Raw genomic sequence first — 58,113 nt, forward strand, 5'->3', positions numbered from 1 at the left:
GGTGATATTAGTCTTGAAAAAGTCATGTGTTGTACGAAGACCTGGGTAATAATGTGAATGATTAACTCAGCTCCACAGCATTGCATTATGGGTAGATTGGAATGGCAGCAAAAGTAAGACCATGGCAACGTGACTGTTGTAATTATTGAAACCCCAGGATGCAATTAAAACTCTGCAGTAACCCATTACCCATAGCCTTGAATGATTTGAATTTGTAGTTTAATTTTCATTTATTTGAATCTGAATGTCACTTGTAATTAAGTGATTTTTCACACCAGCTGCTCTCTCTTGATCAAATAAAAATTCTCATCACAGCAGGTTTTGTAGGGTGGAGTAAAAGCTCATAAATTATACAGGACTAATCACTTAAAATTATGACAATACATTCAAGACATATTCAGTATTTTAAAGGTTTATTACTAACTGTATCAGTATAATCTGCATGGATCTACAGTGACTTGATGGGCCTGGCTGCAAAAGCAGTTGATAGCTTTCATCTCCATGTATTAATGTGCTGGTTGCGCCTACAAAAGGATAATTTCCTGTTGATTTCATGGTCATATATTGCACATGGTTAGTTTCCGTGACAATGAGTCTTGACATTATGTTTATATGCACAGTCCTCTCTACCATACTGGTTGAATGTTTTCATATAGCCATGCATCCATGGCTGATCCAGACTATACCTCATGCAGACACATCACTCAGTGTCAATTTCAATGGTTGTCATGACGCATTACAGGTCAAGAACACTTATAAATTATGCAAAATATCATTGATTCTGGGATAGCGCATCCATTACAGATATGCCCCTCACTCATTAAGTTTGTCTTTTGATATTGCTATTAAGTTTCAGTAATTTTCCGATGACAAAAGCATTGGTGATCAGATCATACATGAATTGTTGTATTCTTGATAAAATATAAAAACCGATACAGTAAAAATAATATAACAATTGAATATGCTTTATGGGAAAGTATGGAATCATAATCCAAGGAATCTTGGAAAATATGGAAATATTTAAGTCCTGATGTAATTTGGAGATTGCTAACTGCCTCTATGTGTCAATTGATATACGCAATGTTTTAACAGACTGTTTAACATAGTGTGTTGCACTGCACTTAAAATTCGCAATTCATTTAGGAAGAATGCTGAAGGTGTTTTATGTTTCTAGAACCCTATATTTCTTCCTCCATTATATGGATGTATACAAGCCATCTTACTTGAACATGTTTAATCTTGCTTGTTGCAATACAACAGTGAATATTGATCATAAGTTTGGTTTACTAAAATTTATACAAATCAAATGATTGTCGATTTCTGCTTTCACCCATTTCTTTGATGTGTATTTGTTTGTAAACTTGTTTTTTACAGTTTAATTTGGTTTTAAGATTTCACTCTGATTAAATTTCATAAAGTTTTGTCCATCAAATAAAACTCATTAAAATCAGAAAAATTGCCTTGAGATCATGACCAGATAATAGTGTTGTTCATTTTGTCGTTGATTATAATTTTGTTTTTGAGATTTCAGAGTGTCTAGGGCCTCACATCAATGCATACAATAAGAGATTTTCTTGGTCATGTGTACAGCATTTGGTATAAGGCCCTTGATAAATATTCATGTAAAAAGAAATTTATACCAAGCAGCGTTTATTCATACCATTTCACTAGATTTGATAATCATTGCAAATTATTAAGTCATTAATGAAAAGTCATTGCTTGAATTATCTGCTCTTTGTTATCAGATTATGACTCCTTTGTAATTTATAAGTGCAGATCTTCACAAGCTCTGCATGCAGTCAATGTTACATTATTTCCAATTCAATATACCCCATATTCACTGCAGTGTCTTTGACATTTTGACCATTACCTATATTTTGACCTTTACTTGTATTCAAACTATTAAATGTTGAATCGCATATCAGTGTATTATATACAATATCTTGAAAATAAAACGAAATTCACCGAATGTATAGATTGCAAGTACACTTCTTATATTCATTTAGATCAGTTTCAGTTTTATTTCATATATTTTATCATCATATGATCACATAGTGTAATATGCATTGAATGGATCAGCTTTATACTCTTTCAATGTATCAGAAAGCCCAACACCTGACCAAATTCCTTACTTCAAGTTCAATCAGGTCACAGATTTTGAAATTGAAATATATTGATCACCATGATGTACTCTATGGGTAATATTCTCCATTCAAGTGGGAAAAGTCCACAAAATTACTTTATCACGGTCATTACCATGGTAACCGCTCTGTGTTTCCGATGGTTTTGATTCAGTATTATTGTATCTTCAGGCTTTACGATACATGATGAGAATTGAGTACACGATATTCAATCTGATCTGAGTGCACGATATGTCACGTACGATCACATGAACTGTCTCACTAAGTGCATGTATATGCCAATCAGTACTGAGTACATGATATATGCAATGAGAATTGGATGCATCCGATTATGTGTGCAATTACATGAACTGAGCTAGTGCCTATGCAATCTGTACTTCGTGCAATACACGGTCAGAAATGAGTGCGCTTCAGTACCTCTGCAGCAAAACAATGAACATTATACATCCTGTCCTGTACGTTTCATGTTCAGCAACTTAGGAGAATCACTGACTCTTCATGCAGTAATATTGCTATCAATTAATGATAATTTATACAAAGAAGGCAATTTAGTCACACAATCCACAATGCTACGACCCATATGAACATTTCCTGTATGTTCACAGTACAATGGTGATGATAATTGCTGACATAAACCCATACGAGCACATCACTTGGCCTAAATACCTGCTGATTCTTATTGTGCTTATTCTGATTGTTCAATTTCATCAACTTTTCACATGCAAATTAATACAGAGAAAAATTTTCCACAAGTCTGAATTAAATGACTGCCTTTATACCCCATGATAGTTGCCAAGACAACCCTGGTTGAATAGTCAGTTACATTTTGAGCAAATGGGGTATTAAAAATCTCTGGAGAAAAGGTAATTTAAATCCTGAAGGCCTGAACTATTGCCACTATTGAAGGGGTGGTTGAGACATAAAGGCTGAAAAGATGCAACACAATAGTCATACAAATTCAAGCTCTAATTATTCACTTAGGCCGCGTTCAAAAAAAATTGGGGGGGGGGGGATTCGAAAAATTTTTGGGTAGTCGAGGGGGGGGGGGGACTTAAAAGTTTTGCTCTGCCTATAGGGGGACCTGAAAATATTTTGACTCCCAACATTTTGATGTCGTCCAATGGTTCTAATGTTAGTAATAATTGAACAAGATCTAGAACCATTTGTCCAGCTTTAAGTAAAGCTATCATCTTCATAAATGGAATGTGTAATGCAATCAAGTGTTGCTCTAAACCATTCAGGCAATTTAGTTCATATGGTATTGGCTTTATTTCAAGATTGTTTGCAACTGCTTGAGCTGGCATTTGTCCCTGTAAAAGCTTGTTGTGACATGTGTAACATATCCATAATTTACTGGCTGCGCTATTCTTAAGTGGACAATCTTCCATACACAAATGGCTGCATTTATGCACATATTCATCCTTTATACATTGTTTGGCAATGGTTTTACAAATCCCTCCTTTCAAATAATATGTCTCTTTCGACACAGCAATACTTGCTTTCTAAATAAACGTCGATGGCAAACTGCACAAACACAATTTGGAACATTTGACAATTCTTTTTGGAAAGCAAATCTCAAAAAAATCTGAAAACGTATGAATGCCATTAAATTTTCGTAAAACAAGTTGGCCTTGTAAAGGGGCAGGAGCTACAACTGTTGATAATTTGTTCAATATTTCTATGCAATGTATCAAAATACAGTTTCTTGGTGTCTCTCTACAGCATGCTGCTGAAAAACACAATATTCAGTTTGTCAATAAAGCCCGTTTGTCTAAATATTGGTGATAATTGAATGATACAAATGCACGCCGGCCGCGCGTCACGTAGGCTGTGTTGGCAAGCTGAATATTGGACAGCTCAACATGCTGTAGGGAGTGGAAATAGAACACAATTGTATAAACTGAACAAAAATATTGTCAAAATAAAAAGTTAATACAACTACTGCCCTGCTACTACATACTGGCAGTGACAGTGATACATGTAGCTCTAACTCTGATGTAGTTTAAGAAGAGTTTTGGTCATAGGACACTCAATTGACAGTGTAACATACAATTACTTGTACACAAGATCCAGCCAGAGAGCAACACATAGAAGACTAGGGGATTAACAGTTACCATGGATTTTTGAATTCTGGCATATGAGAACAATCAAATATTAGAGAAAAAAGATGGGGTCACCATACTTGATCTTATACAAATGTACGATGAAAAGTCAGTTTTTCTAAAATCACTTAAAATCAATATAGAAAACCATTCATTTCAGGTTATGCAGTGAATGAAATTTTCACATCTCATCGTACCAATAACACAAAAGTAAAACTTTGAACAGTAAAGACTAATTTAAATGGAGAAATGTGTGACTAAATGATATAATTAATTTTTTATCAAATTTGCCATTATTACATCCAAAATTTCTGAGATTAAAACATTAATTTCATGGAATATTTTCACCTTCCAGTATTGTCAATTTTGTAAAGCATAAGTGGCATCTAAGCTGTATGTCTTGTACTTTTGAAAAAAAAAATTTCAGTAGGTCACTTAATGCTCATTTTTTCACAATTTGGTTAAACGTAGCTAGGAATACACAATTTTCATACTCTCTCATGATTATCATTTTTGTGCTTTTCAGCTGGTGCCATTGAACTGGCCAGAGTTGGATAAACTCAAGTCGGCTTAGACCGAGAAATCCAAAAAGTTCACTGATGCATTTAAAAATGGATCAATTTAAGAACTTGTCCTAGGTATATGGCTCTACAACCTGCTGATAAGAAGTAGTGTTGAACATCTGCGTGCAGAACGACACATTACATGTTATTTTTACTCTGCGTGCATTCCTAATTTAATATGCAGCTGTATGATAATTTTTTGGGGGACTTGAAAATTTTTGAGGGTATTGAGGCTGAGGGGGATCTGAAAAAAAATAAGATTTCAATCACGATTCCTCCAGCCTTCCCTCACCATTTTTTTTGAACGCGGCCTTAATCGTCTCATATTTTGATAAATTAATCATGAAATGAGATCAGATGAAAATAAAGTTTTGTTCAAGGATAAAGCAACTAACAGCTGGTATTTCCAAAACTCTTCCATTTTTCTTGAGCAACTGACCAGTTATTCTTGTTAGATAGTGATTTGAGATCTTGTCATGGCTGGGGTAGTGGACTCATTATCGGACAATGGTAGGTTTAAGACTCATGCGTGATGAATGTGTGACTTTATTCTTCATTGAATGCTTCATCAGGTGAGAGATGGTAACTAATGCTATAAATATATAGCTTTGCGCCCACTAAATGATGGAGTAAATGATTAAAGTAAAATAGTGAAATTTTTAGAAAAGAAAATTGGTAAAAGAAAAAAGGAGAGTATAAGGGGAACAGTAGAACTATTGGCTGTTTTGTCATTATTTAGAATGTATAATATTGAAAACATAATGAACATGGAAGTTCAAAGCCACAGGTAGGTGAATTCTGAAATGATGAGCAAAGGTCAAAGGTCTGCATGGTCTCTCATTGGTAAACTTTGCAGCCTGAATGAAAGAATGGTACTTGAAAAGGAATTGTATTTATAATCAATTTGAAAAATTGCCATGTTACCATTTAAAGTGTGTGGATTCTATAACATTTTTGGCCTGACAATAAAGAATTCCAACTGACTGTTCTTCATGTCATCCATTTCACTATGATTTCAAACCACATACATAACAACGCCTGTAGGAACATGCAAAGTTAAAAGCAATCCAGTGACTCGAAGGTAAAAGAAACAAAATTGAACAGCTGACTGGTTGTACTTGAGTTTTTAGTTTTTTTTATTTTTCACATTTTGTGTAAATCCTCATTTCCATGCTCTTCTGACTAATATGTTTATTTAAATCAAATTCCATCTATCAACCTATCAACCCCAGATACATAGATTCCAAGTTATAGTAATCCTAATTTATTGAATGATTATATATATATATATATATATATATATATATATATATATATATATATATATATATATATATATATATATATATATATATATATATATATATATATATATATGTATATATATATATGTATGCTTTCCAAGAAAAAAATTTTAAAACCAAAAGGGGAAAAAATTGAAAAAAAATGAATTATACAAAAAAAATAAAAAATTGAAGACACTGCTACAGATAAAAAAAAAACTATGTAAACTCAACTTGATGTTAATTACAGATTAAATATCAAAGCTATTGACACCTTAACAATTTACAAATTTCTAGACTCTTTAAACATTTTTCAAGTTCATTTGCATTTTTTAAAGGACATGTATTTTCATTAAAACAACGTTAGCTCTTCAACCTTGGATAAAAGCGATACAAGCAGCTGTTTTGTTTTTTAAATGAAATTTTGCTTTTCACTTTACAACTGTGCATGAGATTTTATGTCATATCTACCAGTGAGGGCGCACTATCAAGAATGAACTGAAACACCAGTTGCCCATAAAATGCAGTTTTTAAGAGAGTTGCCATTTTTTTTGCCGTACTTATTGCAATACCACACATGTAGGATGATGTTGATCATGCTGAATGAAGAATAAGACAGAAATAAGAAAATTCATTTACCGATAAAAGGCACATCCGGCATGCACAGAATGTTTATGACGGTGTTGACAAGCAACATTTATAATATGTTGAAAAGTAGTGATATAAGGTTTAAACAAAAGGTGTTGTAAGGGTGTAGTTTGGGGTTGTTGAGCATGAGTGAGATGTGCCTCTTATGCAATCATTTATATATATTGGTGTTGACAAGCAGCATTTCATTTTGCACAGTAAACATTAGGTTTAAATTTGGGGGTGACAGGTATTCGGGTCAAGTAAGGAGTATAAACGCCGTAATTTATTTACATGTACAACACTGCAGTATATAGTTAATGGTTAGAGAATGTGCAGAATTCATATGATCTCACTATATGATGCTGTACTGCATTGCCAAGACCCTGGCAGGAACTTTTCCAAGGGTCGCTACCACTGTAGAACCACAAGAACCATTTTAATTCCCGCCCCTGACCCTAATATATGAGTTCTCCCTAAGACAAGACAGCTCCATAACAAAGAAGGAATGGAAACGGCAAAATTACAATGTTGGGATATAAAATACGAGTGTCCATATTTCTTTAGGCATTCTTATTGGTTAGGGATGATCTGGAATATTGAAATATTGCATTCCAAATGATGACATCACTGTTTCCTGAAGTGTGTAGCACTGCTAAGACCAGAGGCACTAGATTCATGCAAAAACCAAGTGATACAAGAAAACAGGAAACTTTTTTTGTTGCACCACAGGGCTTTCAGCATGATTAAAGCACCTGTAGGTCTGCAAATTAAACTTTGGGGTTAAGATGGTACCAGTAAAACATCAAAATATCCAAACACTGCCATATGGGCCATAAAGATGACTGTGGCAACAATTTGATGAATCATTACTCAATCACCACACTGTGCACTCACTTGGAAGTTGGTGCAACATCAAGCATGCACAGAGCACTCACTGAGAAAAAATTTTCCAGCCCCAGTTCATTTGAACGGAACACAATTTCTAATAAAATAACCCTACTTCTCTGTCCCCCCCAAAAATCATTTTTAATGGGCATTTTCCTTCGTTGATGCTAGTTATAGAGAATGACACTATGCCACACAAGATTCAAAGGGTAGTCACATTTTAAACTGTTGGTATATATTTACAACAATTATGTCAAAAGAATGGACACACTGGAAGCCGAGCATACAGGAGAATTATCATTGTGGAACAACTTTCTTGAAATTGAAGTAGCTGCAATAATTTTAGCCCTGAGGCTGTGCAATAGCTTGTGTTGGATTACAATTCCTAAGTGCATTTACATCTTGCACAAAAGATCTTCTGTGCACAGAAACAGTTGCACATGCAGTGCACCTTCCCTTACCTCATGAAAATTTAACCTTCGACCTGATCCTTGGTCAGGAGCAATTCAAATAAATCTACACCAACCAGATGGTTGTCAGTGATACGTTAGACTGAAAATCAAGAATGTAAGATATCACATTTGGTAGATCTCATCTGGTGCAAGATGAAAGGGGATATGAACCAAAACATCCGTCATTAAACTGTCATTCCTTTTTCAACTTGAAGTATCGCTGTAAAATATTTCACTGACAAAAGATGGAATCACCTATGACCATGATGTAGGACTATGGAGAAATTTCCATGGGGCAAGGGAAGAGTCACTACCTGTGTGACTTTTTTTGTGTAAAGCAGATCTGTCATGCAAAATATCCATGTATTTACACTCAGAAATAAGAAGCCCTTTTGGGCGGGCGCCGCACAGCCAAACATGAAAGATGGCAGAGCAAAAATCCAGTGCTATATTCATTGCAGGTACAACTAGTGGCTGAACACAGAGGCATGACAATGCCAGGAACACAGTTATCAAATAATGCTGACTCATCAGCTTTAATAGGATAAAAAAGCACAGGTAAACACCAGTTTTTATCTATGTATACAAGTTGGCTTGCAAAAAATGCTGATATATTAAATAATACATACATGAGAAGGAAAGATTACAATTCAGGCAAAAAAGTACACTTACATTCTAACTTCCATAGATTTGAAAGTAAGATACTGTATAGCTTTCTCCAATCTTCTTCAAATCTCTCTCTCTCTTTTATACACAATGCTATGCACAGAAGACATCCTTGAAAGCGTTTACATCTAAATCCTGTACATGCAAAATGCACTATATTCATTACAATTTTTTTTTTGTCTTTAGAGTTTCAAATGAACACACATTCCACATTTTGCTCTCTTTACTTGGATGAATATGGTAGTATACTCTAATACATAGTTACTATTCGGAGAAAAGCTCATCTCCCCACAGAGCTGGAAAATAACAAAACACTTCTTAAATTTCAATGTGCGAACAATAATGTAAAACAAAAGAAAAACCTTTGGTTCTCTTTCTCTCTCTCTCATGTTACAAACAGATTTACTAAAACTGCACTGACCTAATCTTCTTTGACAGTTAAACACAAAGCAAAAAGTTTTTAACTATTTTTTACCGAGCCACTGAGAGAACAATGAACATTGTTGAAAAACAGGACCAAAATGCCCATTTGATATTAAAAAACACATTAAAGAAGCATAATTGGGAAAAGCTAAAGCTACCGGTAAAATATCCACTTAACAATGACATACATAAATCAGGGAAACCTAAAACTAGGCTCCTGTTACATCGGGGACTTGCATCTTTTGAGGTATGCAGTTAAAAACCTAGCAAGATTTCTTTAAAGCATCTCCTTCGCGGTTTGAAGGGGAGGTGGATTATCTGTCGATCATGGGAAGACGTTCAGTGCAATTTTGATGAGTGCTACTGTTACCACTTATTTAATGTGCGTCTTCTCAAAAAAATACCCCCCAGGGGTGTCAATGCCAAGGGGGTGCCTTAAGGAAATCATTCCAAGGTGATTTAACTGAGAGAAGAAAAGTTTGCTGAGTTTTAGCTTTCTTACATTCAAGTCCCAACTTTGCAAAACTTACAAATGCGACAATATTCAAGAAGATGATCTGAGTGGGAGATTTCTTTTTCTTGTAATGGTAACTTTTAAAAACTTACAAAATAAAAACATTGTTTTGTAATCCAGTGGGGTTTAAGGAGAGATATTCAAACGGTGTATTTCCCTGAGTGTGACGGATTTTTTTCACTTTTGAGCCAAATTGAAGCGTCAGAGCAAAGCATACAGCAGACAATGTCTACCTACTACTGACAACTGGAAAGTACAAGACTGCATGGAAACCACTGATTGGGAAAAGAAACGGCCCAAGTACTCGGGAATGGGTACAAAATGGCAATCACTCATGTAACACAAGAACATGTTCAAAGTTCATTCAACTATATTGTTAAGGTGGGCGATGTGATTGATTTTGAGTCTTGATATAGCCAGCTGTAACTAGTTAGCTTCATTGGGTCTGTCATGTGCATCCTGTAAGTACCAATATTGCAACATAAAATGAGTTTGCAATCTATACAAGTATCTCACCAATGAACTACTAATATCTCTGTCTGTGAAAATTTGGTATTATCTATTCTGATCACCAACGTAATTCTGTGGTAATTATTTTACAGTTCAAAGTTTTATACAATTTTTACATCAAAGCACAGGAGTTGGTGGTCTCAGCTAAGTTTCTCTTTGTACCATAACTTCAAATTAACAATGTGCCAAGGACTAGATCAGAGTTTTATTGAAATGCTTTGCCCTCTGAACATCCCAACCCCCCTCCCCCCCCAAACAGGAGAACAAATGATTTGTCTTTGTCGATAGAGGGTAATAGACTTAATATTGCAATGACCCTGTTGAAGTGTTATGGTGATTGAAAGTGTCTGTAAGATTTAGTTCACATTGTGTGTAGTACTGAAGATGTTTGACACAAACACTGGTTGTCACGGTACACCATCGGCTTCACTGGTTCCACTTGAACTGTCTTCAATCGGTTCCCCAGTCACCCTTCTCCGGTGAAGGATGGCTCTGTCATATGCCTGCTGTACTGACTTCCTAATGGAAGATTTCCTTCCTTCCATCAGTTTAGCATTGTCCAGTCCTGAATCCACGCCGAGTGGTTCTAGTTTCAACCTCGGAAGCCATTGCCTAAAAAACAAAAAATCCATGTCTCACTCAAACATCAATGTTTTCCCCTGATAGACAGGGCCTTCTCCATTAGACAAACTATTTCAGATGTGCTTGAAAAAATTACCTGAGAAAAGAAACATGGCATGAATCACCATGGATATACTGGTGATTTACAAGGACATAAAAATTTGCCATGTGCTGACTGTCATGTGCAAGTCTTATTTTTCTCAAAATGACAAGTTTCAAAGCCAAACTACAGAAAGGATACCAACACAAGGAAACACTAAAAATGCCATGCCAATAAAAATAATACATGGAATGAGCAACTTGCAAGCAAATACCACTGAAGTTTAGAGGGTACAGTTGTCCAACACTGAGACACTTACCATGTCCTCTTGTTGTCAAAGAATAGCACCAAATATAAATGTTCATCTGAGTGTTGTTTGTTGCCGAGTACTTCAAGAGGAGGTACGGGAATGGGTACATCGTTATGGCAAAAACCAGTCCTGGGCATCTTAGGATTAATAATCTACAATAAAAAGTATGAAGAAAATACTAACCAGTAAATATTGGGTTGAGACCAATACAGCAGTAAGCCTGTAACAGGCCGACTGTCAACTCCATTTACCTACAGCATTTGCTTTGTTATTTGTTCATTTATAGACATCAAAACTGCCAGTTAAAATGCAAACTTTAACGCGGTCTCAATATTTTAAAAGCTTGCTAGAATATTTGCCCAATACATAACAGTGAAGATACATCGAACTAACTAACAATACGGAAGAAGTTAAAGAATAGAAGATGAATAGCTTAGTTAACAACATTTAAAATTTAAACACTACCCTATACCTTGTAAATAAAGTTAACACACATGAAAAACTATAAGCTAGCAACAAGCATTACCATTGGCTTGCAACAATTTTTCAGAAAACACAAGAACGAACATAGATAGATACAATGGCTGTGTTTTGAAAGATGGTAAGTTTGTAAATATGTTTGCTCTAAAAACTGCATCCTAAAACACAAACATACACACTTTTTAACTGACTTATTGAATGCATTAAGGAAGCAAAATAGCATGAAAGCTGCTTACCAGTGCTGGGTATGAAGGATAGCCTCTACACTTTGCCCACACAAGATCTAAAGCTTTCAAAGGGATGTCATCTTCATCAGAGGCCCAATTACTTGTACGTCTCTTGCTGAGCTCTGAGAAATATCAATAGAAAGACTTCAATTGATGAAGACTCGTTTTTCCTTCTATGTTCATTTAAACATTTGGCATGTGCCTTATTTGCCTTATTTGGACTTTATTGACTTCAAAACAGAAAGGAAACAGGTAAATACATATAAAATGGGATGCTAAAGCTGGCAAAAAGTAGAGGGAGGAAGAAAGCTAGATGCTGCAAAGGGAAGTTTTCAAAAGGTGAAAGACATATAGGAGAAGGAATGCAGAGTACACAGAATGATACAGTATATACTGGTTTTGTTCAAGATTACGATGGATGGTTAAGTATATCATGGTTTGGTTACAGATAAACTGAATAACAGTATAAATAAATAATGGTTGGGATAATTAAACTGGTAAAGGTTACAGTGGTTGGTTTAGTATTTTACGGTTTGGTTACAGATTACACTGAATGATGAAGTATAAAATAGTAGGATTACAGATTACACCTTACACCGAATGATGTGGTAAATAATGGTTTGGTTATACATTACATTAAATGAATGGCTTAGTTACAGATTAATACACTGAATGATGAAGAATATAATGGCTTGGTTACAGATTAATACACTGAATGATGCAGAATATAATGGTTTGGTTACACATTACATTAAATGATGCAGTATAATGGCTTGGCTGCAGATTAATACACTGAATGATGCAGTATACAATGGCTTGGCTACAGATTAAGGTAGAACGCGCCTCGAGGACAGAAATTCGGGCTTTCAAATTTTATCAATTCTCTTCTGATATACCACTTGTTGGGGCTCATTTTGAAGCTCTTGATGAAAGAAAAGTTTTCACCATCTTAGTTTTTTGAAAATCGAAAATTTCATTTCCCCCATAGAGTTAACACAGGGATGGCGGCCATTTTGAATTTCAAATATCTGGAAATTTCAAGTAATTTGTCTCTCTAGTACCAAAGTTTGCATGGTGACCCCTGATTTTTATTCTTGCTTTGGTAAGAGAATGGTCGAAAGTTTCAATGAGGAAAGTTTGAACAAAAATTTAAGTCTTTCACTTTCGAGGTGCATATTACCTTAATACACTGAATGATGCAGTATATATAATGGTTCGGTTACAGTTTACAATGAATGACATGGTAAATAGTGGTTTGGATACAGATTACGTTGATTAATGTAATGTGTAATGGATTAGTTACAGATTAAACTGAATGGTACAGCATATAGTGTGGTTTGCGTTGAATCGTTGAGAACACGTGAATTAGACATACTGTCTAAACTGAGGAGTTGCCAACACTTTCAGGTGAGACTTTCGTTGAGAAGTAATATAAATTGAGCACAGAGAAATCAACCCTGTGAAAATCAAATTGTCTGGAAGGAGATCAGCCGTAGTCAAAACAACACCTCAAGATCCACACACACCAGGCTTGCAATTGATGCGTTCTGGACAGTAAGAGGGATGTGTGCATTGCGTTGTTGTTTAAACTGTGCGTGACCTCCTTCCAGACAATGTTTCAACTTTCAGAGAGTTGCCTTCTTTGTTATTGACAGATACAACTGCCTAGATGATAATTACAAATGTAACAGGCTGGTTACAGATTACGTAAGATGAAGCAGTATATAGTGGTTGGTTACAGATTATGCTAAATGATGCAGTGTGTAATGATTTGACCACAGACAATCATGTTGCAGAGCAGCAGCAGTGTCTTCTCATCCACAGCCCCTCCATCAATCCTAAAGATTTGTAGGACAAACACTTACCTCGAAGTAAATTTGATCTGTTGGTCCCATTGAGTTTGGTTCGGTCAGCTGTACTCTCTCCACATGATGAATCACCACCACTGTCTTCTGTGAAGTTCACTTTCAATTTAGGCCTTGATTTTTTGTTCGTTTTGTGATTGTTATCTCTCTCCTCAGAGCTGCTGGAGTTACAGTCTGAGGAGGATGTGGTAGTGGTACCACTACCACTGCTGCTGGTTGTGCTACTGTCAGAGTCTGAACTACTCCGTGGACGGTTGGGGTCAGTCCTGTACACTGTGAAACTCTCGCTCTGTTGCTTGTTGGCATCAAACCCATTAGTTAAAGTGGCAGTGTGGGTGTGAGCTTGAGGCAAACGTTTGCTACTTGAGCTGTCAATGCTACTGCTACTAGTACTGCGCCCTCGTTTGCGCTTCTGAGGTGGTGGCAAGTTTCCTTCGTATTCAGTTTCAACGTGAAGGCTACCATCTTGTGTCACCCTGCTTGGAGATTTCTTGGGCAAGTCAGAGTCAGCATTAATTTCAGGTCTCTGTTTCGGAGGTCTACCTGGGGATCGACCAGGCCTCTTCTGGTTCTCTTTCAAGTATGCAGGTTTCCGGCCCGCCTTTTTGCTGAATAGTACTGCTGTACGTCGGCCAACACCTTGAGTTGGAGATGTACAGTGTGACTGTCCAGATCCTGAATTTCCAGCACTGGAGTGATCCCCGATGGGACTAGTCTCAGGAATGGGTTCCACTCTAAAAGCACTCCCACCGAGGCCAGTGACCACTGGTGTTTCAGAGTCTGATTTGAATCGCTTTTGTCGACGTCCCCTGCCCCGGCCCCGCCCTGGCGATAGAGACTGACTCCTCTGTAAAGTCCTTGTTGAGTGTATGGCAGGCAGTTTGACGGGGGCTTTGGCTTTCTTCTTGGGTGGAGGCTGTTTGGCATGGTTGGAATCACTATACTCTGAACCTGCAATGGCAGAGATCATAACCTGTATTGACGTGTCGTCTACACTTTGCACTATAAAGACTTTGTTTGAATGACATGTCATGATGTTGGTGTAAATGGCTAAGACCTCTGCTTTGTTTACCCTTGTCCTGCCAAGTTCATATGTCATCATCAGGTCAACTTGGTTTAAACAAGTGAGGCATAACATGTCCCATATGTTGCATTTTTGAAGGGCCTTGAAAACATACATACTATACATATGATTTCACCAACTAAACCTGCCATAGCATGCCACGTAACCATGCCAAATAGGTGATAATACAAAGGATTGTGACAAAAAACACTGCTTTTCACAAACTCAAAAGATGGGAAGTGATAGGCCTGGCATGACATGGGTTAAAGGTTCAAAGTGGTTGTCATTGGGCATCATTGTCACTCATCTGGTAGCTGCTCTGCAAGATTGTTACAGCACGTGACATAATGTTTGGCAAAGCACAGTTGATAAGTTCCAATCAAGATGTCCTGCAATGTTCCTTGCTCCGTAAGAAAACAGCCAGGAAGTCAGACCGGGTGATTTGCAAGTCTGTGCATCCAGCTGCTTGCTGACTGTGTTGGCCACACTTTATCTCCCCCACTTCTGTTACTCAGCATTTGTGCATCTTCTTTTTGTCTGCTGATACAAAGTTGCAATATGCTGTTGACTGTTGTAACAACGGTTTCATCCACACAGTAAGGGAAAAGCTGGGAGATTGAGTGTAGATAATGCGGTCACCAATCAGCTGACGCAGTGTACACCACCTAGTCTTAGTTCTTGTAGTTTTCTTAGGGAGATAGGAACATTGTAGGAGAAACTGACAGGGACTTGTCAACCTTGCTGTCCTAAAAATGATGTCATGTGCTGTAATTACCGCGTAATATCACTGGGTAATCTAGCAATACGCTACAATAATCTCCTGAATGAAAACTTCATTTTCTACAGTGGTAACATTGAGCAAAGGTTTCTATGATTGCACCCACACCCAGCATGATGGTGAAAATTAATACACAGATACACAGCATCATACAATTAGGCCAAAGTAATTAAATTCTTTGTTTTGCGTCCACTCTAAATTGGAAATGGTACGCATCTAAGCGGCTGAAAAACACACACAAGAAAATTAACACAATGTAATTTGATTGAAGCAAATAAAAAATTGTAACAAAATTTTAGTTCAGAAAAGCTAAGCGGTCATGACCTAAAATTTCCTATTCAAATACATTGTGTGTTTTTCATGAAAACCTTAAAAACCTACAAGGGTGGGGACACAAAACAAAGAATTTAATTACTTAGGCCTTACTTTTTTAGGATATCTGAATTGGAAATGAAAGGGGAATAATATACATACTATATAAAATCCTGCCTGCTGTGCGGTTTATGTTTTATTTTTGTCTTTTTTTCCTTTTAACATAATTTTAAAATAATTTCATTACCTGTTGATTGAAATACACTATTGGAATCTATTGAGTGCAAGATCCATGCCTTGTCAAAACACATGGTTCATTCCATCACCGCTGGCAGGAAAATCAAGAGTTGAGTATTCTGATGTAACATGAACACACATACGCAGTGACTGTGCTGTGAATGAAACAATGTTTCAGTTTCAGATTACATACTGGGGCAGGACTAGTCAAGCATACACAAAAGGTTAAACCTGGAATTCGAATTGACCACAGTACAAACTAAACCATGTACACAAACACGCATAGAAAATATGTGTATTTTCATAATAGTTTGTACACGAGGGGCTTGTTTATACCGCCATCACTTGATCCCTGAATCTCTTGAACACGGCGCGGCCTTTTTATTCCAAAGCGGAACCACTGAGCAACATTTAACATGCTCTGATTTGATCACAGTTATTTATGACAAGATACCATCTTTGCTTACTTTTCCTTCCTGCTTCAACACATCATGGATGCAGAGATTATATGATAATGAACAATGCCTTCAACCTAGCAGACATAAATAGATGTGTTCTACTGGTACTGAACAAGGACTACTTGAGAACAGAAATTGTTGATAATGAATGAAGTTCATCAACCATAAGCCTACGTGTAAAGTCAGTAATGTCGTCAGCACAACAGAAGCAGACTACTGCACAACACCAAGGCATGGTAAAGATGCTGCACTGAAAACTGACAGGAGTTCCTACACATGACATCTCCAGCAAAGCAATTAACAAAACAAAAGAAGAGTTGGAAGAGAGGAAAGAAGGAAGAGGTTGTCTGAGAGTTGCATTCTCTATAAGATGGAAACTGGCAACTTGCGATTACAGAAGGAAATTAAGAGACCAATAGCCAAGGTAGAACCAATTGGAACAACTACTAGAAGCATGTGTAATGTCTTTCATCAGCGCAGCCACAAGTCCACCGGAAATAAAAATAGTTAGCATTGTTAAGTGGGAGAAGCTCGAAGAGGAGTATATATCTTCGGCTCAGCAGAAACAAATTCATGGATTGGGAAAAAAGACTGACTAAATCTATAAATGAATAAAACACAAACACCAGATTTACAGAGTAGATCCCAGAGTGCATGAACAATTCACCATGACTTAATTGCAGGATATCTTTCCAAAAAAATAGGATTCAAGATCTACATTCTGAAAAGTTTCTTCACAACGGGAGATCAGTCTTTTGCAGATGACAACAAAGTTCAAAAAAATCCCCATGGAAAGAAATACCCAGGAAGATCAGAAAAAATTCAGTAGGGCTATCAGTGAAAGGCTATAGCAAGTCAAGCAGATAATCAGTTCATGTGAACCAATAGAAAGTTGTCCCAGGATGTACAACTTACCAACCAAACATGAGTACAAGCTGTGAGTACAAAGTTGTTCTATGTATGCGATACATAAGATTGCAATAAAAGCAATCACAATACTACCATGGAGCAAAATCAACGCAAACTTTTCTTGGAATACTGATGTAAATCATTCATGGGATTGTGATTCTTGCCTCCGTGCTGGTTACAATGAAATATGAAACATGCAAACATGATAATTTTACATTCTGATTTCCATCTGAAACTTGTGGCTGAAAGAGCTGAAAAGTGCCCATACTGTGGTAACTAAAAAATCAGTGAGAGAGAAACTGAACTGAGATGCCTCAATGACATGACACTAATGCTAAGTTCATTTGCCGGTTTCCACTTTATGGAAATTATCCTTACAGGTTGCTGAGTTCTCATCACAGCCTGGACTACGATCAACTTTAAGCCACATTTCATCAGCAGAAACGCCGTCTTGGCCAACCTTTTGCACACCATCTGTTCATGAATCTGTCTCATCCTACCCAGCGCTACAAGTTTGAAATATTCTTGACAGAGTGCAAGAACCATACTTACATCACGTTTTATCCATCTTAGTTTTTTGTAACCAACACCTCAGAATAGCTTGTGCTGAAAACATCGCAAACAACATCACACATTTGAAACCTACTGTGTCTTCAGCACTCATAAGTGTTCCAAGTGTTGAAGCTAATGTAACAGTCAGTCAAGTTGTGAATGTGAAAGTTAGCAGTGAGGTGCCAGTGAGTACAACCAAGTCTGCGCCCAAGATTCAGAAGTTGTTACTGCCGTGTCTGCACATTAACCTGTAACATCCCAAATGCCAAGTACAATTGACAGTCAAACTTCATCAGAAGATGAAGACTACTGGCTGAATCAAACTTGGATGCCTCCCTTCATGCAACCAACATTCATTCTTCACAGTAGCTTACTTTACAGCATGTTGCTCAGGGGATAAAAAGTGACTTATGCACAGTTTCCTTGCGTTTTGTGATTTCCACCTTCTGTAATGATAGTGTTCTTGTACAAAGAAAAAAGTATGTACCGCAAGTTTTCATGTAGTCTTAAGTTTTGCAAAATAATAACTTTGTAATTTGTATCACAGGTATTCAATCAGATCTGCATAGCTAGTTGATATTTTGATATTGTATGATGTCTCATATCCATATATTCATATTGGTGATTGGTAGGATGTTTACCACTTCTAGCTTTTTCCTTTTTTGTTCAATCATGTCTTCATAATATTTCATAACATTTCATTATTTCATCTATAAAAGGAAAATGAGTGTGAGTGTGACTCATACCGAATATTTTCTCTGCGGTACGATCACATACATAAGTCATTACAGCGAGGGCACGACTTATCGGAACACCAAATTAGGTAATTACCCAGCAACTTAGCTGAGCACTTTGCAATTTGACCTGGCATTTACCTAAACAAGAGTCTGTTTTATTGTCTGAAGACTGATAAGATATCCAACAAACTCAGCAGGCAGCTCCCACTGAGTAAACTGATATGCCTACACTGGAACAACCCATTTTCAACTGGCATCTAGTTCATGGGAAAATTGTGAAAAGGGGGAATAAATATTATGATGTAACACAATCTATTGTACTCATTTTGTGTCCTGGGCCTGAACCTTACAGGTTTTTCCTCTGTATGTTATTTGGAATTGAAACATCGCAGCATCCCTTGTAAATCTAGAGTGTACAAAACTTGTCAAATTTACCACCTTCCATGAGCCCACCATCGACGTTGATGGAACAGTCCATTTTTATCATATGATTGGATGGTTGCTCTGACAGTCAGTGTTTCTACAATGTATGTAATTGTGATTAAAAAACTGGTAATAACATGCATATATACAAAAACAGGACTTAAAATGACAGTGGCAAATCATGTTTTACACTTTACAACATTTTATTTCAGCCCTTCAAAACTCTCCCATCAACTACATGCAGCTGCCAGTCAAAAATGTTTTTTTGCAGTGTAGGCATATCAATTTACTCAGTGGAGGAGCTGCCTGCTGAGTTTGGTGGATTTCTTATCAGTCTTCAGACAATAAAACAGACTCTCGTTTAGGTAAATGCCAGGTCAAATTGCAAAGTGCTCAGCTATGTTGCTGGGTAATTACCTAATTTGGTGTTCCGATAAGTCGTGCGCCAAGTGTAATACAAAATATAGCTGTAACGTAAGTAAATGATCCAACTTCGTACTGATGAAGACCTACTGTATCCAAAATGGCAATCTCTTAGAAGTTTCCTATCTCAGATATTATACTGAGGCATAGTCCATGTTTTATTCAAATTAATCAAACAGCAAATTAAAACTATGACAAAAACACATCAGACTGGATATTAAGTAAAAAATGTAATTTTTATTTCCCCTTTGTTTCCCATTCAGATATCCTGGTTTGACCCAGTGTGTGTCTTTGTTTTAATTTTCGCCATCATGCTAAGTGCAATCATAGAACCTTTGCTTAATGTTTACATTCACACAGCAAGTGACATTGCTTTCAGGAGACTATCACAGCATATGACAAACCACCAGCAATTTTGCAGGGTAGTTAATGACCTTGTTGAGGGGCTAACATATGCAGCCACTGTAGAAATGTGTTGGATTGGTGAAAACTTTGAAACATCTGAACAGAATGGTTGACAAAACGTACAGACAATCTACAAACTGATATAGAACAGATAAATATCAGACTCTTTCTTGTATGTACCACAAATATGCTAATGAGTAGACAACCTCTGACTCTGCTCCACAAATTTATTCTTTACAGGCTCCAATTGGCAAATTTCCAAACACACACACACACACACAAACTGACACAGAGATGTTGTTAATTGAGCCTTCAGGATATGGTGCCTAAAAGAGTTACTTCATTACTTTAACCTGCCAATAATACTTACTTGAACTTTCCTCAGAGCTACTGCTGGTTGTTCCGCTGCTACTGCTGCTACTACTACTGCATTTCCTTTTATTTTGCTCACTGTTCTTGTCTTTCTTTCCTCCTTTGTTCTGCTGCTGTTGTTGCTCCTCAGCCTCTTTCTGTTCCTTTTGTTGGTTAAGTTTTCGTCGGATGATGTTGATTTCTTTCTTAAGTTGTTTTGCTCGCTTTGACCTGGCACCTGTTCAGAACAAGGCACGTTTTAGAGCACATAATGAAAACATCTTTCACTTGTGAATTTATAGATACCTTCACTTTTTAGTGATTTAAAAGACTAGAATGATATAGGGACGACTTTATCAATCTCAGAATTGAAGCAGACTTTCATGAGTGGTGCTCAACTCAGCAATTCTCAGTGACTCACTAACTCTGTTTGTGTTGCAAAACAGGTGTTGTTACAGGTTGTTCGATTGGCCAAATTTGAATTTACATCCTGTGATGACCCGAAGTTTCATGCATACAAGAGTCTAAAATTCAAATGCAGAAAATTGCTGATTTATCATCTTTTAGCCATGTGTCGCAAAAATTATACAATACATACGATACAGTGATACCATGAGTGTCATTGCCAATAAACCCAATACCTTTGCCAACAGCAATTGACATGCTTTTTTATCTAAAATGCAGAATGTGTAACCACAAAGGTACATAAAGCTGCATTCCTTGTTTAAATATAGAGGAAAGTGTACAGCTAGCCTTAGTCCTGTCATAGTAATGTTAGGTTGGTTTTTTCAGTGTATTCATATTGAGAAGAACAATCAAGAATACAATTTAAAGCTCTTTAAAGGAAAAATTTTATCTGAACAAGGTGCACAATAAAACAGGACTTTATTTACAAAAGTCAACATAGTTAGCTTTAGTTCTGAGTGACAGCAAGCATAATATGACAATATCTTGGCCAAGACATCAGTCAGACTGAGTTTCAATGCAAAAGTTATAACTCTGGAATAAGGACCACTCTCAGTGTTCTACAGACTCAGTTTGCCCAAGAGATCATGTGACGGTGGTACAAACAAACCCATGTGTACAAATATGTATGGAAATACATAATTCTATGCCTATTTGTGCAAATTGTTTTTTTTGTGCCACAGTCCATTCCAATTCCAAGTTCAACCGATTCATCTGATGCTTCAGCAGATAACAACAGCTACACTTACAGCTGTTGATTGCCATCATGGTGCATTTTCAACACCACCTTTTACTTACCTCCGTGTTTGATGGAGCATGTCATGTCCAACTTCTCTAATAGCTGTCTTAATTGGTCCTCCAGAGACATATCGGCACGATTTTCCGGATCTAGTAAACTGTCAACTGGAGAGGAACAACAAAAGATGAAATGGCATGGATGTACATCACATCATGGGTTAATCTACTAATTATCTTTTTTCACGCTGTGCTTACGATAATCAGATTTGCAAAAGGCAATGAAGATTTTGTAATTGTTCACACATTGGTACTGACAGGATTCAAAGTCTAGCCAAGTATGCCTGACTTTGTCTTACGGGTTTCATTAATATCACACTCTCACATTGTGTGGTTATTTGCATGATTATTAACCCTTCGAGTGCTATAAATTTTCCCACCAAAATTTTAGTGCAACATTTTACGAATTTTTATGAATTTTTCTGTATTTGTTTTGATAACTTTGAAGCAAATAGACACCAAATTTCAAAGGCTACAGTTTTTTATCAAAATTTTAGCAAAATTCTGAAAAATTTGACTGGAGTATATTTTGTAAAGGCAACAAAATCTGACTTTGGCACTCAAAGAGGTAAATACTTAATATACACACAAACACTTTCTTGAACTAGAAAGCATTTGCAAGCAAAAGCGAAGTTCCAGAGACCAGAGCAGCGGAAGAAACAAGAGAATGTGTGACAAAGATAGGTGCAGAATGAAAGAGTGCTTTGGATTTTAATATTCAGGGCTGATAGCAGTAAACACCATAATACAACTAAAAGCAAGGCAGTCCGGGGAATTACAGTACACAGATTGCAAATGCCTACATGTACGGTAAAAACGCAACAGATACATACGGGGGCGACAACGCACGGAAATGTTTATCAGACGACATTCTCGCGAGCCAGAGCAATAATTTTCGCTCCGCTGACCTACCCAAAAATCAATCGCTTGACGGGTAGCGCTGAGTTGTTGCCGTAAAGAGGCGTGTCATTTACGACGATGATCAGACGAGAGGAAACATCGGACCTCGGCCGTTGAAATTGAGCCACATGCATTTTCATTTGATTAAAAGCACAGACTAAAACAATTTTCATTGCTATGTCGCTGTTTTCACAAGATACTGACCATTTGATCTTGGAAAGTTGAGTTGCTTTTACGTGCAGCCAACGCATACCGGTGCGTGACAGACAGTATGTTCACTATGAACATGATGAATGCCTAGCTCTGCATGGCAGGGCTGTGTGTTACCGGCGGTAAACGGCCTCCCACCACAGCCCCGCAGACTGATAGGAAAAACCGCTGGTGGCTCCTCAGAAATACGGCGGGCAGTTTCTCCGCCAAAACAGCCAGGGACGCGTTATTTACCGAGCGCACGCAGCAACCTCTGGCGAATGTGGGTACTATGAATAGTTGTACACACACTCTCACTCATAAGAAATATATAAGAACAGCGGCAATGCACTTTATCTTGAAAATACTATTTTTACGATCAGATGGAAATATAAATTGTTATTAATAATTAATATGTTATTATGAACAAGCGAACACGGAAAACAAATGTTGCAAAAGATCGAGTCATAATGTTCGAAAATTGGTACTCAAAGTACCAACACTCGTCATAATTCATGTAGCGCAAGGCATGGCTACATTCGAAAGATAACGCGTCCCTGTGCCCACCACAGCCCCGCAGACTGATAGGAAAAACCGCTGGTGGCTCCTCAGAAATACGGCGGGCAGTTTCTCCGCCAAAACAGCCGATTTTGAGTCCAAATTTTGCATTGATCATCGTTTTCGAGCACACCCACCTCGCCTAGGTACACGATGTGCCCAGCCGCGCTTGTAAACTCAGGGAAAGGCTACTTTTGTCTCTGTGTGCGGAGCGAGGCGATCGATACGCCGCCATGTTGTCTCATGAGCATTCGGGCGAAACAGTATAGCGCCACGTACGGCGAGTATTTAGAGAAAAATAAAATCAAAAAGCAACAAAAAACAAAGCGAAAGAAAGCTAGAATTATTAATAACTGAACGCAATATGATAGTTGAGCAATGCCAAATAAAAAATAAATAAATAAACAAACAAGAAATGCCCGTAAAACCCGTCCGAGCTGAGCGATGACGTCATAAGCGTGTCGCAATGCATTCTGGGTAATTAAGGTAAAATTTGTGTATAGCATGTTCTATGGTAGTAAAACCGGAAATAGAGAAAGAAAGAAAGAAAGAAAGAAAGAAAGAAAGAAGGAAAGTGAGCAAAAACTAACAGTTCCAGAGCTGGTCTCTGGAACTAATAACTAAAATGATAGGAAAATGCCTAAAAATCTAAGTTAAAAACATAAATAATCATATATCACACCTCATCATCAGTTTGTACCAATACTGATCACTGTCAATACCAGAACTTGAACAAACAAACACCTGAATATATGAGTCATCACTTACCATCTTCAAGGGAGAACTCTGGTTTACTTATTTTCGGTGCTTCTGCTAAATGCAAACCAGTCTGTGGGTCATAACCAGCCCTCTCAGCTTCTCTCTTTGCCTGTCTAATGATTGCACCACCCTGCAATGAGAAGCATTGAATGTAAACAATACAATAGTTATATATTATCTGGTAGCCAGTTTCCTCAACCCTTGCAAACTTGCATCATGATCAGGATAAGATTCTACGATAACATTTTACCCTTGAAATCATTTTGTTTGATATATGAATAACATCAAGAAATTGTTGCCAACATTAGTTCCTAAGCGTATTAAACTCGTAGAATCTACAAAAGTATTGAAGTCATTAAAAATCCCTACAGGATTCTTCCACTCTATTATAACAGTATTTGAAATAGCCAAATGAAGGGCTTCAACACTTTTCCCCTACTGTGGAATGATCACTTTGATGTTATAATGCCAAATTACACTCAAATGTCATGATTTGCCCCATTATGCTCACTGCTACTACCTTTGATAATTCCTCTATGATGAGACTACAAACCAAGTTGCTGGAAGGAATACAGCGTAACACACTAACCATTAATGTTTATTAATTGGCAAGGGCAAAAGGAAAGCCAAACATTAGGCAGTGCCAAGCATAGCACCTGAACTTGGCTTTTCTCTCTCCAAGTCCATCATTGAATTTTTATGGTCAGCATGTGGCCCTCCATTTATACTGGACAGGAATACAGGACAGGAATGTATCAACCAATATTCAAATCATTCTAAAAATTTGTGTGGGAGAGATTGCAGCAGCTGAGCATGATACATCATGTTTACCAAAACTGTACACGCTAACTTGAAATAAATAGACCTACACATTATGAGCACTGGAAGACTTGTCAGTAAAGTGCAGAATTGCCACATTACACACCTCAAGGCTCCTCCCATGCTGCTTGAAATGCATTTAGTTTTCCAAGGCCACTTACAAGAAATGTTCTGGTTCATCCTACAAGCCTAATTTGGAAGAGCTTTTGTACAGTAAAATTTGATTAAAAAATACAGCTTTTAAGAGTACTGGAGTTGACTGTGAAAGTTTTGTTTGACTGTAGAACCCAGTCTCACTATATTCAATGACTTAGTATTGTAATAAATAGAACTGAGAAGCTAAAAACGGCACGGTTTGAACAGAGTTGACTTGACTTACATGGTCCCGGAGCTTGATGGCTGCCCTGTAGAATATGGTATCCTTTGCATTGTATGTGAGACAGTTATTGATCATCAGATCAAAGTCTCTACTGAAATCATCCATTGTCTTGTAGAAATGACTTTCCATTCTTGATCGTATTGTGGAAAAATCCATCGGTTCTGAGATCACATCCAGATAGTCAGGCACCTGAAATGACATGGGATAGTACATTTGAATTTCGCAAACAATGCAGATTACCAAGACCTATGACATATTCTTAAAACACAACAAAAGAACCCCTTTACCAGTATACTTATTCAGTCAAATTAATACTAAAAGAACAAGGAAATGTTCAAGCAGTGTACACTTTTTGGCATTCCTGTTTAATTGTAGACTGACTATTTAAAATCTGTACATACCTCATCAAGTGAGACCGGCTCAGCAAAGATGTTACTTGTGTCCCTCTCCTCAAGTTGGTCCAGAATGCGTTTCAGTAAAATGTTGAACGGCTGTAATTGCATTTCCACAGTCAACTGATTCACCTTAATCTGAAATGTGGTCAGAATATCAACAGATGACATGGGTACAAGTCTAATATCCTCCAACAATGACATTACAGTAGTGGACTATGCCACAGTAAGGCTCTTTTTATTTTATTGGTAACTGCATACAGTTTGCAGCAAACAAGAAACACAGTGGGAATGTTTAGTTTTTCCCCCACCTTACTTTTTGAGATATATTGTGCAGAATTACATCTCAACTTCACATTTCATGCAGATTATACTGCTCTATGACAAATTTCACACTAAGTAATATACAGGATCACACTGAAATTAACTATTTGATGTCTACAGGGAGTTTATTCGAATTTATAAATGTAGGACAAGGTTGATTTCAAAACTTGAAAATGGTATTTCTCAGACTGACACATCCAATGAATATCATGAATGGCTGTCTTGAAACTTTTATAACTCTAGAAAAATCATGTTTTCTTCTTCATTACCTCTTTGACCAGTTATATCACCCTAGACCTAAATGAGAGTTTGAAATAAAACAAGCAAGAGCAGCGGATACCTATATTTTTCTGGTAACCTGCATAGTCATGTTAATAAATGCAACTTGGAAGGATTTCTGATCTTGAAGGAAAAATGTAAAACTGAAGGAGATTTATTTGATTAAACAGAGAAACAATGACTTATGGCAAAACGAAATATTCGAAAAATATAACAACACCCACATGAAAAACACTAAAACTGCAACAAACTCATAAGCACTCACCTGTTCACGTTTGAGTTTCTCTCTCTTTCTGATTAGTTCCACCAGAAGTCTGGCCCGTTCTAAATCATGTCTCAACCTCTGCCAGTATTTCAACTGTTCTTTCAGTGCATTGCTCTTCTCAATGTTCTCTCTCTAAAACAAACAAAGGAAAAGATGTTCGTAAAATATAAATTACAACTTTTCATGTTCAAAATATTCAACAAACCTTTCAGCGTTTGACCCTTATTGAGCAGAGTTTGGATTTCACTATCAGGTCTGGTTGGCTAAAACCAGTGAGACATAGCGTGTTTCTTGTACTGCATTTTAACAATGACTTGAACATTTGAAGGTCCTGACAACGTGATTTCGTTGACTTGACCATTATGATATACATGCCAAGTAAGGTAAAAATAGGTAGACATTTTGGCTCAATACCACTTTTTCACTGACTTGCCGATAAAGAAAATGACAGGTCTGGCAGTGTAAGGGGTAAAGGTTTAAAGTAAAACAAGACCTTTGACCAAACGAATGAGACAACTCATCTCCAGATGTACTGATGTAAATTTGATGATCAGTTGTCCATGAGTATCTCTGGATAAATGTACCCGCTATCATAAATCCATGGTAATCAGACCAACTGTTCTAAGAAAACACAGCTGATCTATTAGTCCCTTGGGATGACAAAATATGTAAACTTGATTATAATTTGGACAAATCTGAATTTAAGTTGCAGTCCTGGTAATTTATCCCTGGTTATTGCATCAGCTCCCATTTACACTACTCGCACACAGTTAGTATTTTGTTTTCAGTTTGTTTAAGGATAAAAAAAAAATAACGCTACAATAAACTACCTACAATTCAAAAAATATCTCACATGGTACCTAGGTATGGGAAATCACATCTGACATCTTATTTTACAAATTGTTACAAATTATGGCAAAAAAGATGTTCAGCCGATTCAAACACCCAAGCTGGCGAATTTGCTAAATAGTAGTTTATTTATGCCAGGGCTAGTAGTTTTACACTGCTACAAGCCAAATGTTGATGAGTGGGTTTGTAGAAACAGAGGCTAGGCCAGTCATCTTTTTGTACTATGCAACTACCCTATGGACCTGAAAATGATTTGCTCAGCCTTGCAAAATAAACACTGCAAAACAAAGTTCTATAATGATGAGTACTCTGCAAACAACTTGAGTGACTCTAGATGGCTCTTAGTTTCACAATCCATCATAGAACATCGAATCACAACCAAACAATTACACCATATTGGTGAGAGACTTTCCATAAGAGAAGAACTGTAGGAGCCGTTCAGAGACTGTCATATCCTGAACAGTGACCTACTTTCTCTGTGTGACCTAATGTATAACCACAACCTCAACTGAACTAGATTTGGTCGACCTATTTGGCACCATATAATAAGCATAGCTGGCAATTTACAAATGTCTCATGATGTTGAAAATAAGTTTCTGAGAAACAAGACTCTTTATGAATTGCAAGAGCAGGCTTTGGTATGACACAGCAAATATCACAGGGCAGACCTGTTCAGTGTGTTAACAAGAGCAATGCAATGGGGGGGGGGGGGGGGGGGGGGGGGGGGGGGGGAGCTATACAGCAAGAAGTATCTTCCCATTCTATGATGGGTTGTTGCACAGTTAAGGACAAAGACTGGCTGGCGTAAGTTGTTACTCATATTTATCAGAGTGGCACTGCAAATGTAAAGCACGCAACAATGTTGGTAAAGGTAGATTATTCATTTATATACATGACAAAGTGCAATATCTGTAAAATTCTAATGAAATCGCACAACAGTATACTTCAAAATATTCTTCCAACCAACTTTAATCTTACCTGTTCTTTATTTCTTTGTGAATGGTGATGTGCTTGCAGTCTCCTAAGTAGAGGAACTCCATTCCGCGACTGCCTTTTCAATGTCCAGTAACCTTGCAATCTTTGGAAGAATAGATTTTTCTTTTGGATATGGACTTTGCTGGTGATTTTGCTGATTCTACAAAAAATATCATCAAATTCAAATAAGACAATTTCACAAAATGAAACCCCTAAAAATATATTTTTCCACGGGCAGCTGATTTTGTATATACTTTCGTGTTCATTGAAATTACTATTATTTTTTCATTATATACCCCTGACATATCAAATAGCAATGACAATCCTTTACTCTGCATGGGTTAGTTTCCAGTTATCAGAATGAATTAAGTTACATATATCACTATGCCAAATTTTGACAAACTTGTCGATAGTAAGTTTCACTCGTTCCATTTTATTCAGTAAGTCACACGTTCAATCCCCAACAACACAATGAATATAGATGTTTACTTCTGAATTTGCAAGAATCACATTTTACTGAATTGTTTTGAAAATAGATTTTTCATATTTCAGTCTATGCGTGTCATGGGCATGAATGAGACATTTGACAAAATTCAACGTCATTAAAAAGAAATGCCCTTGCCTATGAACCCATTCAATGTACCCACTTTATTATTTACATTGCATTTTCCAGTTACACCCATAAGTAGGTCACTGGGTCACTGTGAAACTGCTCATCTTGCAAGATTGTTGGACATCATCGTTACTTTACCCCTGGACAAGTTTAGAGTGAACCAGGTCAGTGGTCTGACGTCTAGGGGACAAAGAACTTGCTAAGAAACATTAATCTACCATTCTACTGCACTGGTTTCACAAACCAGTGAATGCTTATGAGTCTTGCATGACGTATATTTCAGACCAAAATGGACTGCACAACCAGAGACCTTTTAACGGGTACTGGTACACATAAAAATATATACTATAATATGAATGTGCTTACTCCTGCACAGAGATGGCAACATAATCAAGGAGCTGGTAATGACCTTTAGTAACCCTTCATCATGCCAGGCCTATCACTTTCACATTTACAGAGTCAGTAAAAAGTGGTATTGCACTACAACTTATATTTTCACCAACTTTGCATGGTATATTAAAATAGTTTAACATTATCTGTGTATGTCAGTGAAAATCATACTTACAGTCTGTTTTTACAGAATATGGGACTCGTTACGCCTGCCTGACTGGTTTTCACCAACTTTGACCTCATGCTGACATGTATGAACTTGGCAGGATAAGGGTTACACGGAAAGTGCATCTTTCTATGATGTTTGATATAATAGCCAGTCACATACCGAGTTTAACAGAGCTTCTTGGCCAGTGACTGACTATCATCTACATCATCACTGCACAATCATTATGGCTTTGTTGTAGTCAGTTATGTCTACCAGGACCAAAACCATACAAAATAGAAATGTAAAATAACCCTTATTACCTGTGTGGTGGGATATGTGGTATTGAGACTATCGGCATTGCTGATCGCTTCTCTGCTAGGATTTTTCTGGCTTTCCTCATATTCTTCCTGGACTCAGCTTTTGCCTTTTTGGCTAGCCATGCTTTACCTTTCCCTTTGCCATCATCAATCTCTCCCTTTTCTGACAGTTTGTCACAGCCAGCAGCTGGAGTATGGATATCGCAATAAGCAGTTTTCCGGACACTCACTGTAGTTCCATTGGCTCCAGTCTCCCTGACTGGCTCCATTTTCATATACAGGCCTGCCTGTTGCGCACAAGTCACATGGAATGCAGTGTAACAGTTTGCTTTGTGGCATTGAATGCATGCACCTGTGCCCCGCTGTTTACAAATGTAACATGTAAGTTTCCACCTGGCAGATGGGATATGGTCAATGCTATCGATTGGTTCTAGGAATACAGTATTTGCAAAACAAACCTCTGGGATCCACAGTGCACAGACAACATGAGCCCATCGGCTATCATCGGTTTGTTTAAAAGCACCACCTTTGTTTGGACACAGGGCACAGTCAACAGCTCTGGATGGTGACTGGAGACAGCGCCGACATAGCCATTGTCCCTCTGGTATATACGGCACCCCATAACATTCCTGGTGGACAGCCAAGTTGCACATGTCACAAAAGAGAATGACATTACTATTCTGACACTCACCATCACTACATATACAGCACACAGCATCTTCATCAATGAACTGATTTGGATCTCCTCGGCCAGATGACTGACTATCAAAGTATGATTCTTTCTCTAATCTGTCCATCAGGGTTTCAAAAATTTCCTGTGAGACAGAGTGAAGGTTTTGAGTCTTTCTCTTTTCGTTAAGCATAGTCAACCATGCATAGTCCTCTTCATCCATGTCATACTCAATTTCATCATCAAGTTCATCGGCGGACTTTTCAATGTACCTGTAGTATGCAACAGGTCGTTTCGGTGCATCGGGAGGTTCAACATACTCACTTAAGACGCGAAATGATGCTTCTGGCAGTTTTGTTGAGCTTGTACCGGCGTTGCTTGCTTCTTTTCTGACTTTGACAGATTCTTTACCCTTACCCTTGGAATTGGGTTTGTCTTTCATCTCCTCTTTCGATTCAGGTTTAGTCTGGTCCATCTCATCTTCTGTCATCACTTCTATTGGATCGTGGATGTCCAATCTGTGAGTCTGTCCCTCTATGTCAACCTCCACCAGCCTTTGAGCCTGTGCATATGTGAGTGCTTCCCTGGTAGGTGACCTGACAAATTCAACAGGCGACGGTGACGGTGATCGCCTGACCATTCTGTGATGATAGCGACCCTTCCGGTAAGTTCCTGGCTTGGCCGAGTTGTTTTTGCTATGTGCTGACGTGTTATTGTTATTGCTGGGATTACTGTGGTCGAAGTTGTACAAGTGATATTCCATACCACTGTAGCTCTTATACACTCTGGCACATTCTCTGACGGGACATTCATAGGGAGGTTTCGTTGCCCGTAAGTTCTGACAAAAAGTTTGCACATCGAAATCGAGTGCCATCATTGATAACTTCAACGATTTGTTTACACCCTCAGACCAACAACATGGCGTCCACTTCCTGGTTTACGGCATATACCCCGTTATGAGCGCGCGCTGCGGGTCGATCTCAAATGTAACAGACAGTTACCGGTCCATTAAATGCACAGCTTGTCTAAGTTTCTTACTTCGATCGTCCGCTCCCCTTTATGCTGTGTACATGTACTCGTTCACTTTTTACTTGCTAATTTATGCGGAATACAGTGTTGATGAATGGCAGGCGTTGAGCGAGATCAGACACGCACCCATTCACTTACGATATTTAAACCAGCGACTCTATGAAACTGCTTTCATCGATGAACACTGATCATGACATCAAATAACGAAGTTTGGTTACTTTCGATTACTCCATCGGGAAAATTTGTCTGTCTGCCAGTTCTGTTGAACACTAGGGAGTCAATCCCAGTCTCAGTTCACTGTGCGTATTTTTTACAATGGACGCTTCGCACGATTAATATTAAAAATCCAAGATGGCTGTGCGGGTCTGGTTGAACTGGACAGGCGAGAGAATCCGCTGATTTTCTGGCTTAGAGACAACATACATCTATAAAACTAACATGGGGCGATCACTCTTATCAGCTCTTTCCTAACCAATATGCTATATGCACAAAACCCGCGGGAACAGGTGCTAAATCTGCATGCAAATAGCACGGAAGTAGGCTATCCCAGCCGGTTCGACAGACAACAAGCCTTCCCACGATCGGCTGCAGCAGAAGTGAACAAAGACGCCGTTGAAACAATGGCTTCTAAACCTGTACTCGCCGCACGACAGTCCGTTTCAAACGCATACCCCGATCGGCTTGGGTATCCAGATGGCAACCTTGTACCTCTTGCCGAATGCAAAGCGATCGGTAGATGAATCTAGTGGAAGTTTCGGTGTCTCTGCAGAAATAATCGACTGCCGTACGATAGCACGGTCTTCACGAGGATTCCTCGTGCCCCTGAATTTTCTGTTCGTTGGATTTGAAATCCCGTAGGCTGAGCCCCCTAGCTTACATAAAATTATTCACTTTGAAAGATCTCGCGCGCCTTCATCTTCAGTACATATCAGTACCGCGTTAGAGTGTGAAGAGGTGGTGGTTGTATGCTCGACACCTATGACCATTGCATGTAATGTCGGGGTACTCCAAATTGAAGGCGACTTCAGGAATTATACCTACACTTCCTTTATTTTAGTTCTGGTGTTCTCCTTAACTACTGCTACATTTTATTTTTAAGATTGCTCCTCTGTTCACTCACTGGCGCGGTGCCTCGACAAGGGATCGTGGCCGTGGTGATGATGGTATTCGATTCTCTCTCTGCCATCCCTGCACCGTGCCTGCGATTGTTGTGTGTATGTTACATTCATTCTAACCTTGTTGTACTAGTATGTTATGTCGCCCAGAACAACCAACAGAAGCAAATTTTTAGGAGCGGTTTCAAGATGTACTCTTGACAGACTACAAACTACCAATAAAATTACAAAGCACATGGAAGAAGTACGTAGGCGACCGGGGACCGTGATGTAGGAAACCTTCCGTGAAGCACCAAACTTGAAACTCTAGTTTTCCTTTCATTGAATAGGACAGTGTCAAAACACCACCAAATACCGATGTCAAAATTCTTCAAACGGGGCAATTTCCCAGATTTCTTATGGTGCATGAGGCCTATGTGCGAATAAGATTTAGCTAGCTACATGAAGAGGGTTTGTTTATGGCACGGGGCTCCCAAATAACCGGTTTATGGATGTGAGTAATCCAAAAATGGTCAAATGATGAGGAACTTTGCTCTGCGTGGCATACAGCGTTGTGTGCGTTATACGGCCTCCACGCAGAGCTATGGAGGGACAGTGGTCATACGTTCGTATTTCATCATGGAGGTAGAAGCTTCTGTACGAAGTCTCCACTGTCTCCAGTCAGTAAAGAATGTCAGTAGTTTATCAATTACAATTCACCGTACATAAGCTTATTGTGTGCGTCTAAACCCGCGTCTCCAGTATTTGTAGTCCCATGATGATAGTGTGAAACACCGGTTTTGGATCGATTTGTTCTCACACTGTAAAATGGCGCGAATTATAGTTTACCGAATGCTGATGATTGGTCATTCGCTTCGGGTATTTCTATGGTGTGAACTCCCCTATCTATAGTGGGCTTAGACATAGTTGCCTGTTATAATAGGTGTATGCTGGACACCTGTGGGTCGAGATCACCGGAAAAATTGTGGCATTTTATTTCTCTTTTTGCATTTTTTAAGTTATTTGTTTTCACGTTATTACATTTTATTTCAATATTTCGTCATTATTGCGGTATTTCTATTTCAATTATTTTATTCTGTATTTATTTATTTCTTTACTTTCATTAATTCATTTTCTATTGTTTACATATAATATTATTTTATTTGAAATTTATTGTAATATTATTCATTGCATTAGCCTACTTTTATCGATGATTTCAAACTTTTCTTTGAATCATTATTTTGGACTTTATAGTTTTTCGTTTGAACGATTTAAATAATTTAATCAACTATTTTCATCATTTTATCATTCAAATTATTTCGTTAATTCAGAACATGCAACGGATAAATTTATAAATGAAGAAAGAAAAACGTCGAAAAACAACACGCTGTCATATGGTCATTTCGTTCAAAGAACTTTGATTCAGGGCCTATAAAAGAGTCTTGCGTACGTATTGCTGTAGGCCTAGAGCTTCTTTAAATGTAGGTACACCCGAAGAGAGTGATAATATGTATAGATCACCACATGCTTTGAAGTGAATTTTACTGAATTTTAATAGCGGACAGAAAAGTGCGGTTAATCATGTCTTGGAAACTGACATGTACGATTGCGACAGATTGTAAAGCGCCCTCTATAAATCCCTATCGGGATGTATAATTCGGGTATTCCTTTGTTACCTACCCCTAGACATTTGTCCATCACCAGGTATCACCAAGATAAGTTCCGTAGATTATTAGGTAAATCATTTTGTATACAATACATATTTTTTGTCAAATCGATTTCTATTCTTGCATTACTACGTTTTCAAAGTTTTCAAAACATGCCAGAACAAGAAAACTGTAAGCTTAAGTTGAACAAGAAACAAGTAGTTGATCACCCCAGTGGACATTCAAAACAACGAAAAAGCGCCAGAAGTTACAGCTACTGGCCCTTCAAGATAATATAAGGGTTTAAGAAAAATGTCAACCACTATGAGTTCTTTTTTTCTCGTGTTTTTGCTTTTTGTTCATATTATCAGAATGATTAGCCTATTAAAAAGGCTTACCGAGGTAAAAAACAAAGTGAAGATTGAGAAGCCAAATAAAGAGAAATGACACCGGGAATGAACTGTTAGATCGAAATGTCATTGTCACATCGCAATGTGGTGTCTGCGCGGTTGACACGGTGTCGTTTGGAAATGTTTTGCACTACCCACTCGTCCGATCGTATGTCAAAGCGGGTGTGCATCACACTACAAAGAACACCTTACCTTGCACAAAAATGTCAACATTTATGAAAACAAATATCACAACACCTTAAGTAAAAATTGCTTTTAATGTTTCATCTGAGAGTTAACATTGCTTAAAGAACGTATATAGCCTAGTTGGGTGTGCGTGTCCCATTTTCTGCCCATTTTCAAAACATTGTTTTACCAACAGGCCATGGTTTTCTACGCAGAGTCAGTGTGACACCGACTTTCCATGAAATAGCCGCACAACCGAGCTTTGATAAGTGTAACCGTAAATATTCCACGAGCGAACGACAATCTCCTTTACGGCGTCCTCTTCTTTGAAACTATTATAAAGGCCGAAAATTCAATTCTTGCTTGCCATGTGGACTCTCGTGTGTTTACTGAATCTGAATCTGAATAAATACGTTGAAGGACCAGAATTCTGGTATATCATCAACGGGAAAAAGAGGGCACAAAGAGGTCAGCTAGTAACACTGGAGGGCTGCCTTAAAGGCATCCACCGTACTAGCATTTACAGTATCTTCATCTAGATTGTTCCAATCAACAATAGTTCTCGGGAATAAAGAATATTTATAAAGATCTGTATTTACACCAGTCTGGCGTTTAGATGATATTGGTCTATAAACATAAGAATGACAACGTACAAGGACAATGCACATTGACTGCATTGACAAGGGGGTAACTTTGCCTTGTAAAATACCCTCTGTGAATATAGTGTTGTACTACGATCGGTTGATATGTATAAAAAGCTCATTATAGTTAAAGAGACCATACAATTAGTATACAATCAAATTTACATGAGGGAATGACGTCACAATGATGCCCGGTCTGATTAAAATCAGACGAGGTAGCGACGTTCCAACCTGTACTTGTTCGTTGCTGTTCTCGTTATAGCTGATAATCCACCCAACAAATGAAGTATCTATCAGTTAACCACGCTAACGAGCACAGTAAAGGATAGACAAACATGAAAACTTCGCCACCCTCATATCTGATTTAATTAGATTTGGTGCCATGCTCTGAGATACTATCAAGAAAACGATAGAAGTGTAGATTTTGCTTTTATTTCACATTACAGGTTGTTAATATCCGCCACTAAGTCCTTTTTAATATTCAAGTATCTTGCACTTCTTAATTCCACAGAGCGAAAGTTAATGACTCAAAAGGAACAAAATATAAGATCGTATAGGAAACTTGGATGTAATGTTCATGTAAAACGATGCAGAGAAGATAGCTGAAATTGATTAGGAAAGATATCAATTTTGCAACAGGTCACACAACCACCAATGAAGACAAGCACCTGCAATGAGTACCTTTTACCAACATATACGTACTTACCCGTGGGGAAAGCATTTACAGGAAACGTTTCTCAAAAAATTATTAGTGCATCGACGGCATTTGAAACATTAGACGGAAAGTTTGGTAAAGTTGACGAATGCTACAGATGCAGTGCCATTAAATCGGAATGTTTATCATACTCGAGTACTCGTTGACATAGAGTTCTTCTTTGCAATATACCATGACTTGAAGACAGCACTGCCTATAGTAACAATATCATGCAATATCGTCCTATGCATCGTTGTGTAAAGTAGCCACATTTCAAAGACACCAAGTCATAGTCATCAGTCCCCGCATGCTTAATGATAGCCAATACGGTGTAACCTGGCCATGCACGTTCAGTTGTATAACACGCATACGAATAACATTCCTGTAGGGTAATTTCCCTGCATCTAATTTTTTTAAAAAATTATTCGGGCATTATGGTAATAAACGAGAAAAAATAAGCGAAAAACAAACATCGTAACCACACACCTCTTCACGGCAACAGCTTTAATAGCGCTACCTGTTTAGATTTTTATATTTTTGCGCAGGTCAGCGTAGCAGAAATTATACTCTGGATCTCGAGAATGAAAACAAATTGCCTATGTAGCACTGCAGGGCTGTATGTTACCGGATACGCCCCCATCTCCGTCTGTGGTTTTGCGGTCTTTATGATAATAAGCTTCTCAGGGGCAGGAGGTAAAACTTCATGCGAAATCCTGACCTGTTGGGAAAGGTTTTATCGATGGATGGGCAATATATAGCGATTTAGCCCGTATAGGAGTTTGGGTGGACTAGATTTTTTCCCTCATCAGGAGGTGGAGAAATTTCACCTACTGCTCAGCGGGCAACTTGAAACGGGGAAAAGTAGCATTCAGTTGTTTTCGGTTGCCGATGGCCAGAGGGAAAGGCATGTGGCATTGAAAGAGACGGAAGTTGAAACGTTTGTTGTGGGTAGTTGGCACAGGCGCTCCTTAGCTGGGTAGTCTGCTAAATAGTCGGGCATATCGACTACGGGATCGATAGATCGAGCCGAAATCGATCTATTTAGCAGACTACCCAGCTAAGGAGCGCCCGTGGTAGTTGGCAATGAGCGGAGGCGAGATTCCTTACAGGTAGTGGGGAGAGGGGGAAAAGGGCTCGAGGGGAATTTTTGCATTACATAGTGAATGGGCATTGAAAAATAGCTATTTTTCCCAAAATAAGCTCGAATGGCATGTTTACATTAAAAAAAATACACCTATGTTTTTTTTTTACACTTTCTCAATTTAAATGAAAATCGGCTGGTTGGCTGCATGCCCTGAAACACGAAGTCGTGAGGACGATAATCTAATTTCTAATAAATATTTTCTTTATGGAAATCTGGTATGCATAATCCACCATGACATTTAAGAAAAAACAGGGAAGTCAATTTTATCGACAGCAACTACAGTGGAATTTGATCGAGTGTCCGTTTTGACTTGCAGAGCTCGACAAGTCTACATGTTGCTTATCATTAGAAAAGTAAACATTTGCAACAATTGAGTCTTTGATGTTAGATTATACAGCGCGCGCGGCGAACGTTTCCCCATACACTGTCTACCGGTAGTCTTCAATCATGACAGTCGTTTCAGCATGCCACTCATGCACAACAAGCTTGACACCGCACTATAGCTATAGCACATCATCAAAGTTTTCTTTCAGCTATTTGTGTACTTTGATTTGAGAAATACAACTCAGACAAAACTCACTGGCATATTTTTCGAGAATTATATCTCGAGGAAAGTCCTCAACATCAACCGGACTGACTCTGGGCGTTTTATTATAGTAGAACATTGTATTTCTTCAGCAAGGTAAAGAATATTTTGAAGGCAGAGAGATATCACCGTCCCCTACATGCTAACCCGTTGCCGTGTATGATGCCGTCCGGGAAATTAATAAGTGCCAAAATACAGTGAATTATTTCAGAAACACTGGGTGTGTTATTCAATGGCACAAAATGTACCGTGTTGATTGAATTGCACTTGCATGTGCAAAATCAACTCTTTTCTTCAAGTCTATTTTGTAGCTCAGAGCAGTGTCAATTCAGAAAGTTTCATTTAGCTGAGACAAAAGAGAAAGTGGGATTAAAGTTTCATGCAGGAGTGTGTTTAGCATTTTCTGGTTGACAATATTCAGTGTTGTACCGTGTCAAACTTGTTGATAGAGTAGACTGCACTGGCAATGCTACAGACTTTATGCTGAAGGGACTGTTGTCGTGATTGCTGACATCGAAAGGAGAAGAAAAGTTTTTTTTTAAAAGAATTTACTTGTTTCTTCATAAAGTTCCCAATTTAAAAGTAAACATCAAAAGAAAACTGGTGGTGTGCATGTAGTGCAGTGTTATGCTTGTTGTGAGTGACATGCTGAAACGACTGCAGTGATCGTGACGAGACAGTGTATGGGAAACGTTTGCCGTGCGCTGTAATCTAACACCAACCAAAGACGAAGACTCAATTTGTTGCAAATGTTTACTTTTCTAATGATAAGCAACATGGAGACTCGTCGAGCTCTGCAAGGCAAACCGGACACTCGATCAAATTCCACTGTAAAAGCTTTATTACATTTGCATTCACGAAAATGTAATGTAGCTGCTACATTGTGTGTCCTCCTCAAACACCGCAACATACTTGCCATTTACTTTGAAGAGCCAAGAAATAACATTTGTTAAATTATGCATCTATTCCAGACTTTCATATTTCGGGAGTCATTACTTCGTACACGTGGGGAAGTTGGTTAGAAAATGTTAATGTTAGGGTGGTTTTCTGTGATCCCTAACAATCTCAAGGAAAACCTATTCCGAGTCCGCTACTCATTGTGCCCCTTCCCTATCGTTACGTACAGTGATGTATCATCGTTCGCAAAAGGATATATAGTATGCTTGTTATCACGGTATTTCTCGTATAACACGATAACAAGGTGTCCATATATTAAGATCCACTAGTGTCTTCTAGCTAGGGAAATGAGGTACTGGCACAGCATACGGTTAGAAGTACAGTGATGTATCATCGTTCGCAAAAGGATATATAGTATGCTTGTTATCACGGTATTCCTCGTATGTAACGATAACCAGATGTCAATATATTAAAATCCACCAGTGTCTTCTAGCTAGGGAAATGAGGTACTGGCACAGCATACGGTTAGAAGTAGTAAGGGAGAGTTCAATAGCGCTGTTCACGGTTACAGGTTTGTTACTAAACATAGCTGTACGCGCGCGACATCGGACACGCAGCTTGAAATGCGGACAAATTTTATCAATGTTGCATGCGTGGCTGTTTTTGAAGCTTGTACTCTGAGTCGTGAATATGTTTTTTAATATTCATTGTTACACTAGCAGTCACCCACTGAGATGTATTTTCGTCGTTCTTGCATGCGTAATTTTCAAAAGCGTTATCTGAAAATGCGGACAAATATTTATTTTTGCATATTAATGAGAGAACAGTGACGTAAACTGTGAACGGCCCTATTATTACGGTCGGGGTGGGCCGGCAAAATCCAGGGAGGTTGAAAACTGCAAAGGGGGTCATGTATTTTTTAAACAGCACAGAGGGGGGTTACTTGATTTTTTTATAAGTATCCATCCCGTTAAAAATCAGTTTCAGTGTTCAAAAAATATCCCTTAGGAAATAAAAATGATTCCCTGCATGATTCCATTCTCTAAAGTCATTTCAATGTAAATCCGAATAAAAGTATTGTGTATCTGTCACATGAACATCTTTCCTTGACAACTCCTTACAGGCTTGTCTTCTCATAAAATGAGCTCGTTGAGAGCAATGAACAATTCTTATCAGCCTTTGGCAATGATTAGGTGCAAGCATTATATTAAACTAAAAACTAGCTTTCATTGCAAGGTTCTTGTGCTTTTGCATAGCTCTACTGTTGATATCTGACCAGTTCTTGTACGCTCATTAGCAATAAGGAAGAAATACATAAATATACCTTTTTGTATAATGTCTTCAAATAAATATAAAATATGTGTATATACTACATAGTAAAGTATCCTCAGCCTTCAGGTAGCATTTTGGTATTTTGTGGCTAGAGTATTCAAGTCTGCTGAGGGAGCATGTCCTTGATCAAGCACCTTCAGCTCACTTTGCTTCTCCTTACCCCTATGTACACCCATACATGTAAGAAGCGGTGGGTACCTCGACCTGTAAATTGGCTATTTGACCCCTTCATGACCTTATATCCTGGCATTTTTGGTGATATTAGGGAATTCCAAATGCAACATTTTCCTCTGAAAAATGCATCTAGGCCTATGTGAAAATGCATAATTCCCCTTGGAAGTGAGGCCCGGTGGAAATGTGGTTGAATCATGTGGTGCAGAGTTTTCAATCAACCTAATAGACGTACATCACCAGAAATACCAGGATGTGTGGTTCAATAAGGGATCACAGAAATGCATGGCCATGTATAGTTCTGCGTAGCAGGGATGTGTGTTCCCGGCTATAGGTGGGAGGCTATAGCCGGTAACACACTGCCACGCATAGCTAGGCCATGTAGGTTCTGGTTCAATGCCTGTTGAGAAGTACACGATATGTACATTATATGTACACGAACTGAACAAATACTAGACTTGCTCCAAGTCTGGTTGCATATAAATACCAAACCTGAACAGCAGACTGTCACGTTAGAAGTAGGCTGTCGCATAGATCGTGGGGTGAACGCGATGGCCCACACCAGCCAGTAACTGCTACCGAGAAAAGCCAAACGGGGAACCAGTCTGAACACAGAGGGCCAGTAATGCTAACTTTTGACGACTTTTTTCATTATTTTTATTTTGTATACCATTGAATTGCAAATTCTTATTCTACTTCCGAAAGAAGAACACTATTGCAAATTCTTATTCTACTTAGAAAAGAACACCATTTATAGTTCTCGATATAGTGATAATATGTGTAAAATGCTCTGTTATTGTTTACATTTGAATTCTAGTCCGGACCAGAATCCATTTGTCAACATAATAATGCAGTTTGTACAGGCTGAGTTAACAAGCTGAATGTTATGTATATCAACATGCTTTGGGAAGTAGAACAAGAAATGATGGTTTACAACAAAACAGAAAAAGTGAAAATATCATCAAAAGCATTACTGGCCCTTTGATTTATCACAGTCTGTCAACCAAAGCAAACTAAAAAGACAAAATCAAAGCAGTAACCAGTGATGTATTTGGGAAAGAACAAAAAAAAAATATGGAAACGCGGGGAAAAATCATAAATTAGCTTATTTGGAAACTGTTCAAAATACAGATAGTGACAGTGACAGTGTTATATCAGACTATGTTGCCGAGGAAGAGAACGATGGTGTAATCCATGAAATTGTCAACAGCACAAGTGATGAAGTACGTTTTGAACCTTCAGAGACACAGTATACTTTGTATTCCATTCTGGAAGAAGACATTGGAAAAAGCTTTTTTCCACTGATTTCGTATTGTAAGCTTATTTATGCACCGGTAATGGCCAGTATGTTATCATTCAAAATTGGGTCAATACTAACTCAAGCAATGGGGGAGGGGTCATGAAGTTTTTCTAATCTCCAAAGGGATCATCAATTTTTTTTTTTTGGGGGGGGGGCAATGACCGGGGCAATGACCCACTCCAGTACAGGAAGAATTTGGTGGACCAACCCGGCCACAATTACTGAACACTCCTATTAAAGGTCGGTGGACCTTACTACAACAAGTGACTGTGGTAGAAACAGAGTGGTTGATTATCCAGGGTTGTTTGCTTCTTTCTCTGTGCATTCACTCACACAGCCAGTTCGCTTTCACCATGCAAAGTAAACAGGCAAAGGTCACGAAGGGTGAAATATATGACTCATGGGTCACGTGAGGTGACCCATACCCAGCATGCAATTTCAAAAAATGGCTTCGTGAAACAGTGCATGCCCGATCGCATAACGTTAACATCAACTCGTTAACGTTTGCGACATGTTTTAATCTAAATTAACACACTCTGTTCCGATTCTAAAGTCTGTGTTATCAATACTCTAAAGCGTATGTCGACGTTCTTCATTCAAGTCCGTCAATCTCGAACTCATCAACGGAACTGCGGAGTCTGCCTACACACAACACTCTGTAGCAGTCGACTTTCTGCTGCTGTGTTGTTGGGATTTGTCAGCTTCAGTATCTTGGGAAGTGATACCTTTAAGGATTCAAACCCTACAGCGGACACATCTCTTCATGCTATAACATATTGCGAGTTTTTGCAGCGTATGAAACGGAAACAATCGACATTTGAAGACTATGCTGATAACTAAGATGTGAGACGAAACCGAGGAATGACCACTGACATTAGTAACAATGGGATCTGAGTATCAGGCTATCGGTGACCACGAAAGACCACTGTTCGGCGAACAGCGACCCAAGGTAAAGAAAAGCTTTAAAGTTACATGAACTGCCCCATACTCTCAACCTTGATCGATCCGTAAACGTTTTTTATGAAGGCCTCATCGGCTTGTATTGTCGTAATTGTTTATTTGTTTTTGGAGGTACCGTGGTTTGTACAAACAATGTGCAAGGACGATCTTTCGCCTCATCGAATCAGGTGACCCAAGTACCATTGACTCGCAGCCTTTGGCACCAGGCAAAGGCTGATACAGAGTTTGTCATTTGAATCCACAGGGAAGTCACAAGGTTCTTTATCTTCAGGATATGTTGCTATTTAAGTTCCCAAAGTCCACTAATGGCGCTATCATGATGGCACATTGTGTGACCCGCCCACTCCAGAAGGAGAATTTATGCTGCCGTCTGGCCAGCTATAATTACACAATGAATGGAAGAGTACATATTATGATTGTATATATTGATAAACAAAAGCGTATGCTTACTTTTCTGCCTGTCAAATAACACGTTAGCTTATTCAACAACTCCGCTGCCCAGATAGATCGTTCCGAATAGCAATGCATGTTGTAGCCAAGGCTTACAAGTTAACCTTTCATAATTTGAATAACATTTTAAGTATTAATCAAATCAAACAAACAAAGTATTTTCCTTCCGTTTTGTCGGTTCGTTTTGTTTGATTTTGTAATGTGATTTATGATACTTGTGCCTCGATGTCCACTTCTTGTTTTATTTAGATTTTATGTATTGAGAGTATGAATGATTATCAACTGTTGCAGTGTTCATTGCAAACATGTCATAAGGGTTCAGCGTTGAAAATAATTGATGTTCATTGCAGCCTTTTGAAGAATGACTCAATTTGATGATTCCCTGACATATCTTTCAGTGTCTCCTCTATGCTCTTCACAAATTAGGTAATCTGTTTAAGTGATGTACATTAATTGTTAATCACTGTGAATGTCACTTGACCACGGAGTGCACCCAGGAGACAAGCAAATCAACTTATCTCAGAATAATGGAATTGAGTATTCTATTCAGAGTGACACACATTATGCAGACTGTGTAGGGGAATGTAATCTTTTCATGTGTCTGATTTCTGCCCAAGGCACCTATAGCAACATGATAAATTTAAATTCTAAACAAATAACTGTGTGAATTTTTTTCCAAAGATGAACATCCATTATCAAACTTTTGATTGGTAGTGAGTGGATAATTTATCAAATTCAATGGAGCAGAAGGGAAATACTTTGGGTTGCATAGTCATTGAATATTTGGTGGACGTTCTGCTAAATTAAACCTGGCCACCGTGAACTGTAAAAACCTTGATAGAAAAAGGATTCATAGCTATGGTTCAAGTATTAACTTCAATTTTTCAAAAAATATTAAATTAGTGTGTGTTTTTCACAGGATCGTCTGATCAACCTAGCACTTGGTGCTTTCACGTCTGTCTTAGTAGCTGTAAGTATCTTATATGCATTTATAATTTGTCCTCATCGCTTTTTTAGGGGCTCACTTTCAAGCTGTATGTATTTATGATTTACATGCTCTATGTATGGTTTTCATTCTCATGCTCTATTTATGGTTTCGATATTCAAGAAGTTGAAAGTATTCAACTGATAAGCTGTAGTTACTAGTATTTGATAACATCACCCAATGTAAAATGAAGTTCATCTCTTTTTAAGTTGTATTTTGTTAGGGTCAGGGATAATTCAACTAATTCAATCATATAATGTTTCCATTGCTTTTTTTTCAGGTGACTCTTATCAGTGCATTTGTATTTCCAAAGTGGCCGCCAAATGGTATCAATGTTTATTTTGGTGTCTGCATAGCACTAATATGTGCTTCAAATCTAGTACTTGTGAGTAACATTTCCAGAGTGTAAGTCTGTCTGACACAGCAAGTTAAACCAACACAAGCATATGCAGATTCATATAAAATCAAAACAGTCTGAATTGAAGCAGTTTGAACAATGTCTTTTTTTATGCACAATCTGAGGATGCAAATCATTCTAAACGTCGTCTTTTGTCATAAAAATCTTTACATTTCAGGGTTTTTTCACTAGCACCATGAGTTGGGTTAACTTACAGTTGACACAAAGATTCACACTTCCCTCAGTTTCAGTTTATCAAGAATCCAATCCAAAACTGTCTTATAAAGAGCCTACACACAAATATAACAAAGAAAAATAAACAACAGGCTAAGATGTAAATATCAATAACAGACGATAAACAACAATATTCGCAAAATCAAGAGACTTATAATCTACAATGTTAATAATTCACAGTTCAAAGACTGAAACATCAGAGTTGTGATAAATTAAATAGAGACTAGACCTTCTAGAATGTACTGTTTTCAATGCAACAATGATGGACAGGAAACTTGCAATTTTTGTCTCATGAAGTAACAGGAAATTATTTCTGGTCACTAGAGATGATAAAATTAACAACTTAATTTTTGTATTTTAATTATTAACACACTCATCTTTTCAATTTTTTCTTTCAGATATACTGGTATCGACAGGGAGATGTTGCACCTAAATTTCGGACTTTGATATTTTACAATGTATTTACTATCATTCTACTTTGTGTGTGTGCAAATCTCTACTTCCATTTACCGAAGTGAACAAAAACTTCTGTGATAGACATCATGATGCTGGCAGAAACAACAGTTGCAATTATTCCATTTTTGGAATTCTGAATTCTGATGATGTATGCAAGGATACCACTGATGGTATACAGCAAGAAATTTCAATACAATGGGCAAAAAGAAGTTTTCGAACAAGTAAAGCAGAGAAAACACCAACCAGACAATGTTAAAGGGCCTGACACCAACCATATACTGTTAAAGAATCAGTACTAAACTGTAACTTCTGATGTTTTTTTCACTAGTTTTGTTTTGTCCATTACAAGATCTTGTTCTATTGCTCACAGCATGTTGAAACACCATTTATTTATTTTGTCAACACAGTATTCATGTCTCTACATGTAAAATGCACTGTTATTGTTTACATTTGAATTCTAGTCTGGATCAGAATTCACTTGTCAAGAGTAGTGATGCTGTTTGCACATCTACAGGCTTAGTTGACGAGCTGAATGCAGTTTAACTCAACATGCTTTGGAAAATAGAAGAAGAAGTTTGGTTGACATTATTATAAATATAAAGATGGTGAAAAATCATCAGAGGTTACAGCTGCTGACCCTCCCAAAGTGCTGCCAAGAATGTCATATTCATACACTTTATACCAAGTTACCATATTTCTTTCCAGTTTAGTGATTTCTATGTGAAATCTTTCCGGAACAGTCTCATTGTTTTTATCATGTGTTGAGGCAGACAATCATATTTTCATCGTGTTAAAGAGGCACTCCCACTTGGTATAAATTTTAAAACACATTTTTTTAATGCCAACGGTCGATATTTGATGTGGCGACTGCGCGCGGATCGCGAGATATCGATAAAAACATGTCATTTCCCGAGCATATTTTTCACATCCCGAAGTTATACGATCGTTTGTGATTTTGACCCGAAATCCCCCAAAGGTTTGTTGTTGTGCTGTTTGATGATATTCTATGGAGTCTACACTAAGTTCGAAAGACGCCATTAATTTACTTCCCACTGCAAAGACTTTATATACAGCAATATGCCTTTACCTCAGGTAAGTTTTTGAAAACCTCTCCTTAGTTTTTGTCGTTTTTATTATTAGCTACTATAGACTATAGTCTATAGAAGCTGTTGGGATGGGTATCCGTCCGGCGTCCGTCGTCAGTCTGTATGTATGTATGTATGTATGTATGTATGTATGTATGTATGTCCGTTTGTGAGGCGTCCGTCCACTCAAATATCTTGAGAACCGCAGTACTTACTGATTTGATATTTGTTGTGTAGATGAAAAATATGATTTTGAGAAACTAGTTTTTTCAATTTTTTGATATTGTTGAAAATAGGCAAATTAATGCCAAAAAAGGCATTTTTGGTAAAAAATCTTCTTCTTCATAACCGCTGGTCAGACAGCTTTGTTATTTGGTATACAGGTCCCTAGGGATAGCCCAACTTAGATTTGTTCAAATTGTGATGAAATACGCAAATGTGTATTTTTAAGGAATTTTTTGTCATTTTTGGTCAAAATTTGACATTACATTGTATGTAATTTTTGTACTGTATAAACCCTATCAATTCACCCCGAAAAAAATAATTAATATGATTTTAAATAATTGAATTAATTAGGAAATCATCAAAGCCAAAATAATTTTACTGTAGAATTATCAGAAAGTTAAACTTTTTTTGACAGTTCACAGTGAAATGCTTACCATCTGGAGGATTAAAACATGTAAGGCAACTTTCCTGAATCCCAACTTTGACATATTCTGAACTGTCATTTATTGTGCCCTGTATGTTATCTAAAAGAAATTGCTCATAATAGTTTGTCATGATAGGGTGGTCAAATAAATAGAGACAGAGAAAGTTCTAATTTCCATTTATGGTTGACTTGGTAAGGATAAAACAAAATTACTTTTTGAGGAAAAAAATAGAGTGGTCAATTAAGAGAGTGGTCAAAGTGATAGGGTTTTTATGGTAAAGCCGGGCTGTAAGATCCCTCATGTGCTATTTATAGCAATTATGCAATCTGTGTAAACAGTGCAATGAAAGCTTTACATGATTCCTTATAATGCTTTCGATGACCTTGAGCTTCTTAAGTTTCAAACATTTGTCTCTTCAGTGTGCTTTCTCTGAGTACGTACAGTCTCAAGTTATTCAACAGAACTTACTTTCAATGTTGATTTGAAAGTAAAAATGTGCTTGGTTAATAGGATGAAAATACTGATAAAAGATAATCAGTTTAAGATTCTTTATATCCACCTTCTTCATCAATACATGTGTCACAAAAGGTTATTTTCTACATAACACAGCAGAACTCTGTCAACTGTTGAGTCACTTGTTTTTTCAAAACCGCTGGTCAGACAGCTTTAATATTTGGTTTACAAGTCCCTAGGATGACCTTAGTGAGATAATTTCATACAGTCAGGAAATACTTAATTTTATTTCCATGTCTATAGTAGCTTCAGGGACTTTGGCCCTATGTTTATTCTAAATCAGTTGTATTATATTTTTAACCAATACCACATAAACATCAGTTTTTACGTATTAAATATTAGCCGCCTCCGATGGCTACATTTTGTCGCCTGCCTCACAGTACATGTGGTTCGCCGCACGCATGGTATGCATCTATGCATACCACGCGACGGCCGCTATGTATCAACTGCACGTAACTGTGCTAGTCACCTATGCGCATTCTGGTGGAATCAGCAAAAATTGTTTTTCGTTTTTTCGCCAAGTCAGTAAGACTCAGCTTTCTCCCAGGGGGCATGACCGATCACTGACGCAAGTGGTACCGTGGCGTACAGCAGCATCAGTGTAGGCTCGTACTCCATAGCTTAGTTCACAACGGCCCCAGTGCCGAACGTTCGATGTTCGGAAGCTGAATTTAGGTGGGCCACCGAAATTCAAACTTTTACTTTTTAGAAGACATGTTTTTATCGATATCTGCGATCCGCACGCAGTCGCCACTTCAAATATCGACCATTGGCATTAAAAAAATGTGCTTTAAAAGTGTTACCAAGTGGGAGTGCCACTTTAAAGAATATTGAAAATGATACCAAGTTCATCACAATATAGTCCATCTTTCATTGTAAAATGTCAGTTTTAGCTGCTCTTCAACTTCATGATGTCAAGACTATCAGCACAGACAGTGTTTTCCTTTCCATTGAGTCATTATAATTGATTACAAGTTCATCATATAGTACAGCAATTATTGTTGTTGCAAAAAGTGACTTAATCCTCATTCGAATAATGACAGTGTACTGTATCTATGACAGTGTTGTTTTAGTTTTAAATGGCTTTCCCTGGGCTCCATGTGACACCAGTATTTTAATGATGAACAAGATTACAATGCAAACACAAATCAGGGTACTGTTAAAATGAATGTCTAGACCAGTGAGTAATGCTTTCCAGTCATGTTATTAGTCCCCACGGACACCGTCCGGGGGGACTTATAGGTTTGGTCATGTCCGTGCGTGCGTGCGTGTGTGCGTGCGTGCGTCCGTCCGTTCACGCAGATATCTCAGAGATGCCCAGGTCAATTTCTTTCAAACTTTGCACAAGGATAGTACCCTACCCCATACAGATGCACGTCGATTTGTTTCACAATGCGATCAAATTTGGCCGTGTTAGAGGACTTTTTAGTTTTCACCTCCCTAGACTCCCATGTATAAGGCAGTGTCCATAGACTCCCATGTATAAGGCAGTCCATAGACTCCCATGTATAAGGCAGTCCATAGACTCCCATGTATAAGGCAGTCCATAGACTCCCATGTATAAGGCAGTCCATAGACTACCATGTATAAGGCAGTCAATAGACTCGATGTATAAGGCCGAGAAAAATAAAAATTTAGTTTCTCATCGTATTCATATTGCAAAAAGGATGCAGTGACACAGTTTTCAGTCCCAACGGATGAAGTCCAGGGGGCTAATAGATTGGGTCATGTCCGTCCATGAGTCCATCCGTGAGTCCATCCTTTCACGCAGATATCTCAGATATTTTGACAAAATGTCACGTGACCTCGGTGACCTTTGACCTCAAATATACATATTTGTCCATAACTCAGGAACCACAAGTGGTACACCCTTCATATATGGTATGATGGCACAGCTTATGACGCCACATATTGTACCTCATTAATTATGCGCATATCTAATTTTGAGCAAGCCAATAGAGCTAGAGGTCTGATTTTTGGTATGTAGGGATAACTTAGCAATAAAATTTTTTTGACAAAATGTCACGTGACCTCGGTGACCTTTGACCTCAAATATACATATTTGTCCATAACTCAGTAACCACAAGTGCTACACCCTTCATGTATGGTATGATGGGACACTTTATGATGCCACATATTGTACATCATTAATTATGTGCATATCTAATTTTGAGCGAGCCAATAGAGCTAGAGGTCTGATTTTTAGTCCCCACGGACACCGTCCGGGGGGACTTATAGGTTTGGTCATGTTCGTGCGTCCGTCCGTGTGTGCGTGCGTGCGTGCGTGCGTCCGTCCGTTCACCCAGATATCTCAGAGACGCCTGGAGCGATTTTTTTCAAACTTAGTTCAAGGATAGTACCCTACCTCATACAGATGCACTTCGATTTGTTTTACAATGCTATCAAATTTGACCGTGTTAGAGAACTTTTTAGTTTTCACCTCCATAGACCCCCATGTATAAGGCAGTCCATAGACTCCCATGTATAAGCACAGGCAACCCATAAAGTATTACTGAGATTTTCACACTGGCACAGGCAACCCATAAAGTATTACTGAGATTTTCACACTGTTTTCTCTATCATTTTTAGTCCCCACAGACACCGTCCGGGGGGGACTTATAGGTTTGGTCATGTCCGTCCGTCTGTGCGTCCGTCCGTTCACGCAGATATCTCAGAGACGCCTGGAGCAATTTCGTTCAAACTTGGTACAAGGATAGTACCATACCTCATACAGATGCACGTCGATTTGTTTCACAATGCGATCAAATTTGGCCATGGTAGAGGACTTTTTAGTTTTCACCTCCATAGACTCCCATGTATAAGGCAGACCATAGACTCCCATGTATAAGGCAGACCATAGACTCCCATGTATAAGGCAGACCTTAGACTCCCATGTATAAGGCAGTCCATAGACTCCCATGTATAAGGCAGACCATAGACTCCCATGTATAAGGCAGTCCATAGACTCCCATGTATAAGGCAGTCCATAGACTCCCATGTATAAGGAAGTCCATAGACTCCCATGTATAAGGCAGTCCATAGACTCCCATGTATAAGGCAGTACATAGGCTCCCAAGATAAATAAAAATTTAGTTTCTCATCGTATTCATATTGCAAAAAGGATGCAGTGACAGTTTTTAGTCCCCACAGATAAAGTCCAGGGGGCTCATAGATTGGGTCATGTCAGTCCGTGAGTCCATCCTTTCACGCAGATATCTCAGACACTTTGACAAAATGTCATGTGACCTTGGTGACCTTTGACCTCGAATATACATATTTGTCCATAACTCAGTAACCACAAGTGGTAAACCTTTCATATATGGTATGATGGGACACCCTATGACGCCACATATTGTACCTCATTAATTATGTGCATATCTAATTTTGAGCGAGCCAATAGAGCTAGAGGTCAGATTTTTGGTATATATGGATATCTTAGCAATACAATTTTTTTGACAAAATGTCACGTGACCTTGGTGACCTTTAACCTCAAATATACATATTTGTCCATAACTCAGTAATCACTAATGCTACACCCTTCATATTTGGTATGATGGGACACCTTATGACGCCACATATTTACCTCATTAATTATGTGCATATCTAATTTTGAGCGAGCCAATAGAGCTAGAGGTCTGAGTTTTGGTATATAGGGATAACTTAGCAATACAATTTTTTTGACAAAATGTCAAGTGATGTCAATGACCTTTGACCTCAAATATACATATTTGTGCATAACTCAGGAACCACAAGTGCTACACCCTTCATATTCGGTATGATGGGACCCTTATGACGCCACATATTGTACCTCATTAATTATGCACATATCTAATTTTGAGTGAGCGAATAGAGCTAGAGGTCTGATTTTTGGTATATAGGGATACCTTAGCAATACAATTTTTTTGACAAAATGTCACGTGACCTTGGCTCGTTAATTATGCCCATATATAATTGTGGGCAAGCCAATAGAGCTAGAGGTCTGAATTTTGGCATATATGGATTAATTAGCAATACAATGTTTTTTTTCAAAATGTCACGTGACCTTGATGACCTTTGACCTTGAATATGCATATATATGCATAACTCAGTAACCACAAGCTCTTTACGCTTCAATTTTGATAGGATAATAGACCTTAAGATGTCACATCTTGTACCTCATTTATTATGCACATATGTATTTCTTGGCTGGCCAATACAGCTAGAGGTTTGATCTTTTTTCCCGATTTAGAACCATAACTTAGACATGCCTCTTGTTTCAAATTGGGAACAATGACATAGACCTATGTGTCCATAGATCTGAACATATACACTTTAGTGATACTTCTTAATGACCTCATTTCCCTGCCCCCTCAAGACTAATACTCCTATTACAAGTGGGGACTATGTCATTGTCAATGACTTGTTGGTATATAGGGATAACTTAGCACTACAATTTTTTTGACAAAATGTCATGTGACCTTGGTGACCTTTGACCTCAAATATACATATTTGTCCATAACTCAGTAACCACAAGTGCTACACCCTTCATATATGGTGTGATGGGACAGCTTATGACGCCACATATTGTACATCATTAATTATGTGCATATCTAATTTTGAGCGAGCCAATAGAGCTAGAGGTCTGATTTTTGGTATATAGGGATAACTTAGCACTACAATTTTTTTGACAAAATGTCATGTGACCTTGGTGACCTTTGACCTCAAATATACATATTTGTCCATAACTCAGTAACCACAAGTGCTACACCCTTCATATATGGTGTGATGGGACAGCTTATGACGCCACATATTGTACCTCATCAATTATGCGCATATCTAATTTTGAGCGAGCCAATAGAGCTAGAGGTCTGATTTTTGGTATATAGGGATAACTTAGCAATACAATTTTTTTGACAAAATGTTATGTGACCTCGGTGACCTTTGACCTCAAATATACATATTTGTCCATAACTCAGTAACCACAAGTGCTACACCCTTCATATATGGTATGATGGGACACCTTATGACGCCACATATTGTACCTCATTAGTTATGTGCATATCTAATTTTGAGCAAGTCAATAGAGCTAGAGGTCTGATTTTTTGTATATAGGGATAACTTAGCAATAAAATTATTGTGACAAAATGTCACTTGACCTCGATGACCTTTGACCTCAAATATACATATTTGTCCATAATTCAGTAACCACAAGTGGTACACCCTTCATATATGGTATGATGGGAGACCTTATGATGCTTCATACTGTACCTCATTAATTATGCATATATCTAATTCTGAGCAAACCCATAGAGCTGGATGTCTGTCATACATATGCACATAGATTTGTTCTGTGATAGGATCCAATAAGGCCGCCATGTGGCCATTTTATTACGATTCTTTCATGTCCTGAACTACAGCTCAGACATGTATCAAGCAAATTTATTCAAAAGTATTTTTATCACAGACCTAATGAAGAGGCCTCTATCCTCTCTGAGGACCTGTAATCAAAGTACCCATTAACAAGTGGGGACTGTGTCATCAACGATGACTTGTTGATCTTAGTTCATGGTTATAAATTCATGTTCGTGGTGGTAAATCTTCGTTCATGGTTATGATTTATGTTCATGGTGCTAAATTTTAGTTCATGGTTATGAATTTTAGTCCATGGTCATAAATCTTGGTTCATGGTTACATCCCTGTGTGAAAAGAAAGACAGAAAACAAAAATTGATAAAGTATTTCTAGATTTCTGAGTTTGATATTTGAATGGTTATATGTCAAAGGTCAACACCATCATTATGAAATTCGCTGCCTCACAACACGTGGGACCATCATTACCACATACTAAAAATTTTTGGGATGGTGTTTGTCCTGGCAAACCCTATGAGATTTAGTCAAATTGACTTCATTGTAATTGTTTTATAGTATGTAAGTGTTGCAGCAGTATAAGTACACGTCACAGTTATTTGAAAGTCATAATGTATTCAAAGGCTCCACATCAGGTCTGGTTTCATGAGTTCTATTTGTTAAACCATGGCATCTTACTGTGCTTCCATGATCAGTGTTGTCCTTAGAAGCCGGGTGCCGGGTAAATAACCCGGCTGTTTTGCATTTTTTCCCGGCTACTTTTAACGTAAGTAGATTATTTTTATAGACCTGTAATTTCGGGATTGCACTGCCAGCTGTTAGACGGCACACGTACGATTAGCAGTTTCGCGACCCCTTTCCCCGCATGGAACTGCACAAACATAAAACAGTTTCTAAATACCCGTTTGTGGCTTTTTGAGCCCGATCTTTTATTTGTTAAATAGTGTGATTGGCTGATGGACGCGCCTATGATGTTGTCTTTGTTACGAGCAGTGTAATTGGTTTGATTAGTATGAAGGTCATCTTAGGTCATGATTTTTAGCGATGGCGTCAAAAAGAAATGTTGCGTCGACCACTGGCACCTTGCCGATGGAATATTTTTTCCCGAAAAAAGCCCGTTCGAAAGACATACTTAATTCCAAAAATATATTTAGTTTATGAATGAAAAACTTCAATTTCGCTGAATTTGTGAGAAAAAAAGCGCCGAAAAGATGTGATTTTGATCGACGATTCGAAGTTCATGAGCCTGCACAGCTAGTCCGCCGCCGCGCTGGCTGCCAACGTCACGGTCACTACGAGTATGATCTTCTCAACAAGTCAAGTTATTCTCAGAGCAATACCGACGCATTTTCTAGATTTAAAAAAAATGAGCTAGAACTGATTTTTTTAGAAGCAACTGTTTATTTGAATGGGTATTTTTTTCATTGATTAATTTTACGTACTAGAATCCACGGTCACAGGATGTGTGTTGCCGACACTGGCGACAGTGTATTTCGATGGACCCTCTGAATCATTTTTTTCACGGACTCGTGGAGCAAATTTGAAAGAAAATAGAGTTGTTTCCTCCCGACGCCATGCTGCATATCTGCTTTGATCAAATTTGGGGACAGCGAGACGCGATGATCGTGCGCGGCCGCGGTTTGCATTTAATTTGTTGCAACATTTCTGTCAATCACTCACTTTGTGTCATAAGTTTCAGAAACTATCGCTAGCCTGAAAATTAGCAACGTAGTAAGTTCATAGGCACAGCTGACATGGTAACGTGCCTCGGATTCGACGATGCCGATTTTTCAGACTACACTCAGAGAATCCGAAACTTTCCACACAAAATGAATGATTGACGGAAATGTTGAAACAAATTTAATGTTAAGCGGGCACTCATCTCGTCTGGTTGTCGCCTAAGCTCAGTCGCGGAAAGTGCTTTCGCAAACATTTTACTATTATCGTTTGCGTATAGAAAACTCATAACAATGAAACAATGGGTAGAGACTCAATCCAATGCGTAATATTATTACGCATTGATCGACTCTACGCATTTTTTCATTGTTATGAGTTTTCTATATACGCATTTTTTTTTCGTAAATGCGAACACTGTAACAGTGAATTATCTTACCGATGTTTTTCTTAATAAAAGCGAATTTGTTTTGATTAGAATAGAATGAGTTTGAGGGTTTTGGGGAAACTACTATGTGGTAATGAAGAATGGGAAATGAGCAATGAAATGAGCAGACAGCACGTGATTTAAGATTAAATGTTACATCTTCACGGCAAATAAAACCATATGTGTGTCATAAATAATACAAACAAAACAAAAATCATGTTTGTTTGATTTTTGTATGTGAGCCACGTCTAAGAACACACACAAAAGTACTGTTTCAGTCTCAGCTAAATGTCACCTCAGATGCCACCAGAGAACACCATTTCCACTCCAAAATTTCATTTTTCGCCTTGCAAGAGGAGGGCACCCCCTCTCGCGCTCTCCCCCCTCGTTCGCTACGCTCACTCGCCGCTCGGCCGCTTCGCTCCCTCGCAGTCCACCCGTCTACTTTTTTAATTTACCCGGCTACTTTTAAATATAAGGACAACACTGCATGATACAACTTTTTGTTCACCATAGGAATTGCAATTGCCACAAAAGGTGTAAGGTAGGGGTGTTTGCCGAGTAGATGTCTTGTGCACTCCATTATTCATCCCTCTGATTCATTTACATCCAGTATTCTGTGTTGTCATTTGAATAATCAAAAAGTGTCGTCATTCACACAGTGTTCAGAGTCCAAAGAAAATCCACATTCACACTGTTTTCTGTGCCTCAATTTTGTAGATTGATTTTCATTTCTGCAGTAATTTTGATATAGTGTAGCTGCTGAAAGAAAATGCCATACTTTCAAGAAAAGAAATAATATAAACTTTATGAAAACTAGCGCAAAAGGAGCAAATATTTTTATTCTGTATTAAATCTTTAACTCTGAAACTTTGCTTCAAATCCATGGCTTTTTACAGTAAAAAAGGAATTGCGTGATGCACTGGCTACCATATTTAAGATTCTTGCTAAAACAATTGAGTGACATAATTCAGACCAGTCAAAATTTCAAAGTGTACTTTGTATTGTAAAGTTGAGCAAAGTCATATGTAACACACCATGTCAAAGCTGTGTTGTGATGCATTCACTTGCCGTCACACGGCATGCATCAGTCATTTTGGTGCTGATACATGCAAAGAGCCAGTTTACAGTTTACAGTTTCCAAAATTATTGGCCAGTGAACAGTTTTGACAGTTTGGAATAACTGTTGAATTGGTAAGTTTGAGAGTGCATCTATGCAGATGCACATTCTGGAACACATGAAAAAGATGGCTTTGTTGTGGATAGTGGAGAGGAACTTCACAACTTTTCAGAGAGAAAATCGGATGAGGTGTGTTCAAAATACATATTGACCAGCCATATCCGGGTAACTGCATACATTTGTTTTCCCTTGGGCCAGAGAGTCACCCAAAATCAGTGTACTTGTATTTCCCCTAACCTGCTGTTTTTTTGGGTGACTGGCAGGCAACAAGTGTATGCTGTGATACCTTCAAGACTACCCAAAATGTATATATTATTTCACATTGACATTGAACAGAAGAAGTTTTGGTCATGGAGTATACTGAATTTGTGAAATCCTTGTAAATTGAAAATTTCAGTAATTATACCAGGTCCCAGTTTTACTCGGTATTCCTTCAATTTTCTGGCACCCAAAGTCATCAGACACAGATTGCATCAAAATTATCATCATTCACTTGCGATTCCTATTTGTATATACAGATGTAATCTCTGTCAAAATATAAGGGTAACTATAAAAAGAGTTTTTTCATACTGAGTTTAGATGTGTCTTTTGTCTTTAAATATTGTGCTTTCCTTGGTCCACTTGACATCCACTCTTTTCAAATCATATGAATCAAAAGTCATTCTCTGTACAAAAATAGATTTGTAGATAGAAGTAAGTGGAAAAGTAAATAGATCAAAACAATTTGGAGTTTACAGACTTTTTTTTGAGATACATTGCACAGAAATGTGAATTTATGCAGCTTATTGTAAACTTTTGACAACATTTTCAACATTAAAGAAGCAAAGAGCTAGAATCAAAGAATTCTAATTTTCTTTAAAGTACACATTTCACAAATGTTTCTGTAGAAGTGACTGTGAGAACACAGGTAGATCTCTAAGCCAGGTAATATAGATCTAAAATGATACTGCATTTTAATCACAAATGTAAAAGTTTCTTTTCCTTGAAGGTCTTTCAGAAAGGAAATGCCTGGCCAACTTTCTTCAGAAAGTCAAGCACAGTGATACCTTTTTGTAGATCTCATCAATATTGTGACTCCTCCTGGGTCTAGTTTCAAGAAATGACAAATGCAAATGTATTTCTCTTGCATTTCTACAATGCATGTCAATACAATGAGCAGACACGTTGCCATGCGTGGGTTGTCCACTAAGATAGGGAAATTTATACACCTTTCAGGATTAAAGCCAGAATTTGCAGGTTAGTTATACATTTTTTGTCAGTGTCCAAGATCTGTAGCAATCTGACAAATTATGAAATGATAAAGAAACAGCAAAATTGATGTAATTCTTGAGAAGACAGTGGAAGTGTTCCACTTTGAGTCATCATGCCATCAAATAGTGAACCAAACAAACCCTGTTATTATTTAGCATAACAGAAATGGGCATTGTGTGCTTGCTACATTGAAGGTTACTTTATACTGTCACCTGTTCCAATTTTGCCACAGTTACCATGGAAAGAAAATCTAAGCAATCACAGATTTCAAGCAGGTGGCCGCTTTTTAAAAACAGCGCCCTCACATGGGCATTTTGAATACAAGGAACGCCCCTTTGACCATATATGGGCATATTTAGATTACAGGTGATTGTATACCTTTAAGGCCCGCGAGTGTTGTCATTTTCCTTTGATAAAAAAATGGAATATGCTTTCATAGCTACCATCTTTGGGCTCTTCAGAAGAAAAGTCTTTACCTCTTTGTCTTCCCAACATAATTGTCAGTGTTAACATAACAATGAGAATACTCTCTCAGTGACTTGAACATGACTATCTTGTTTTGGTACTTTTACCGTAAAGCTGAATGTGACAATCAGTTTGACACATAGAATTGACATGAGCCAACTTAAAAAAATTGTTTTAAACGGAAAATCTGCACGATTCCCCCCCCCCCCCCCCCCCCCGATTCCCCCCCCCCCCCCCCCCCCCCCCCCCCCCCCCCCCCCCCCCAGTACTGTATATCACATTCCAGTCTGCTTGAAGGAAATATGTATAGTGTAAAGTGACCAAGCACTTCCTGTAGATTCAGTTGTGATGAAATAGGTATTTCACAGGCATTTCACAGATTTGCTTTCATGTAATGTTCATCACTGTTTCAGCTGGTGTCTTTGTTGGGTGTCATTGAAAGGTCAAGTGCCATCATGGGGTCATCTTCAGGGCTGATGCGCACCT

General features: G+C 38.0%; 2 protein-coding genes across 2 annotated transcripts; one reads left to right on the plus strand and one right to left on the minus strand.

The window, feature by feature from the left end:
- Positions 1-8,560: 8,560 nt before the first annotated feature.
- LOC139135898 (peregrin-like) lies at positions 8,561-32,326 on the minus strand. Its single transcript, XM_070703674.1, has 12 exons — positions 29,780-32,326; positions 28,312-28,468; positions 26,485-26,616; positions 25,626-25,754; positions 25,225-25,413; positions 24,036-24,156; positions 21,624-21,728; positions 20,380-20,598; positions 13,713-14,663; positions 11,857-11,969; positions 11,150-11,292; positions 8,561-10,781 (listed from the first exon to the last, which is right to left on the minus strand). Exons 1-12 carry the CDS (start codon positions 31,321-31,323, stop codon positions 10,577-10,579), a joined length of 4,008 nt encoding a protein of 1,335 aa, XP_070559775.1. The 5' UTR covers positions 31,324-32,326; the 3' UTR covers positions 8,561-10,576.
- Positions 32,327-41,978: 9,652 nt separating this feature from the next.
- Positions 41,979-48,469, plus strand: LOC139135902 (transmembrane protein 243-like). Its single transcript, XM_070703677.1, has 4 exons — positions 41,979-42,504; positions 43,885-43,935; positions 44,231-44,335; positions 44,980-48,469. Exons 1-4 carry the CDS (start codon positions 42,439-42,441, stop codon positions 45,097-45,099), a joined length of 342 nt encoding a protein of 113 aa, XP_070559778.1. The 5' UTR covers positions 41,979-42,438; the 3' UTR covers positions 45,100-48,469.
- The last annotated feature ends 9,644 nt before the right edge of the window (positions 48,470-58,113 follow it).

The sequence above is a fragment of the Ptychodera flava genome, chromosome 6 (assembly GCF_041260155.1).
Source record: "Ptychodera flava strain L36383 chromosome 6, AS_Pfla_20210202, whole genome shotgun sequence".
NCBI classification, from domain to species: domain Eukaryota; kingdom Metazoa; phylum Hemichordata; class Enteropneusta; family Ptychoderidae; genus Ptychodera; species Ptychodera flava.

Excerpts from the sequence above, each read along its gene's own strand:
- LOC139135898 (XM_070703674.1), bottom strand. The coding sequence starts at position 31,323 with ATGATGGCACTCGATTTCGATGTGCAAACTTTTTGTCAGAACTTACGG. Across the intron at positions 24,157-25,224 it reads CCATCAAGCTCCGGGACCAT|GGTGGTGCAATCATTAGACA; the intron begins GTAAGTCAAGTC and ends TTCTCATTGCAG. Across the intron at positions 11,970-13,712 it reads CAGATCAAATTTACTTCGAG|AGCTCAGCAAGAGACGTACA; the intron begins GTAAGTGTTTGT and ends GATATTTCTCAG.
- LOC139135902 (XM_070703677.1), top strand. The coding sequence starts at position 42,439 with ATGGGATCTGAGTATCAGGCTATCGGTGACCACGAAAGACCACTGTTC. Across the intron at positions 43,936-44,230 it reads TCACGTCTGTCTTAGTAGCT|GTGACTCTTATCAGTGCATT; the intron begins GTAAGTATCTTA and ends CTTTTTTTTCAG. Across the intron at positions 44,336-44,979 it reads GTGCTTCAAATCTAGTACTT|ATATACTGGTATCGACAGGG; the intron begins GTGAGTAACATT and ends TTTTTCTTTCAG.